Raw genomic sequence first — 72,089 nt, 5'->3', positions numbered from 1 at the left:
TGTTTTTGGTTTCACCTTGACCAGTGACTCCACCTCTTTTCGGTGTGGTGAAGACACTAGATTTCATGATGCTCACATGATCTATGTCGGTTAAAGTTGAAGTTCCTCAAAGTATGAAAGATAATGAAATAAATGACACCAAAGGTGTTTTGATAGGATAATCAAGAGGTGAACTAGACTTAAGTAATGACACTAGGTCATTCTTTGTCATTGCACAATAAATCCGATGAATGTCTTAAACTACTTCCTAGGTATAGATTGTTCGTACACTAGCCTATGAATTAAATGAAATGAAGTACATATGAATGAAGAAGTAAACTCTCTGTTTGCTAATAAAGGCTCCCTAGTTTAGTTCCTATATGTTCATCCCTCATTTTTGGAAGTCCTAATGTTAAGTCCATGATTCCAAGGTCTCATGGCATATGAACGAATTAAATGAAATATGATATGTGTTATATGCAATATTTTACGTGCTATATGAAATATGTTATGTGCGATGTGCATTATGATACGTTTTATGATGCATGTTACTCTCACGGCATGACTTTCCTAATCCGATTTTTGCAACTCCACTGACTTGACTTTCCATAACTCATGTTGATAGAGAGAGCTTTTCTAAACCATGCATGTCCTTGGTGTGTGATTGCATATACCAATACTTAGTACAAGTGTGTACTAATCCCATACAACTCGTAACATTGAATTGCAGGCACAGGTGGATGGTAGATTTATGAGATGACGCTAAAGCTATTCAAACATGGAGCATTCATCCGGTTTTGGTAGGACCTCATGCTTTCGAGGACACTTTCCCGTAATATTCTATCTTAGATGTATGCTTGATCTAGTGGAGTATATTCTACTAGAGTTTCTTTCTCAATTATTTTCAGAGATTGTATTGGTGCAATTCTTGCAACTTTATATTTATTGGTGCAATTCTTGCAACTTTATATTTTATGATACATCTATTTATTTCACTTGAGTATCTTGGTATTAGATGGTTGTAGTGAACAATGATGAACATATGTTGATAACTGTTATATGAGTATAACTTATCGTACAATGAAGTCTATGTGTACTTCAAGTAACTAAAAGTTTCAAATTATCCGCTATGATTAACCTAGATGATGAAACAATGTTGTTTATAGGCTTGTCTGCGACCTTTGAGAGGTCAACAACTCATGTATCGTCTGTGGACTAGATTCCGGTTGTGAAACAAATGCACAAAGGAAAACTTCATTGTAACACGAAAATTTCTCAACTTTTAATCATGGAATGCTCAAACATCCTTCCTAGTGAAGTCAAAATGGTAAATTACACCACGCACATCTCCACAATAGGAAGTCATTTCACAACATTTCAGTTTCTAGCTTAACATTAGCTTTCATAAACATGCATCATTTAAGGAAAGTCTTACAATTTACAACACACACAAGGACAATATCTCTAGACATGACTTCATTTTTGAAATTGAACCTAAAATAATGCTTTCTAAACTATAGAGGTCACATAGTTTTCAAGAGACTCAACATATTTAATTTTAAAAAGGCTCAATTTCTCATTACAAGGCTAAACCTTACATATTAAAAGTGATTTCAAACATGCTTCATACCTTAACCCATGAAGCTAAATGCACAACTAGTATATCAAGATGTACAATCAACATGCGAAAACCATGAACTTACTCAAAATTTTATTTTTCATCCACTTGTAAAATCCTCAAAACATGCTTAACATAATGTCAATTCAGACATACCAACGTATAGAGTTCATGGAATTCATACTTTAAACAAGAATCCTATCATGAACAAGCTTAGTAGGATTTATTTAGTTTATATTTCAAGTAAACATTGAAGTACAAGGTAGAAATATCTACAACCTTATCACTCCATCACCATCCCCCACTTAGGGTATGCATAATTAAGAAAAACTTCACCAATGTTCAAAAGGATCTTAATTATCAACCAATAAAGGAATTACAATAAGTCAACCAAGGCATTCTAAACCTTACCATTTTAGGCAAATTATCCCCCAAACATCAAGTTAGGTCATACTACTCAACCACATATGGTTTTCAACAATAGAATTGACACAAAGGTCATATAAAATTAGGGGAAAACATCAAGGAGACACAACCATAGGAACTCTTCCTTTCCATTCAATCTTACACTAAGGTGACTTATAGGTAAATCCAACACAAATAATTACCCTACAATGATATCACGCTACCCTTACTTCTAGAATCAAGCCAATACAAAAGGACTACAATCCATCCAAGGAAACTAGAAAGATACACACATATATAAAGGGCAACATTGAACACTTTTATACACATTTACTAAAAAAACATTTTATATTTACCATTTAACATATTCCTAAAGCATTTCAAGCTCAAATCGTATCATTTGGCTACTATTATGCAAAATCATATAGTAGCATATAATTCCAAAAAGAAACTCATTTTCACCATGATGACATCTAACATGCTTTGGCTATATTATGAATTCTAGTTCTCAACATAACATGCCACCTCAAATATTTCTCATACATAGACACAAAAGGAAAATATATCAACATGTTATTGCAAAATTAACGTTCACATATACTCATGAAGATATAAATACCAAGACAACAATCAAAAATCACCGTTTGTTCCTCGAGTAAAGAGATTCTATCTCATCCAAGCACTCACATCTAAAAGACCACCGGAAAAGAAAACATTAGAGAGAGATATTTTAGAGTTATGTTCTATGGAATGGCATGAGAATGATTAAGAAGTGAAACAATATCATCCTATAGCCTCACATACCATTTGATTTGTCACGACTCATCACCAATGATACCAGACTCTATTAGACCTGTAAATAAGAGACTTTTAGAACTTGAAACCACTTTTATAAACCTCATGCTCTGATACCATGTTTGTCACATCCAGGGAGCACCCCCTAAAGAAAAATGGCGCACTTGACCTCTCGGAGGTCTTATACAAGCCCATAGTTATCATTATTCACATTTCCATAGTAATTTAATGGAAAATTTAAAACTTTTGATCGCACATTTCCATAGTAATATATATATATATATATATATATATAATATCACAAGTACACATTTAGACCTTATGTCGCTTTGCGATCCTAGACACAACATCATTAGATTACAATAGGCACACGACCTTTAAACATAATACATCAGAAAACTCATACACTTTACAGAACAGAAATGACTTAGGAAACCTTGAACTTAGGGATTCCGTTCCTTGAGGTTGGGAATTCACATGTCAAGATCCTCAATCATAGATACATACTTTAAGCATCCATAACCTACACTTTGTGTAAAAAGTAGAGAAGAATTGATTAAGTACAAAAATACACTAAGTATGCAACCATGCAAAGACATTCATTTAAATGGGACATTATCTTGAAATCGTACTTCTTTCATTTTTTGAATAAATCTTCATAAAACATTTATTCAATAGCATTTATATCATTCACATACTTCATATAGAAATATCCAAAAGGAAAACATGACATAAAATCATATATAGAAATTATGCCATATTTAAAGTCACATTATAGTGAGCTCATTCACATTACATTAATCAATTTTCCATTCATAGTAAGCATATTATTCTTTGACATTGAACATCTTTTCTTTAACGTCTTAACCACCCAAGGAACCCTCTAGTAAATACTTGGTGCAATGAATAACCTTAAGGCCACAATTAAAACCATACCTACAATTTACATATGTAAACACATACCATCATAGAAGTGTAATACCTCAAAGACACATTTAAGACATTACTATAAGCATATTACAGTACGTAACATATCCTTTCACAAATACTACTTCACTTTACATCAATGCCTTATAAGACTGTCATCATATAGTGATTTAGACCAACCTAGTGAATATAAGGACAAGAACACATCACATAGATCTATTAAGACTAATATCATGCTTTCCATCACAAGTATATAATTACTAAAAAGTCATGCATAAGGAACAGATACGTAGAGACATGCATTAGAACACCTTTCTAGGATTTCCTTGAAGAGCCACTTGTGCAATGCATAGATGAAGTCATATACCCCCACCTACACTAAGCAACTACCTTTAGGTTATCCTAGTTAGAGTCCTTACTTTACTTCCATTGCCCATTCTACTTTAGGGAAACAATAGCCTTAACCAACACTAAGACCATGGGTGCGAACATGGAATTCGGTGTTGTAGAACATTACACTAAAACAAGTTGTACTTACCTAGCCCAGGTAGAACCTTGATATATTCTAGAATACTAGTTAGTTAACCTTCTATATCCTATGTGGCAAGCATAGTTTATGGAACTAAGAGATATACCTGACCGCTAGATTATCATTTGCATTGGAGCCTTAGTTTATGACCAAACATGGGTGAACCTTCCTCAAAGTGAATCCACCACCTAAGGTGGAACCATAGTTTAATATGCCTCAAAGGTAAGTGAAAGCTGATGGGAACCCAATGGTGAATATTCCTCCAAAAGAACCCAACACTCTATGAGAAACCGATGAATATTCTTCCTCCAAGGGCAGGCAACACCTCTCATTGTCAAGTTCGCTCGGTGCTAAGCTATGGTTCCTTTATTTAAAAGCCTTTATTACTTAACGTCATAAAACATAGGCTTAGGATAGTGATTGCTTATATTCTTATAGCATATAAAAGAACCTATATAGTTTTTAGGGTACATATGAGCACACCTTTAAAGGCCCCTCGATTGACTAGATTTTCGTACGTGTGTGTGTACTTGTATGCGAGCAAACCTTTCACATAACACTTTAATGTCACACATGTTCATATATCATCGCATTAGTCTATAGGTTTACTTATGTGAGAAATCCTTCAATATCACCACTCCAAGAAACTATGCACATTCATACTTCATCATATCATATACTAGATAATTGTAGTTCTTTTTTTGCCTGAAACTACAAGAAGAAGAAATTAAAGACAAGGAATATAAACTTGAGAATCGTGAGTAACATCGTACATACAGATCATATTCATAACATGTTCATACAATTCTATGCATGTACATAGAAGACCAACCTAGGAACTGTCCTATCAAGGCACACATGTGCAATGCATAGAGAAGCTCCCATACCCTTGCCAATAATAGTACACCTATGAAGTCATCCTAGTGAATGATACATCACACAACATTATAGAATGGTTAACATAGCATAAGACTAATTTATTTAAGATTTACAACATTCTTACAGTAAGTTGTAGTCTTCATGACCCTATTTTTACTTTAGTTCACACATAGAATAATAGAACTCATCATAGGCAGCAAGTAAACATAAACTTAACATAGCCATTTCCATTCTCGTGACATTAGAAACACAACCAAGATCATAGTTAGAATGGGAACTAGTCATAGGCTTCATATAGTGTGATTCATCACCATCACACATTCATAGTATAGTTTCCTCCAAGGTCATGATCACATCACATATAAATATTGGAAATAAAGTAAACACCACAACCAGAAGTGGACCGTACAACATGATTCCATACAATGATTCATCAACAATACTATAGAGAAGAAGAAAAGTAGAGAAGTAGAGAAATAGAGCAATTCTTACCAATCCTTTAGCATTTGGTCATCATTGACCATTACTACTCTTTCATAAAAAAATTCAGCTATAGGTCAGTAGCTAGATATACTTTACTCAACAAAGAAACCATGGATTAATCTCTATTAGACCATGCTACAACTAGTACAATATATCACCAACATACTAGAAAGTAGAAGGGCATTGATCTTTGAGGAAATTCAATTGCATTGTGCATCAATTATATTTCATAATTTGTCTCAGCCTAGGGAAGTATATATGGACATAATGATCAGGTCAAAAGTATATATTAATCAGGACTAGAATGAGATCATATTGAGTATACTACATGAAGGGAAGTTAACTCTTACCAATTCTTCCTTACTTTAAAAAGATCAATTAGTCATACTCACAATTATTCAAAATAAAAAAAGAAGGTAGTAGTTAAAGATACCAATCAACCTTGTACAAACTCATGAACCAATTACCATGGAGTCGAGATACATAAAACTACATTAGCAATATGTAGAAGATAGGAGAACAAGAATTAATACAATCTAATCTTCAATCGTTAACCCATATTGTATCCATTACCATATAATTCATAATATACACATGATAGGTTGTTGTTATCAATCAATATAACATAATCGAATTACTCATTCATGCCTTATAATGGCTATGTTACAGAGATCACATAGAGTAATAGGCTAGTCATGAAAAAATCATCGTACATTGATAATATTGGATAATTATTCAACAATTCATGATAAATATACATAATAAACAGTAGATATAAAAAATTCAACGTAATAGAATCACAAATCCACCATTAATAAGCCATTATCACAATATCTATACAAGGGCTAAATTGAGACTGGGAAGGGACAATGGTTTACACGTCGAAACCAATACATTATAAAAAATTCATCATGATTAAGCGTTTGAAATTTTAATAGAAACAACCCATGGAATTATTGAAATATGGAAAGTTTTATCATGAAATCTCTTGGAAAACGTTGGGATTAACTATCTAAATGGAAGAATAACTATAGTTAATGAATCACCATTCCTTTATCTAGAAGAAAACCTTTAAAACATGATTAATAATCCATGGAAATCAAAGCTCCAAGCTGTTCTTGAGCTTCACCTTCAATGGATGTTTTAAAGTGAATATTTTTGGAGGGGAAAGTCTAATTTGAGGTAATTGGATTGGGAATGGGTAGATACGTTTTTGATAACTTAAATACACCCAAAATTAACTAAAAAACTTATTTGGGTTAGGTTAGGAAGTTCTGTTAATTTCTTATTCACCCCTTTAATGAAACAGTCGCTATGCAGTAACTGAAGGTCGGCATTGATGGACCCAACGACGAGGCTATGGTCCATCGATGAACTGTCCAGTGCCTAGGGTCGTTTGGGTATGATGATGTCATGTTTCTAAGACTTCTCCAAGAAAATCCTCCATCCACGCCTTCTCATCGACGGGGTGGCAATCCACTGATGAGGCGTCATTTCGCTCGTCCATTGGCACTACCCAGGCAGTGTCTCGATAGCCTTTAGGTCCTGTTGTGGGCCTTTTACGGAGCCCTTGGGAATTCATACCCATACATTTCAAACGCAAATATGTACCGTAACATTATGTATACATTTCATGCAAGTTTCACCCAACATGAACACATAAAACACATCCAAACATTCAAGGCACACTCAACACACACATGAACTTCTCAAGGGCTAACTTTCAAATGTTAGAGATGTTATTAGACGTTTGACCTCCAAACTTCATGAAACACAATAAAATTCCTAAATATATCATTTTTAATCCTATAAGGACCTTATAACCTAATGACACACAATAATCACATAAAAACACATAAGGCCCCTTAGGTGACTAGTCGCCGAATGTCTTGGTTGTCCCTTAATATTTGACTTCTAAGTGACTTCAAAAAACCCAAGCATACTATTAATCACTATATTACATGTTAACAATCTTATACGAAAAAGAGAGGCTATAGAAACCCTAAATCATTTTGGGGGTCTTACACATACAAAGGGGTTCCATATCTAGTTCATAACTCAATCACATTCACCCTAACAAAGTGGTCCCCTAGGGCTACCTTACATTAGGGATGAAGATAGATATAATGAATTTCCTAAGGATGATATGATGTCGTTCTAGAAAACCAACCTTAAGTCCATCATTCATACATGAAGGATACAATTATGACTTTAAACTTCAAGATTCATAACCTTACCACTAGGTTAAAGGTTTTACATAGAGGACCTTCATAGAATCATTCAAGGTCTCATGTTATCCATAAATACAATACTAAGAGGCTTTAGATTCCTAAGTCAAGACATCTCATACTCATATTGGTGCATATATCATGTAAGGGACACAAGTCTACCAACACAATACACAACATACTTCAAATATAACATATCACTTTAGAAGCACATTGAAATAACAAACATCATCTTTAGTTCATCCTATACACTACTATAACATCATCAATATAAACATTATAGACACATATAATCAAGTAGGAACAATAATGCACCAACTATAAGACTACACACATAAGGACATAGTCATAGTCTAATATGATTGTCTAATATCAATAGAAGAAAACCTACTTTCACATTAATAACATGTAGATAAATATGATCAGACTTCACATAAATGCCTACTGAAATTATCATAATGTATCAATTAGTTTGCTTACAAGGCCATGATCAACATCATACATAAATTAACACCGAGGAGGCAACATTTATTGTATAATCTTATATGTGGCTTTTTATATGATGAAGTAATGGTTATGCACGGATATTGTACTCGATCTTGACGATTTAAATGTGAGATATTTCCTATTATAATATCTTTCTATATTATGTATGCAAACTAAATGTAGAATTGTAACACTCCTAAAGTTCAAGACCTACTCTATAGCCTTACATGAGTGTCAAAGGGTTGTAAAACTATTATAAGTTAAAAAATAATGTTTATAGGTCATTTGGGAAATTTTCAAGTTAGTGCCTAAAGGAACGTCCATGATGCTTGGACACTACTAAAAGACGTGCTAGTGTACCTTAGTCTATTTCAGGAGGTTTTATTTGTAGGTATTTGATGTCTAAAGATGAATTCTATCTGGGTTTCTTCCTAATATTAAATTTATCTTCTAAATTTTATTGTTTATGGTAAATTTTTATGATTATGATTAAATTAATATGTATTGTTGTTCAATATAATAGTTATAGATGAATTAACCTAGTTTGTGGAATATATCATGAATTGACTCAAATTCCCAAACCCAAGGTTATAAGTTAATACTGAATTGATTAGTATTGATGCAATCAACCGAGTTCTTGTGTTAATAATATTTAATGATGTTATTATACCTATTAATGGATGAATTTGATTATTTGAAGGTAATACCAACGATGAAGGATTTTTCAAGGAGAATTGTTAAGATTTTGTGATATTGAACCTTTACTTCAATTGTGATGTCTTTTATTTTTTCACGACGTCAATTCTTGAATCCGAATCGCGATTCGCATCATTGACCTTGCAAAGTTTGCAGACAAGCCTCTTCTTTCATTCATCACATTCATCTAGTTAAATTTGTGGAAAATTTTTAACTTTTTAAAAGTATGAAGTATACATAGACTTCGTAAAATTATTAACTAGTTACATCATATACTAAGCTCAATGTAAAGAACAACAATCTTACATAAAGAATCAATTCGAAATAGAAGATTAATATATCATAAAAGTTTTCCAAACACGGCCTTATTACAAAGCTTTGAAATAAATGTATGAAAGAAATGCTAGGGATAACATCCGGTAGCTATGTCTACTACTACACTAGAATAAATTGTAGAATACTCGATATTTAGAGGATCTTTTAAATGGCCTGGAGAACGCTGATGTCAAATCGCTGCAATGAGTCTTCAATCTACTTTCTGACCTGCGCCTATAAAAATAGTAAATTGTATAGGGTTAGTTTACCACTTTTATTATGTATGAATGTATGCACACATGCACATACGACTATGCATGGTCAAGGAATGCTATTCCTAACAACATGCCATTTCTTGAAACTCCAGTCACTAGACTTTCCTAATTCGTTTGTTGTGAATTTTGGTTTGAATATGATGTATTTAAATTAATTAAAAGCACACAAATCATTTTGTATATGATTACAATATATAATATTCATCAACATTTCTGAGAGATCTATTCTTGACAGTTAGTTTATTTTTAAGTCTTTTTCTTCTTCTTATTGTATAGTTCAATAATTCCATTGTTCCTATGTTTTACTTGCATGATCAATGATTCCATTGGTGATATGTTTTACTTACATGTGCAATGCTTCATTGTAATTCCATACACACAATGAATCAAGTAATCCAAGGACAAAGGAATGTTTTCACTATCCTTTCAATGTGTCTTTTATTACATTATATTTATTCATTAACACTTTATAAGACAGTCTTTATTGGATATGCAACTTATTTCATCATCTGCATGTTAGGGAAGTTATGAAGCTTGGATTTGTTATTATGTTTCGACTCCCCTTTATTGGCATCATATAAGAAGTCATTATAAGCAAATCTTATTTTGCTTTGCCCATTATATTCTGAAACTACATTGGTATTGATATTGGCAATTGACATTCTTAAGCTCTTACTTTCACAACTCACTTTGAACATATGTTCCATCATCTTCCTCTCTTGCATTATTATAGACATCGTTAGAAATAAGATCATGCGAGCTAATATGAAATCAAATGTCTTCCCCATACTTAAAAGAGGTGATTCACCGGTTAAAATGAATCTAGATCATGTGATCTACTCTTGAATTCCAGTGTCTTCCCCACACCAAAAAGGGGTGAATCCCGTCTAAGGCGAATCCATATAAAAAATTTACCCCACACCGAAAGGGGTGTCTCACAACTATACTGAACCAATAAAATCTTTTTGAGCATTAACCAACACAGATAAAGTGACATAAACATGAAATCCAATGTCTACCCCACAACGAAAAGAGGTGATCTCACTGGCCAAGGTGAGATCGAAACATACATAGCCCTCTTAGGTGGAAACCACAGGCTAGTTCCTATGTTGGCTAGACATAGTTATAAGACTAGGGACGTAAGGATACTACATATCCACCTCGTTGGTAGCCTCGTCTCATGAGTCTTACACATGCAACCACATGCTCATAACTACTCTATTAGTGCTTTGTTAACTTTCATTATCTTCTTATTTTTTAGAGTTAACTAAAACATTAGGGAAGATTTCTTCTAGATTGAGATTTACTTAACCTATTGATGACTTACAATCCTTTTCTTTACATTGATGAAATGTGAAATATTCTTACATAACATATTTGGTGTTAATGAGACTTGTCTCACACGTTCTAACACCTTCATTCATGAGTTTTTTTTAACATAATAGCTTAAGTGTAAGTGAGGCTTATCTCACTTCTTTTAACACCTAATTATTTTCACTTTTTATGAACTTAGACATCTTTAGTTATGTTATTACTCATTTTACTTGCTTACTTTCGTTTAATAGCTTCATATCATTGTTTATTGATGATGAGAACTTCACTCAGTGAATTACATATGTTAATAGTTCATTTGGTTAGGGCATGTTAGGAATTGTCCCAATGATTAGCATGCCTTTGGATATGGATTCATTGAATTACCGTAAATGTGCTTATGTTGTAATTTTAAAACATTGGCTAAATATGATTGAATGAAAATTAGTATTGGCCTAGAAATTTGAAATTGACTTCATAGGCAATTTGTCACAAGCAAAAGTTACACTAATTCATGCTTAGTTTTGTATACCTTAGCCATTATACAATCTTTTATTATTTAAAGATAACATTATAGGAAATTCCATTCATCACACTTAGACAATGTACTATTAGCAATTTTATTGGCATAAGGCAGACAATTCATTCAAGCACCATTTCATGGAATCATTAGCAAATACTATTACGTATTTTGGAAATAATGTTGTTGGCAAATTTATTGGCATAAGCCAAACTTTTACTACACTTGAACTTTTAATATTATATTAACTTAGAAGAACAATTCAAAGCTTGGTTATTCCAAGCTATAAAGTTCTTTTTACATTATAGATTCATGAAATAGCTTTGATTCTCTGTGAAATTTATAACTACTTATTAAATGCTTTTACGTACACAAGTTCGTGTGCATAGGGATGTTGGGACTTTTCCTATTTATTATCATATCCTATGTTATGAGATCATTGATGTAGAGATTGGTATCACTTCTTATTTTTTGAATTATGATTAGTATAACTTCACACATTTTGGGAGATAATATTTTTGACATAGTTTTGCTAGCCAATTTGTTGGCATAATTAAACTTTCACATATGGTGGTCATTTCAACATCATTTGTTGGAAGCCAACCTTTTTACATTCTTAAACAACTAATAACAACTTCATATTTCTAGAACAGAAAACTAAGCATTAAGTCATTCCTTACTCCTTGTATCTAATCCCTCAATCATTAGATTCCAATCTATAGAACAAATTAATCATTAACAAATAAAGAAATTGTAAAACCAATTAGTACCACATACGAACAACATGGTCAAGATTACATCTACATACTAAATGAATCGAAAACAAGGATAACTAGGGAGATGGACATTCCACAATATCACTGGGAAACAACCCTAGTTTCGAATTTCATTAGTTTGAAACGTTTTGAAAATACTCTTGGAGAAATAATTCCATTAGATAAATCCCATACCTTAAGTAGGTTAATCTACGAATTCCTCCTTGAACGAAAACTTGGAGAATCCTTGAAATCGCATAGACGTCTATGAACTTTCTGCCTCTTTCTTTCGTTCGTTTTAGCGTTGTGTTGTCTAAGTGTTTGATCATGAGTTTTAGGTTTAGTAAATGATGATTAATAATTCAACTAAGTCTTCATAAGTTAATAAAATTAATTAATTAACTAATTTCTAAAAAGCCCCTCCTAGATTTACTAGAACTAGGAAAACACAACACTTAGTTAAATCTAAAATTTTTCCTAAGAATTTAGTTTTGAACCCTTTAAATTAAATATTTAAGTTTCTAATTTAATGAATTATGTGACATAGGGTAATTAGTAAAATACCATCAAGTCGTTAGGTGCATAACTAACTCTTTGAACCATCCTAGGTTAGGTACTAAGTTATCTTTTTCTTGTCTTAACCGAAATCTTGAAATCACTTTGTGATTTTTGTTTTGTCCTTTTCAATAAATTAATTAAGGTGATAAATTATTTCATTAACCTAGTTTAATTAGTAAAGTATCCCTATGTTTTTAGGACCATAACAAAATCTTTGGAAAATCATAGGTTAGGTACTAGGTTTTCTTTTCAATGCCTTATCCAAAATCTGAAAATTTCTTTGTGATTTCGGTTTCACCCATTTAAAGTAATTAAGTAAGTAATTAACATAATTAATTAAGTATCGTAGGGTAATTACTAAAGTATACTTAATTTTTACGGACTATTACAAACCTTTGGATAATCCTAGGCTAGGTACTAGATTGTCTATTTAACTAGTTACTAGGTTGGCATCACCCAATTTAATTCTTATGATGTCGGTTGCTCTAATTTGTTTATTTTGGACTCCCACATGCTTTGCCCATGTTATTACACATGTGTTGGTTTTAATTTACCGTATTACTATTCCTGATTTTATATTTTGGAATAGTTACTTATTGTCCCAGGGACGCTCACCATGTCCTTTAGCACTCAATTTACATGATCATTTTAAATGATCATGTGCTATGGTACTAGGCTTGACAATTGAATGCTTTTCAGAGTAATGTGTATACTATAAAAGTATTGAATTTTAGCTAAGTGTCTTCATTGAAGGTACATCTCTTAAACAAGCACATTAAAAGTTAGGAAAATTTTCTAACACCCTTTAAGAGAATATTTTCTAATATGCCCAATATTTTTCTTATTTGGGAATAATATAGAAATCGGCAAATAACCCTTATCAAATTTTCGATAATATGCCCAATATTTCTTAATATTGGGCATTGTAAGGCCTATGCATCCCAATAGGCATTCTTGAAGACCTATTTTTACACTTCACTAGACATGTAATTTTCCAGAAAGTTACATATTTTGTGATAAAGTTCAATTGAAGAATTCCTTATGATTATAGGTGTTTGTATTAATATGAAACAAAAATGTCTTGATTATGTGAAGGTGTGATATTATATTAAGATTAAATGATATCAGGTTGGTTATGAATTGCCTATGTGCCTCATTATGACATGATGAAGATAATGTGTTGATCTCACACATAAGGTTTGTATTAAAGGACATTCTCATACAATTCCTATGGATATAATGATATAAATATACTAGGCCACACTAAGTTATGATGATTAGTAAAGTCATAAAAACATTTCAAAAAGGGACTTTAGCTTAGCACCTAGGGAACTAGAAGTGAGAAATGTCCCTTCCTAATGTATGAAAGGAGTTTCACTATGTTACTCATGAGATTGGATACCATAATGCAATGTGCATAAAGTGGTTCACAAGTATATATACTAGTTCTTGGACTATGTCCCCCCCCCCCCCCCCCCGTAGGAAATACTAACTAGTGGATCCACATAGATGCTATGTTGATGTTTTGGTAATCCCTGGGCCACTAGTCCTCCTTCTTTCGGTGTAGGGTTTTATTAAATCGGATTCCAAATTTCGCTCATGTGGTCTATGTCAGTTAAGGCAAGTGTTCCCAAAACTTAAATGAGTAATGAAGTCAACGGTAACTAGGATGACCTTAGGGGTTTGACTTAGTCTAGGTAGGGGTATGGGACTCTACCTAATCATTGAACTAGTTTAGTTTTAGGGAATTATTAGGAGATTGTTCGTTTGTTATATAAAGTAAATGTCATGCATATGTTGTCTTTACATGTTGATGATCCTATATTATTTAGTTTCATTTATGTGCATGTTATTGGTCTATATTGCTAAAGTATGACGTTGGATACTCTTATAGATATGTTATGTGAAGTTAGGTATTTCTTATTATTGTTGTTTAGGTTTGATGGGTTGAGTAAGGTTATGTGATTTTACTTGGTCATTTCACTTGTTGACTTGATAAAGGGTTGTGACTATAGGTCTTGTATATGTTCTAAAGTTATGAAATCTTATACATGCCTTGTTGTTCTAACATGATGTTAGAGCTCTCTTGGTTATGCTCAATTATGCTACGATACATGTTGACTTTATTTTACTTGATACTATTGGTCTTCTCTTTTAAATAGATTTTTCTTAAAGAATAGGTTATTATGTGTTCTTGATTGTGCATAAGAAATTTCAAAGTAAATAAATATAGTTTTTAATAAATATCCCCCTTAGGATGATTTCAAATGTTTTATGTGAATGTTTCCATACTTATTATAAGTGTTGTCGTAACCCATATTTCTATATTTCTACAACTATGTAAGTTCCAGCCGTTGAGCTTATAGAAGGGCAATTTGAAGGTAACTTAATTTCTCATTCTCAATTATCGGTAGGTCCTTAATGCTGAGGATGATGCCACTATCTAGCTATTGATATTTTTTAAGCCTAATGACATTTATTTATTTCATTTTCATTTGAAGACGAATATTGTATATGCATATTTGTGGCTTTTGTGAAGTGAGTATGGTCTATGCCCAACTTTTGTATTCGATTTAGATTATTTAAATGTGAGACTTATCCTAGACATCTTATTAGAATATCTTCGTATATTATGTAGGTGAAATAAAAGTAGAAGCCTATATAGTGCTTCCTATGCGAGGAGTTTCTGTAAGCTCCCTATGTATTATGTGTATGCAGCAGGTCAACGTAAACCTAAATGTAGAAGTAGATTCAAAGATTTAGATTTTCCGCAATTTAACCTATGAAATATAATGATAAGTGATAATAGTTCAGTCTTAGTTCTCATTAAGGCGATGTCATCTGTTACTTCTAAGGGTTGCTCCCCTAATATGACAAACTTGGTATCAAAGCATGAGGTTGAATATTTTTAGTATATATGTCAAAATAAGCCACGTTTATGTAGATTCTTATTCATAGTGGTGAAGTGCTCTGACCTTATGAATGAGAGACAATGTGATTCATAGGAAATCCTCTTGTTGTGTTCCTATGCCGTGCCTCAATAATTTTACTTTATCTGTTATTTTCACCTTAGCCTTTATTATGGTTATAGGTATTAATACTCAAAGGGCAGCTACATGAAGGGACGAGGAAGGAATTGCTAATGCGAGGGCTGATGACAACCAAGATGCTCCGCAACACAACCAAGTACCTCCACTTGACCAGTCGCTATTGGTTATCCAATTTCGGTTATTCCTCCATAGATGTCCAACGTAAATGTCAATATGGACGTCAATATAAACTTCAACGTCAATGTCAATGAGATGGTCAATATGAACATCAACGTAAACATCAAAGTCAATGTGAACACCAATATAAATGTAAACCTCTATATCAACATTAATGTGAACGTCCATGTAAATGTAACTGTTAGCTTAAGCGTGAAGGAAAACATTAGTGTGAATGTCAACGTTATTGTAAACATCAACGTTTATGTGAACGTAAACTTTTACGTCAATATCAACATCAACGTAAATGTCAACGTGAACGCCAACGTCAACTTAAATGTAAACATCAAAGTGAATGTGAACATCAACGTCCACATAAGTGTCAATATAAATGTAAATATCCATATCATCATTAGCATAAACATTAACATCAACGTCAATGATAACATCAACATCAACATCAACATAAATGTGAATGTGAACGTTAACAAAAATGTGAATTCAACATCAACGTGAACGTCAACGTCAACATCAAATTTAGTGTAAACGTCAATGTGAACAACATCATAATCTTCAGTGTGAACATAAATGTAAACATCAACATGAATGTGAATGTCAATGTCAATGTCTATGTAAATGTCAAATTTATTGTAAACATTTAATGTGAACGTCAACGTCATTCGTGAACTTCAATGTTAACATAAGCGTCGGCATGAACGTCAACATAAACATCAGTGTGAACATCAACGTCAATGTCAACATCAAGGTGAATGTCAATGCAAATGTCAACACCAACATAAACGTCAACGTCAATGTAGACGAGAATGTAAAAATCAATGTCAACCTAAACATCATTCTGAACGTCAACGTGAATGTTAACATAAACGTAAATGTCAACGTCAACTTAAACATAAGAATCCATATAAACGTGAACGTAAAGGTAACTATCAATATAAACATGAAAATGAACGTAAACGTGAACGTCACATTAAAAGTAACATGAATGTGAACTTCAACGTGAACCCAAATGTGAATATAAATGTACACGTAAACTTGAATGTCAATTTGGATATCAACGTCAACGTCAACATCAACGTAAGAATCAATGTGAACGTGAACATGAATGTGAATATAAACATATACTTGAATAATAATATGAATATGAACGTCAACGTGAACAACAACGCAAGCGACAACATGAGCATCAACATCAACGTGAACATGGATGTCACTAAAAATGTTAACACAAACATTAACTTCAACATCAACGTGAACGTTAATGTAATTATGAACGTGAACATCAACATAAACGTGAACATCAATGTGTACCTCAACCTTAATGTTAACTTGAATGTCAATGTGAACGTCAATATCAACGTCAACTTGAACATCGATGTAACATCAATGTCAACATGTGTCAACGTCAATGTCAATGTGAACGTTAACATTAACATGAGTGTCAACATCATCGTAAATTTAAATGTAAACACCAATGTGAATGTGAATGATAACGTAAAAGTGAACATTAATGTGTATGTCAACGTTAATGTCAACCTGAACGTGATCGTCAATGTCCACATAAATGTTGATCGTTAATGTGAACGTCTATGTAAATGTCAACGTAAACTTGAATGTCAACATGAACTTCAATGAAAGTATTAACGTGAACGTCTATGTTAATATTAAAGTGAACAAGAATTTCAAGTTGAGTGTGAACGTGAACATCAACATAAACGTATACTTGAATGTCACCATGAACGTTAACATCAACTTGAATGTTAACTTCTACATAAATATCAAAGTTAACATCAACATCAACATCAACATGAATGTTAATGTCTACATAATTGTCAAAGTAAACATAAGAATCAACATCAACATAAACGTAAATGTCAACGTAAACATCAATGTGAACATAAAAACTAATATATATTTTAACATCAACATCCACGAGAATGTAAGCATAAGTGTAAACAAGTAAGCGTCAACATAAACATTAGTGTGAACATCAAGACTAGCGTGAACGTAAACATCAACATCAACGTGAATTTCAATATCAACATGAACGTGAACGTCAACATGAACACCAACAAGAATGTGAACATCAATGTGTATGTGAAGTCAAACGTAAACATTAATGTAAACGTCAATGTCAATGTAAACTTCATATTGAATGTCAACATAAACACTGGTGTGCATGTCAACATCAAATTCAACGTTAATATCAATGTAAACATAAAACTTAACGTCAACATAAACATAAGCATAAACATGAATATTAAAGTGAATGCAAAGATCAACGTAAACATGACCATTAATGTGAACGGCAACGTCAACGTCAATGTTAATGTCAATGTGAATGCCAAAAACACTGTCAACAAAAACATCAATGTGATTGCCAATGTGAAGTGAAAGTCAACTTGAATGTAAATACCAATGTCGACATTTAGGTTAACATCAACATCAACATAAACGTTAATGTCAATATTAACATCAATACCAGTGTCCACTTCAATGTCAATGTTAATATGAACGTCAATGTCAACGTCAATGTAAAAGTTAACGTGAATTTCAACGTAAATATCAAAGTGAACATCAATATGAACTTAAACGTCAATGTGAAAGTGCACATGAACTTCAATCTGAACGTCAATTTGAATGTGAGCATCAACATGAATGTCAACGTCAATGTAAATGTGAATATCGGTGTCAACGTCATCCAAAATGTCAATGTCAATATTAAAGTGAACTTCAACATCAACGTCAACGTAAAACCAAACATGAATGTCAAGGTAAGCATTAACATGAACGTTAACGTGAACCTAAATGTGAACGTCAACGTCAATCTCAATGTGAATGTCAACGTGATTGTGAAGGTGTATGTTAACTTAAATGTGATGTTCAATATGAATGTCAAAATAAACATAAAATTCATTGATAACATGAACGTGAATGTAAACTACACATCAATGTCAGTGTTAATATCAATGTTAACGTTAATGTCAACATCAATGTAAACGTCATCTTAAACATTAATGTCAACGTAAAATCATCGTGAACGTTAACATAACCATCAACATGAACGTCAACGTATGGTAAAAAGTTATCATACACATTAACATCAATGTGCATGGGAACGTCAACATGGATTTGAACATCAACATCGACGTTCATGTGAAAGTCAACATCAATGTAAATGTAAAGGTGAATCCCAATGTAAATGTCAAGGTGAATCCCAATGTGAACGTCAACATTAACATAAACTTCAATATAAATGTCAATATAAATGTCACGTAAATGTAACCATTATCATAAACATGAAAGTAAACATGAATTTGAACGTGAACATCAATATAAACGCGAACGTGAATGTGAACGTTAACATTAACATAAATGTCAATGTCAACGTCAACGTGAATGTCAACGTAAACATGAACGTCGATTTTAACATCAATGAGAAGGTCAACGTAAACATAAAGATGACCACCAATGTGAATGTCAACGTGAAGTGACTGTCAACATGAATGTGAATACAAAAATTGATATTCAGGTGAACATCAACGTCAACATAAATATAAACATTATTGTCAATGTCAATATCAATGTCAATGTCGATGTGAACATCAATGTGAACATTAAGATGAACGTTTATGAAAATATCAATGTGTATGTTACCATAAACGTCAACATGAACGTCAATATGAACTTAGACATCAATGGGAGAGTGTACGTGAATATTAATATGAACTTCAATGTTAACGTCAACATGAATGTTAGCGTCAATGTGAACTTCAACATGAACATCATGTCAATGTGAATGTGAACGTTGCTCTCAATGTTCACGCAAAAGTCAATATCAATATCAAAGTGATCTTCATCATCAATATAAACTTCAACAGGAATGTCAATGTGAATTGAAACATGAACTTGTATGTGTACGTCAACGTAAATATAAAAATCAACATGATTATCAATGTTAACGTTAACTTTAACATGAGTTGAATGTGAATTTCATCATAAATGTAAATGTTAACGCTAATGTCAACGTAAGTGTAAACTAAAAATCAATGCCAACATCAATATAAACCTCCACATCAATGTCAATATCAACTTTAACGTCAATGTAAACGTAAACATCATCCTATCATGAATGTAAACATCAGCATGAACGTCAACATCAAATTAACGTGAAAGTCGACATCATCATCAAAATAAAGGTCAACGTGCATGTTAACGTCAACATGAATGTAAACATCAGCATAGACATTCACGTGAACGTCAATGTAAATGCAAACATCAAGGTGAACAATAACTCTAACGTCAAAATCAACATATACTTCAATATAAACATAAACATGAATGTCAACGTAAATGTTAGTGTGAACTCATCGTGAATGTAAACCTGAGCGTGAAAGTGAACGTGAACGTCAATATGAATGTCAATGCCAATGTGAAATTTAACATCAATATGAATGTCAATGTAAATGTAAATGTCAAGGTTAATATCAACGTAAATGTGAACGTCAACACAAAAGTTAATGTCAATGTCAACATCAATGTGAACGTCAACATGAATATGAACATGAACGTGAATGTTAATGTGAAGAGGAATCTTAAGGTAAATATAAATGTCAACTTCAGTGTCAATATGAACGTAAACATGAGCATCAATGTCAACTTAAACGTTAGCTTGAACGTCCATGTAAACATCTGCATGAATTTCAATAACACACCATAAATTCCATGACTTAGACTAGAGATTAACCTTATTAATAATTCATAAAAGGATGTTTCACGACCTATATTAATGTAATAGGTTCATTTGGAAAAGGTTAGACCCAAAACTAGCTAATTTGAACTAGTTGACGTCCCTATTTTTAGTGAAGGTTTCGAGGTGTAAATTGAAGTCCATGACTTGTAAAGAAACCTTGCATAGGTAGTATGTATTACAAAGCGTTCAAATGTCCTATAAAGACACCCTAAGACCAACCTGAAGGGTTCTTTAGGATGACTCTAACATGGGTAGACAGACTACCAAAACAGCCTGCGTGAGCAACATTCAAGAAGGTGGTGCGCGACGCACAACCTTCACAAGGCACTCTGCCTCAAGAATCGAGAGGAAGCCTCTTGATGAGAATCTGCAACTCACCTCACTACCTCATTCCAAAAAAATAAGAAAAATATAGGAAATTGGCCATGCGACGTTTGCAAACACTTCCAAGAATCGTAAAAGTCGCATTTTGTAATTTAACTTAATAAAAGAACCATTTAAGTGGAGGGTCTTTTGGGTATTTTATAGTACTACTATATAAGGATATTAGGTCAGTTTTAGACCACTTTTTCCACGTCTTAATCAGATTCAAACGCAATTATCCATCTCTCTCAAGAAATATTCTCTTTTCCAAACTCCATTGAAGTAAAAGAAAAGCTTAGTGAAGAAGCCGAAGACTTTGATGTTTCCAATAATTTTTTATTTTTTATTCCTCTATAAGTCAGGGGGTTTGCACTCTTTGGATTCATTTCCCCAATAGGTCCTTTTAATGATAATTTTGAAGAAATTCAAATTCTACAGTTTTACTCTACACAACAGGTTTTCTTCCTAAATAATGATTTATGATTTTCGATGAAAAATAATGGTTTTCTATTGTTCATTTCACACGAATTTTATGAATTTTATGAATAATGTTTGAATATAGTGTGATACATGATCTCTCCCTAAATATTAGTCTTCGTTGGGTTGTATCTACTAATTAATTATATGGAAACATTGGTATTGGAACTAAAACTTGAATGAACTATTTAATGACCCGTTCCCCTATCATGCATTATGAATTGATTTTTTATATGAATTGAAGAGTTGGTATTGACTATGATATTGAGTATTTCACTACGTTATGGTTATGAAAGTTATAAGTTGAATGTATGTTCTTCAATAAGGTACTTTGAAACAAGTGGTAAGTCCTCTAAAGTTGTGATTTCTCTACGATGTTTATATTAGCCTATGAATCATGATTGCTAAAAAAGAATGCATGATATTTCTGTGAATATATGTTGCGCTATGAACATGCTAAATATGAGATCATGACAAGAATACGGAAATGCAAGTTTATGATATCCTCATGTATTCTTTACACAAGGTGATTATGTTATGTTAATCTCACATATGAAGGGTTATTACAAAAAGGAAATTCTCAGATAATCCAAAATATCTCATGATCATGTTTCTACAAGCAGTTAATCTCCTATAACATCTGATAAGTTTATGATAAAAGACAACTTAAAGGTTATTCAAGAGGTGTACCTTCCCTAGATGGAAGGTAGGCTCACAATGACACTTAGAGATAGAATCTGCAATGTAATGTTGAACTATGGGTCTCTAATGCATATCCTTATTCTTGAACAATGTTGCAACCATAGGATACTAGCAGGTGGATCCACCTAGAAAGCTATGTCATGTTTGGTTCTACTTTTGCCGGTAGACCTCTTCTTTCAGTTTGGGATTTTATGACACCAGATTCCATGTTTAGCTCACCTGGTCTAATGTTGGTTAAGGCGAATGTTACCTCATGTAAAATGAAAGAAAAGTAAATTTAAATTGGATAGGGTTACTTAAGTAGTCTACTTATTATACGTAGGGGTAAGAGACTCTATCTAAACATTGCACAAGTTGACTTTAAGGGAAGTCCTAGGAGATGGTCTTATGTAATATCATAACATGAAAGGTATGATACTTATGATATATGTTGTTACACTTATATAGAGTTGTTTACCTTAATAAACAAGTTAATGGTCTATATTGCTTTATGAGGTGATGACTACTTATGTTATAGATTATATCAACAAAAATTTAACTTACGGTCTCCTATCTTACCTACTTGGTTGTGTGGGGTTATGAAGCTTCACATGGTAATTACCCTTGTAGGTTGGTGATAAGATCATTGGTAAGTGGTTTGTATGTTATGTTTATATGATCTATGGAATATGGATTTTTAACATGATTCTATGATAATATGTCTTTTCTTGTATGTTGATGAAATCCTTAACTTGGACAAGTTCTATGGTATGTGCATTGAAGACATTCATATGACTTAGTATGCTTTCCAAAGAAATGATAAATTATCCTTTTTCATGCATGACCATCAATGTTATATGCAAATTCCCATACATACTACATGTGGCGTACTAACCCCATTAGTTTATATTATTACAACTATAGTGTCCCGCCACTTAAGATGAAGACGGTCGATTTGAAGATGCTTGGAACTCATTCTTCCAAGTCTATGTCGGTCCTCATGTTCGGGGATGCTATCCTTTCATATTCGAGCTTTTGAAACTTAAGTAATTATTAAAAATATATTGTTTCAATTTATATTCTTTGGATTCTTTTGTATTAAGGCCTATATGGAATAATGACTATTTATTGGCTAAGTCAAAATTAATACTCTATAGATGGTTTTATAAACGTGAAACAAGCTTTTAGAATATCGTATGCTGTTATGAATGTTAACTATGATATTTAAGTATACTTCACATAGTATTTAGAGTGTTTTATTTCCTACAAATTTTAATTGATTACATGTTATGACGAATGCTAAGAGGCTTGTTTGAGTCCTGCGAGAGGATGACAACGCCGGTTACATCTGCGGTGTACTCTCCGGATGTGACAAACTTAGTATCATGGAATGAGGTTTAATATGTTTAGGATCAATGTCTCACTAAAACACATAACCTAATTTCTTGTTCATGATTGTGAAGTGCGCCACAATTATGGATGAGAGGCTATATGATGATCAGCAAAATTATCTTTTCTTGGTAATCCTATTTGTGCCTCTAGAGTTTTTACAATATGTTCCATTTAGAATCTAATCCCTTTCTTGTGGTTATAGGATATGAACACAAGAAGGACAAACGCGACAAGAGTAGGAGAAAAGATTGCGAATACAGGAGTTATTCACCGAGGCAATCAAGTTCGTCGTCAAATACAAGCTGTTGTGAATGATAATGTTCCTGTCAATCCTATGGTAATAATGGATGCTGATGTGATGGAAGAGCTTCTCCTAATGTACCAATCCATCAGTACTCAAGCTCAAGCCATTACAACACAAGATACCAAGAGGTTGTTCCTCGAGTGAATTAACATTCTAGTGCAATGGCTAGCCGTTTGAGAGATTTTACGAGGATGAATACTCCTATGTTTTTTGGATCAAAAGTTAATGAAGAATCGCAAGACTTTCTTGATTAGGTATATAATATCTTGTTTACCATGTGGGTGAATGCTATCGAAAAGGTTGATCCTTCTCCAATCAACTCAAGGATGTGGCTCAAACATGGTACAATCTGTGGAAGTATAATCCGTCTTTAGGAGATCGTCCCGTGACTTGAGAGATATTTAAAAAGGCATTTCATGAAATATTCTTCCCAAGGGAGAAAAGGGAAGCTACGGTAGATGAGTTTATCAACCTTCGTCCAAGAGGTATGAGTGTTAAGGAATACTCCTTAAATTTATTATGTTATCAAAATATGCTTCCTCTTTGCTTTCTAATAATAGAGATGAGATGAGTCGTTCTTTAACAGACGCGTCCGAAGAGCATTAATAAGAATGTTATGCAGCCATGCTTCATGACAATATAGATATATCTAGATTGATGGTTCAAGATCAACAAGTTGAAGATAGTCATCTAAGGAAGAACAATAAAGAAGCTAAGAAGGCAAGGTCTTTTGTAAATAGTTCTTCTAAGAGTAGGCTTGATGTTCAAGACAAACCTAAGTTCAAGAAAAGATTTCCAATCAGGTTCCTTCTAATATCTTCAAGAATCTTAATGATAGAGGTTCTAATCCTAACCATAGAAGGGGAGAAATGTTGACCCACCAAGAGAAAGACTAACTTGTGGTAAGTGTGGTGAGAAACTTGTGGGTGAATGTATTTTTGGGACTAATAGTTCCTATGGTTGTGGCAAAGGAGACCATATTGTTAAAGATTGTCCTAATGTGAGAAGTCAAGGTAAGGGGGATACCTGTAAATTCTAGAAAAATAAATGTCTATGGAAGAGCCCAATAGGTGTTCAAGAATGCGTAATGAGTATATATGGGCCTTCAAATGCCAAATATTGAGAAATATTGCACATAGTATAGAAAATTAGCTAAGGGGTGTTAGACAATTTCTATATAATGCCCAAATAAGCACAATATTGGGCATAATAGAAAATATTTGCTTAAAGGGTGTAAGCCAATTTTTCTAAATGTTAATGAGCTTATTTAAGTGATGTACCTAAAATAAACACATCAAGCTAAAAAAAATTATTTTCCGTTTCTCACATAAAAGGTATGAGGCATCCAAGTGTAAAACTTAGATACCATAGCACATGATCAATTAAAATGATTATGTAGATTAAGAAGTGCTTAAGGACATTGTAAGGGTCCTTGAGACAATAGGTAAACATTACAAAATGAGACATAAACAATAGTAAGTTAATAAAAATGCAACAAAACTATGAGCAAGAACATGTGCATTACATGTGAAGAAGCTGGCAAAGGAGGGGACCACCCTAACCGAATTTTGTTAAGGTAGTTAGGGGGGGAAATGTGCACAAGGGACTACTCGATGTGAGGCCTAACCTCCCTACAAATAATAGAATCTATTATACTTCAATAAATAAAAATATCAACCTAGGACTAACCGAATTAGACCCATTAGTTCACCCGAAAACCTAGGACCAAAAACCGGGTTGACACTAACCTAGTACTATTTAAAGAGACAATCTAGTACCTTACCTAGGATGGTCCAAAATGATAATTATGGTCCTAACAATTTAGGGGTAATTGAGTAATTCCCTTTGGTTACCTTATTAAATAATTTATAAAATTAATTAATTAATTTAAAATGGCTAAAACCGAAAATAAAAAGAAAATTCATAGATTTTGGTTAAGACAAGAAAGGGAAAACCTAGTAACTAACCTAGGATGGTCAATAAAGTTAGTTAAGATCCTAACGACTTAAGGGTACTCTAGTAATAACCCTACGATACTTTAATAATTATTTTATAAACTTAATTATTTAATTTAATGGGGCAAAACCAAAATCACAAAGCAATATCCAGATTTTCGTTAAAACAAGAAAAAGACAACCTAGTACCTAACCTAGAATGGTCAAAAGGATTAGTTATGGTAATAACGACTTAAGGGTGATTTAGTAATTATTATAAGTCACATAATTAATTAAATTATTCATTTAATTAATTAAGTTAAAGGCGTCAAACCAAAATTCTTACACTAACCTAGTATAATTGAAGAAACATCCTATTACTTAACCTAAATTTTTCCTAATGGGTTTATTATAGTTCCAATGACTTAGGCGCAATTTAGTACTCATAATAGGTCCCTAACTTAATTAAACAAAGTAATTAATTATTTAATATAAAGTTAAAATGTTGACCAAAACCATAGTCAACACCAATTTCTTGATTTGACTAAGAGTTATGTTCTCCTATCTTTAGTCAACTTAGGCGTAGCGTTTTAGTAATTACTTAATTAATTTATTTAATAAAATTAATAAAACCTAAGTTGAATGAGTCAAGAGCAGTTATTAAACCTAAAAATCACTTTCAAACTCATAGACAAAAAGGACGCAAAAATAGTAAGCAACGAATGTAAGAAAAGGAAGAAAATTTATCGATTACTCTAGGGCAATTTCAAGGTTTCTTCAAAGTTTTGTTCAAGGTGGTATTTATAGATTAAGTTCTACATAAGGTATGAGTTTCTCTCCTGGAATTTTTTCTCCAAGAGAACTTTCGTTTGAATGTTTTAAAGATCTTGAAAACTAGGGTTGTTACCCGTTATTCTTTTCAAACTCCTTTCCCTAGTATCCTTGTTACGATTTCAATGTTTAATAGGTTAGAAATCATTTTATTGATATGTGGAGATGGATGATCTTAATGTGTATGGTTTTTAATTAAATTATGATTGAATGAACCTATTTATTGGACTGGTTTGATGATAAGTGTTATAATGTGAATTAACAGAATGATACTATGTTAATGAAATATCTGAAAATGATATGTATAAAGATGTTACGGTCTGTTGTGCATATTAGCTGTTAATATGACTTATAAAGTTGTTATATTGATAAAATTCTAATACTATTTTGTCCAAGATGTTTAAAATATTATGCCTAAAGTTATGTTATAAGGTTGGCTAAAAAGATCTTCATGAAAGTATAATTTGAGTGATTGTTTGTCTTATGCCAATAAAATGACTAACAATACATTGTCCTAAATGGATGCATCCAAATGTCTATAATATTATGTTAAATATTTATAATATTAGCGAATGAATAATATACATATCCAACCAAGAATTAAAGAATTTAAAATTGGCCTATGCAAGCAAAGAAGATTATGTAATTTACACCCAATTGTTTATGCCAACACTAATCGTATGCCAATAAAATGTCTAACGATACATTGTCTAAAAGTGGTGCATGTAAATGGGTATAATATTATGTTACTTAATTAAAAGATTAGATTATGGTTCATACATATTAAATTTAAAAATGAACCTACGTATAATTCGCACATGCCAACAAAAATGGTTATGTAGTTTAATATTCATAGGTTGAGGCCAATACTAATCATATGCCAATCATGTGTAATTAGTGTATCAAATGATAATATAATCACTTCTAAGCGAATTCAATTAACCCATAATAAAGGGCATGCCACTCATTGGACAACTACCTACATTCTCTAAAAGAATGACATATGAACTCACGAAACTCATTGAATGAAGTGCTCATCGTCCATGAAAGATGATATGAATCCACTTCACAAAAGTAAGTAAATAACGTGTTTTATAACATAAATAAAGGGGTATAAAGTAAGTAAGTAACTAGAAAGGGTTTTAAAGTAAGTAAGACATGTCTCACTTACACATAAGCTACTATATTAAAAGAATACTCATGTATGAAGGTGTTAGAAGGTGTGAGCCAACCTTATTAACACTAAAGGATGATATGTAAGGATAATTCACATTTACTCAATGTAAAGTAAGGATGACCAGTTATCAATAGAGTAAGTAAAATCGCAATCTAGAAGCAGGCCTCCATAATGGTAGTGTCAACACTAGAAAATAAAAAAGAAATCAACATTCATGTAAAGGGATAACTAATTATAAAAAGAAAATGTGCTAATGTTAGTGAATGTGGTGACAACATGATAAGAGGAAAATGAGAAAGATGAGAGCAATCTATGAGCGTGTAAAGTTACAAAAACATACTCACCTATGAGCGTGTAAAGTTACAAAAACATACTCACCTATGAGCGTGTAAAGTAAAGAAGAGACCAGTCTCTATGAACACTATAACGAAAGTATTCATATTAATGTATATTTAATACTAATGATGAGATGAGAAATTATATATTTAGCTATGATGTCTTCATACCTGAATCCAACTTCCATGACGTATGAGTTTAATGTAATGGAACTTTATACTGAGCACTGATAAATTACCTATGAGCGGTGATGCCTTCTTTTAGAAAGGGAATAGGTTCACGTAACTCTCATGAGATAAGACTCTCCGTCATGCAGGGTATGGGTCACCTTATATCTCCTAGTCTTCGAACCTACACTGCCAATATGGAGATCTAGCGAGGTTTAATTCCCATGTATGCTAGCATGTTTTGGGTCATTTTTACAGGTGATTACACCTTGTTTGGTGTGGGGGAGACACTGGATTACATGAAGATTCATGATCTATTTTTGTTAAGGTTAAAGTTCCCAAAGAAATAATGAGGAAAGACTCAAAGTACAAAAGATAATGAAACGGACGATACCAAAGGTGTTTAAGCAAGACAATCGGGAAGTGAAATCAGATAGAAGTAATAACATTAGGTCATTGTTGGTCATTGCACTTCATGATCTTGATGAGAGTCTTACACTTCATCATAGGTAAAGATGATGTTAACATCAGCCTATGAATGAATGAAATGAATAAGGTGAAGTACGAATAAGCGAATGAAGCAGACCTTTTGTTTTCTAAATAAGGCCCTCGGGTTGAGGTCCCATATGTTGGGCCCTCACTTGAGATGTTTTATGATACATCAATGATTCCAAAGTGTAATGTATATGAAAAGTATAATATATAAAACATGAAAGTAATAAAATTAATGGCATGATCAATAGAGAATTGCTTATGAAAGTTAAAGAATATATAGTGTAAAGAATGACTCAATATACGGTAGGGCTATCATTCCTTAGTCCTTGGATCAATTACATCGATTCATTGTGGGTATGACACTTCAATGAGTCATTGAACTTTTAAGTAAAACAAAGGACAAAAGTAATTATTGAACTACCCAACAATAAGAAGAAAAAGAGTGAAATATAATATAATATGTGTATAAAGAGGAGCTCTCGGCCTAAGAGGATCAAAAATCTCAAATCTTCACCCGAGTTGTTCAAAAATTATGTGGATGATACTAATGTATTTTAATCATATAGAAAATGATTTGTGTTCTTTTAATGCATTAAAATACATCATATTTATATAAAAATTCTCAACTACTGATTTTGGAATATCTAATGACTATGCTTTCCAGAAATAGCATGTTGTTTACGAAGAGCTTTATTTGATCATGAATAGCCTTATGTGTTTGGGTGAATATAACCATACTTAGTACAAATGGTGTAATAAACCCTAGTATTTACTATTTTATAGATGCAGGTTAAGGGACAAATTGGCGACTATTGCAATGGTTTGGACATCAACATTTCTCCAGACCATTTGGTAGGTCCTCTTGATTATGAGGATGCTACTGTTTTATTCTAGCCTTAGTCATAGAAAAAGCAAGTGGATGTTGTCCCTCCCATTTCTCTCCTACTCTTATTTTGAATCTTTTGTAATAAGGTCGTGTTTGATAAATGTATTTATGATATATTTTTATTCTTTTTCGAATTGACTCTAATGATAGATGGTTGTTACATTTATGCTGTACTTAGTATATGATGAATTATTGAAATAAATATATGATATGTGTGTATAACTAATACATTAAAAACTTGTAATTTTTTTGCTAAAATTTACCATATGAATGTGATGAATGCAAGATGAGGCTTGTCTGCAAACTCTTAGAGGTCAACGACGCTGGTGGCGGTCTGGGTTGCAGAATCTGGGTCGGTACAGTACCCAAGCTAAACCAAGCGGTCCTAGCCCTTAGGCTCCAAAAAGGAACAATTTCAATGCACTCAAGGCTATGGGTGAACAAGAGAACACTCCCTATATGGTGACGGGTATGTTGCATGTTTTCGTTCTTAATGTTTACGCATTGCTTGATCCATGTGCTAATCTTTCTTTTGTTTAATTTTTTGTAGCTCGTAAGTTTGATGTACTTCACGATGTTTTGATTTAATCCTTTTCGGTTTGTACCCCAATGGGTGACTCTGTTGTTCCTAAAAAAGACTATAGGAAAGGTCCTTTAATTATGCTTAATAGAGTTACTCTTCTTGTTTTTGTAGTTCTAGATATGTATAACTTTAATATCATTTTGGGTATGGATTTGCTTCATTATTGCTTTTCTTTCAAAGGTTGTATAACAAGGGTAGTAAAATTAAAATTTCAAATGAAATCATTCTAGAGTTGAAGGGGGTAAATTTTATGCCAAGGGTTAAATTATTTCTTTCTAGATGACTTATAAGATTATAGGTAAGGGTTGTACATACAATGTTATGAGGGTTAAGGAACTAGAATGTGAAACTCCTTCTATTAAATCTGTCCCAATAGTGAGGGAATTCCATGAGGTTTTTTTCATGTCCTTCCTGGATTTCCTCCCAAAAGGGAAATGAACTTTGGCGTTGACTTGTTACCGGATACAAATCCCATTTCAATTAATCCATATAGGATGTCTTAGGCTAAATGGAAAGAGTTGAAGATCAAACTGAAATATTTGTTAGACAAGGGGTTTATTTAGCCTAGTATTTCTCCATGGGGTGCTCAGTCTTCTTTGTTAAGAAGAAGGATGGGTCCCTTAGAATGTGCATTGATTGTCGCCAACTTAATAACGACACCATAAAGAATAAGTACCCTCTCTGTCGGATTAATGCTCTATTTGACCAACTCCAAGGTGTTAGATACTTTTACAAGATTGAATTATGTTCGGGATATCACCAACATAGGTTGAGAAGCAAAAATGTTCCCAACACAACTTTTCAAACTAGATATGGTCAATATAAGTTCTTATGAGTAAACAAATAGCCCGGCGGCGTTTATGTATCTAATAAATAGAGTTTTCTGAGATTACCTCAACTCATTTATGATTGTGTTCATTGATTATATTTTGATATACTCCAAGAATGAAAATGAGCATGAGAGTCACAGATGTTTGTCTTTGCAAGTCCTTAAAGAATACTAACTCTATGCCACATTTGTCAAGTGTGAATTTTTGTTAAGGTTAATTGCTTTCCTTGACCAGATTATCTATGGTGATAGTGTACAGGTTGATCCGAAGAAGACAGATGCGGTCAAAATTTTGCTTATACCTTTTACTCCTGCAGACATAAGAAGTTTCTTGGGTCTAGCCGGGTACTATAGAAGGTTTGTTTATGGATTTTTTTCTAGTGCTTTTCCTTGTCAGCCTTGACTTAAAAGAAACTGATGTTTGAGTGATCAGAAGCTTGTGAAAAGGGTTTTCATGAGTTGAAAGATAAGCTTACCTCCGTTCCAGTGTTGACCTTACTAGGGGAAATGAAGACTTTTTAGTGTATTGTGATGCTTCCCGAGTGGGCTTGAGATGTGTCCTCATGCAGCATTGTAAGGTGATAGCTTATGCTTATAGGCAACTCAATGTTCTTTAAAAAAATTATCCAACTCATGATCTTTCATTAGCGGTTGTAGTTTTTGCCTTTAAAGTATGGAGACTTTACTTGTGTATTGTGCATTTTAAGGTGTTCAATGACCACAAAAGTGTTCAATATGTGTTTACACAAATAATTTGAACCTCCGATAGAGAAAATGGTTTGAATTGTTCATGGATTATGACATGAGTGTCCTTTTACCAACAAGGCAAGGTCAACGCGGTTCCGGATGCTTTAAGTCGTTTGACTATAGGTAGTGTGTCTCATGTGAAAGAAGAGAAGAACTAACTTGTGAAAGATGGTTATAGGTTGGCTCGTATAGCTTCGGTTAGAAGATTCTCAAAATTGTGGATTTATGGTGCATCATAACTCTTACTCATCATTAGTAGTTGATATGAAATCTAAGCAGTCCTCGATTGGTGGAGTTAAAGTAATCGTACATCGTTGAGTCCTTCTCCCAAGGGGGGATGGTATTCTTAGGTACCAAGGGAGACTATGTGTACTCGATGTTAAGAATTTAAGAAATCAAATTTTGGAAGAAGATTCTCACTATTCTACACATCCAGGTGCCACCAAAATCTATCATGACATTAGAGAGATATATTAATGGTATGGTTTAAAAAGAGACATAGCAGAGTTTGTTGCTAGGTGTAAAAACTGCCAACAAGTTAAAGCCGAGAATCTAAACCGGGTTATTTAACAAAAATCATGGATGTCCCTACTTGGAAGTGGGAATCCACCAATATGGATTTTATTTTTGTGTAGCCTCTAACCGGAGGTAAAATGATTCAATATGGGTTATGTTGAATGTTTGACCAAATCTGCTTATTTTATTCTTGATAACTCTACTTACACGGCTGAACATTATGCAAGGATCTACATTATTGAGATTGTTATTCTTCATAAGATTTCTTAGTCCATCATTTCGGATAGAGGTGCCAATTCACTTCTCATTTTTGAAAGGCTTTTCAAAAGGGTTAGGTACTCAAGAGAAACTTAGCATCGCATTTCATCCTATGATGGATGATAAAGCGGAACATACCATTTAGACCCTTGACGATATGTTAAGAGGCTGTGTTATTAACTTCAAAGGAAGTTGGAATGATCATCTACCTTTGATTAAGTTCTCTTACCACAATGGCTATCATTCGAGCATCTCCTTGTCAACTTATCACACTCTTTATGGTAGAAGGTGTAGATCTTCAGTTGGATAGTTTGAGATTGGTAAGTCCTCAGTTCTTTGTTCAGCGATTATCGATGAGGCCATAGACAAAGTTAGGCCAATAAGAGATACATTTAAGACATCTTACAGTCTGAGAAAGTCTTATGCCAACAATAGAAAAAGAGATCTTGAGTTTTAAATAGGTGATCATGTCTACTTGAAGATTTCACCTATGAGGTGATATATTTAATAGAATGGGAGAGTTAAGTCCCCATTATATTGGTCCTTATGAGGTATAACAACGAATTTGAATTGTTTCCTATGAGTTGAAACTACTTTGAGAACTACTTTGGTTCATCCGTTTTTCATGTTTCTATGGTGAAGATGTTCATTGGTGACAACGTGTCTATTCTGTCTATTGAAGGTTTAGGGGTGAATTAGTATTTCACCTATGAAGAGGTTCCAATTGAGATTCTAGATTGCCAAGTCAAGAAGTTGAGAAACAAATAGGTTTCCTCTGTAAAATCTCTATGGAGGAACCATCATGTTAAGGCTGCAACATTGGATGTTGAAGCCGACATGAAGTCCTCTACACTCATCAACCCTCATCTATTTACTCCTCAAGGTTACATATTCATCTTTATAAAGAAATTAATGAATAATCATGAAATTGACTTGCAACTAAATTGGTGCATGTTTTGGTAAAAGTTGTACCAACTTGCTATTTAGTTGTTTTGTTGTCTTTAGAAGAATGATGGCATGTAACTCTTTGATGTATTTTGAGCTCATCTGGATGTGAGAAAAAAATTCGTTATTATGTGTATGAAATGTTAAGCTGTTATATGTGCATCATGAATTGAGTTCTATGTGTAACGTTAGGTATGTGATGAAATTAGTTGTGAAGTACTCCTTTTATCTGTGAATCATTATTAATTTTATTATATTTTTTGTTGGGATGCTAGTATTGAGTCTTTTCCTTCCCTCAAAAATATGTTAGTGTCATTCGGGGAAGATATTTTTATCATGTTTATACAAGGAGTTAATCTCCTATGACCTATGATAAATTTATGATAAAAGACAACTTAAAGGTTATTCAAGAAAAAGACATAACCTAAGTACCGAGCAACTAGATATGAGAGGTTTCCCTTCCCTACTTTGAAGGTAGTTTCATAATTACTCTCATGAAATAGAGGCTTCCATATAATTCGGAAATATGGGTCTGTAATATATCTCCTAGTTTTATAACTATGTTTCCACTATAGGATACTCACTAGTGGATCCACCTAGAAAGTTATATCATGTTTGGTTATACTTTGACCAATAGACCAACTACTTTCGGTGTGGGGATTATGACAGTTATTCCATGTTTAGTTCACATGGTCTATTGTCGGTTATGTCAAATGTTCCCTCATGTAAAAACAAAGACAAGTAAATGGACATTTACTAGGGTGAATTGAGTAGTTTACTTAGCATAGGTAGGGATATGTGACTCAACTTAGACATTGCACAACTTTACTCTCAGGGAAGTCCTATGATATTGTTCTTATGTAATATGATCACATGAAAAGTATTATGCTTAAATATATGGTGTTACGCTTATATGAAGTTTGTCACGTAAGAGAACATGTTATTGGTCCATATTGTTTTATGAGGTGATGAAAACTTATGTTACATGTTTTATGAAGCAATGTTTTACTTATGGTCTCCTATCTTACCTACTTGGTTGTGTGGGGTTACGGGCTTCACATGACCATTGAACTTTGTTGGTTTGGATGGGATCATTGGTATTTTTTTTTGTATATTATGTTTATATGATCTATGGAATATGAAATGTTAGCATGTCTCTTTGATAATATGTGTTTTGTTGTATGTTGATGAAATCCTTAACTTGGACATGTTCTATGTTATGTGCCTTAAAAATATTCGTATGACTTATCAAGCTTTCGAAAGAAATGATGAATGATCCTTTTTCATGCATTTACTTAAATGTTATGTGAATATAGCCATACTTAGTACATCTGGCATACTAACCCCATTACTTTATATTACTACAATTGTAGGGTCAAGCCACTGAAGTTTAAGACGGTCGATTTGAAGAAGTATGGAACTTATTCCTCCATATCTTGATAGGACCTCATGTTCAGGGATTCTATATTTTCTATTCCAGCTTATTAAGACTTCAGTAATTATTAATAATATTCTATTTCCATTTATGTTCTGTGGATTCTTTATTATTAAAGACTACATGGCATATAGACTATTTATTGGATAAGTCCAAATTTGTACTCTTTTGACGGTTTTATACACGTGAGACAATCTTTTAGAATAGCACATGCTATTATGAATATGAAGTATGAAGTCTAAGTATACTACAATTACTATTAAAAGTTTTTTCTGGCAAATTTTATTTGCGAACATGTTATGACGAATGCTAAGAGGCTTTTTTGAAACCTCTGAGAGGATGCCGATGCTGGTTGCATCTGTGGTGTACTCTCCAGGTGTGAAAATTTCAATGTCAATGATAATGTGATATCAACATCAACATAAACGTGAACGTGAACGTCAATCCAAACGTCAATGTGCATGTGAACCTTAACATAAATATCAATGTGAAAGTAAACATGAATATCAATGTAAATGTCAACATCAACGTCAACGTAAATGTCAATGCAATCGTCCACCATACCATGAATGTGATCCTAAATGTGCACGTGAATATCAACGTTCACGTCAACGTGAATGTGAATGTCAACGTCATTGTCAATATAAATGCCAACGTGATTGTTAATGTGAAGGTGAAATTCGACCTGAATGACAATATAAACATAAACTTGAAAGTTAACGTGAATGGCAATGTTAACGTAAATGTCAATGTTAACGTAAATGTTATATGAAAGTCAACATAAATATCAGCGTGAACGTCAAGGTTAACATAAACAACGTTAATGTGAACGTCAACATGCACGTCTACGTCAACGTCAATGTAAATATCAACGTGAACATCAATGTAATTGTGAACGTCAGTGAGAATGTGAACATCAACGTCAAAGTCAACATGAATGTTTACTTTAATTTGAATATCAACAAATACCTAAACGTCAATTCAAACATAAACGTAAATGTTGATGTGAGTATCAATGTAACGTACACATCGACATCAATATTAATGTAAACATCAATGTAAAATTCAACGTGAACATCAACATTAATGTAATGTAAACATCAAAGTTAACATAAATGTGAACATCAATGTGTATGCCAACATAAATGTAAACGTGAATGTCAATATGAATGTCAATGTCAACATGAACTTAAATGTAAACGTTAATGTGAACGTTAAAATAAATATCAGGGTGAATGTAAACATGAATTTCAACATAAACATAAATGTCAAAGTGAACGTCAACATCAATGTAAATTTCAACGTAAATATAAACATGAACGTGAACATTAACGTCAAAGAGAATGTCAACGTCAAATTGAACATCAATGTCAACATAAAATTCAACATCAACATTGTCACGACCCAACCCGATAGGCCGTGATTAGTGCCCGTTTTGGACACCCACATACAAACCTGCTAAGTATGACCAACTGAAACTAAGACAATATGGAATTTAATCAAATCAAGCCAACCCCAACGTCATATATATATATATATATAAGAGGACCTGTCTCATAAGGAGTCATAACCATTCAACCATAACAGCATACGCGAGCCGACAAGGCCACCACTATTCAAAGCATAATGATGTACGCAGCCGACAAGGCCGCCCCTGTACAAGCGGACATCCCAAACAAACCATGTCCAGACCATTATCCAAAACATATATATACAACCCACATAATGTCCACAGACCTCTAAGAGTACATTAGTGAAACTCGACGGGACAGGGCCCCGCCATACCCATAGACGAGCAAAAGACTACACAAAAGTTATGTACCAAAACGACTGGGCTCCGGAACAGTGGAGCTCTCCCAATCAGCAGAGTAGATATCCTAGGCGGGAGGATCACCGAACTGCGCGTCTACACCTGCGGGCATGAAACGCAGCCCCCCCGAGGAAAGGGGGGTCAGTACGGACAATGTACTGAGTATGTAAAGCATAAGGTAAAGATGACAGGATACCAATGTGGCAAGTCGAAACAAAATATCGCTACACATATACTTTTTAAGTGAAAATCATGCATATATTTAACATTTAAGGTGCCCAGCTTCCCTAGTAAGGGGCTCGGCAAAATAATCATCACGTCATCTCCGTCATCATCATCATCATAACCATCCTCATCACCAATCATATATATAATATACATACCCGGCCCTCTAGTGAGGAACTCGATGACATATGCAAGAAACTCCGCACGAACATTACCCGGCCCGGGACTCGGTGAAATGATAAATGACTCTATGCACGAGCAGAATATTATGAGCAACCATATGCAATTAAAATCATTTCTTATAACTCAATAGAACAATCAACGTGAACCAGGAAGGAGTATTACCAAAGATTAATGTTTTATCAAGATTATGAGTCTTTAATACGATATAAAAACGTAAAATTTCAATGACTCTAAGAAGCATTACCATAGATATTAGAGATCATCATAGCCTTAGACATAATCGATATATAGAGGAATAATTGTGGAAGCAAGAATATACATCACCTAGACGCTTTAGAGGTAAGTATCAAATCTGTCCGTTATTCGCTTATTTTTAAAAGTCATGCCAAGCAAAGAAAGAAGGGACAGCGTTACATACCGTATAATTGAGCCGCACGTCCAATATTTACTGCTCAAGCTATTAATCTATAACAAGCAACAATCGTGCCGCAATTAGATAAACATCGTGCTTTACTTTCTCGTAAGCTAGCTAATAATCTAACGAAAATTCGGCAGCACCTCCCCTATTTTCCTTACTTCATCCCAATCCGACAACAATCCAAATTATCCACAGCAATACCAATAACACATATAACCCAAAGAATCATATAAACAGCCCAAGCACCAACATGACACCACTAATAATCCGATTATGGTTTCCATTCATACTTAGCACATTCAATAACTAAAACAAACTTCCTAAGCTACTGGTCACGCCTCCTTCTTAAAATTAAAGGATAATTAACAAGGGTATTCTAAAGAATTAACACACCAAACAAGGAGATTACTAACCAAATTATTTGCAGCTGCTGGCCAAGAGTTGCAGGGTTGGTTTCTCCATTTCCATAGTTGCCTAAGACAAGTGGTGAAGAAGAAGATGATATGCAGCAATGCATTTCACCACTTTATATAGCATGGAGTGGATTTCTCCACCTCATTTAATAGTATGAAGTGGAGGCAGCCCCCCTCTACACCTGTCCACTAAGGCCAGCCCACAATCTGATCCCTTTTTAATTTTTGCCTTGAGTGGTGGGGCCCATTGGATTAAATCAATCCAAATTAGCCACTAATTAATCCCTCACTTAAAGTTAATGGCACTTACATTAACCAACTCATACTTAATATCACATTTGGAAATAACATCCTTGCCTAATATTTCTTTACGTCTTCTAGATCACGATGCGCACTACGTATAAAAAAAATACGAGGCATAACATCCTTCCCCCCTTAGGAACATTCGTCCTCGAATGTTAAGTTAGCGTCTTGCAAAAATAAATTCCAGCGAGGTCTCTCTAAAAGTTATACCTATCAACCTGCATTCCGTAACTTACAGATGCCTCACAGCTACATAATCTCATTATCTATCAATATAGTCAAGCTAGGAATTGAATTACCTGCAGGTACGGGGAACAAGTAAGGATACTTATTTTTCATTTCGTCTTCCGCTTCCCAAGTCATCTCCTCCCTATTGTTATTTTGCCACAACACTTTGACGGAAGCCACATCCTTAGTACGTAACCTTCTAACCTGACGATCAAGTATAGCCACGGGTTTCTCCTCATATGACAACTCCTCTATTACCTGAATATCATCTACAGGGAATACTCTAGAAGGATCACCAATACATTTACGTAGCATCGATACATGGAAGACTGGATGTACCGCCTCCAAATCAGATGGTAGATCCAACTCATAGGCAACCTTGCCTATCCTACGAACAATCTGATAAGGCCCAATGTATCTCGGACTGAGCTTCCCCTTCCTGCCGAATCTCATCACACCCCTCATGGGTGATACCTTCAGGAATACCCAGTCACCAATCTGAAACTCCAAATCTCGACGCCGATTATCTGCATATGACTTCTGTCGACTCTGGGCTGCTAATAATCTTTCTTGAATAAGCTTCACCTTGTCAACAGCTTGCTGAATCACATCTGGGCCTATTAACTTAGTCTCGCCAACATCAAACCAACCAATAGGTGATCTGCACTTCCTCCCATATAAGGCCTCGTACGGTGCCATCTGGATACTAGAATGGTAGCTATTATTATAGGCAAACTCAATGAGCAGCAAGTGGTCATCCCAGCTGCCTTTGAAGTCAATAATACAGGCCCGCAACATATCTTCTAGTGTCTGAATAGTACGCTCAGCCTGCCCATCAGTCTGAGGGTGAAATGCTGTGCTAAGGTTCACCTGTGTCCCCAATCCCTTCTGAAACGATCTCCAAAAGTTGGCTGTAAATTGAGCTCCTCTGTCTGATATAATGGACGTGGGAACCCCATGAAGTCTCACTATCTCCCTGACATATAACCTCGCATAATCTTCAGCCGAATAAGTAGTCCTGACTGGAAGAAAATGGGCCGATTTCGTCAGCCTATCTACAATAACCCATATAGAGTCATACTTCCGTTGAGTGCGAGGTAAGCCTGTAATGAAGTCCATATTAATCATCTCCCATTTCCAAGTCGGGATCTCTATCTCCTGTAATAATCCACCAGGCTTTTGATGTTCGATCTTGACTTGTTGACAATTTGGGCACTGAGCAACAAACTCTGCTATGTCCTTTTTCATGCCATCCCACCAATATAAGCATCTGAGGTCATGATACATTTTTGTTGACCCTGGGTGAATAGAATAACGGGCAGAGTGTGCCTCTCCCATAACTTGCCGTCGTAGCCCCGCAGTATCGGGTACACACAATCTGCCTTCATATCGTAACACTTCATCAGGTGTAACCTTAAATGGGGTCCTTTCCTTTTGAAGAGCTGCATCTCTATACTGTGCCAGAATAGGGTCCTTGTATTGGTGTCTCTTTACCTCATCTATGATTGAGGACTCAGCAACCTCTCGAATAGAAACTCCACTATCTTCCGAATTAGCTAGACGGACTCCAAGGCTGGATAGCCGCTGAATCTCCCGAACCATATCCCTCCTTTCTGGTTGTACATCTGTCAAGCTACCCATGGACTTACGGCTAAGAGCATCTGCTACAACATTCGCTTTCCCTGGATGATATAAAATATCAACATCATAATCCTTTAGCAACTCTAACCACCGCCTCTGTCATAAGTTCATCTCCTTCTGTTTAAAGATATATTGGAGACTCTTATGATCTGTATAGATGTCCACATGGACACCATATAAATAATGTCTCCATATCTTCAAGGCATGAACCACGACCGCTAACTCCAGATCGTGAGTAGGATAGTTCTTTTCATGCTTCCTAAGTTGTCGGGAGGCATAGGCTATAACTTTGTCATGCTGCATCAATACACATCCTAGCCCAACACCCGAAGCATCACAATAAATAACATAGCCGTCTGGTCCCTCTGGAAGAGTTAGGACTGGAGCTGTAGTCAATTTGTCTTTCAATAGCTGGAAGCTTCGCTCACAAGCATCTGTCCACTGGAACTTGGCTGCCTTTTGAGTTAGCCTTGTCAAAGGCACTGAAATTGAGGCAAACTTTTCTACGAATCTCCTGTAATATTCTGCTAACCCCAAAAAGCTGCGTACCTCAGTAGGTGTCGTAGGTCTGGGCCAAGTCTTTATTGCCTCAATCTTCTGCGTATCTACCCGAATACCATCAGCTCCAATAATATGCCCCAAGAATGCCACTGAAGTCAACCAGAACTCGCACTTAGAAAATTTAGCATACAACTTCTGGTGCTGAAGCACCCTAAGTACCGTCCTTAAATGATCTGCATGCTCCTCTTCTGAACGTGAATAGACCAGAATATCGTCTATAAATACAATAACAAACATATCAAGGAATGGTTTAAATACTCGATTCATTAAATCCATGAATACCGCTGGAGCATTAGTCAGCCCAAAAGACAGCACTCTAAACTCATAATGCCCATATCGGGTCCGGAATGCTGTCTTTGGAATATCTGCCTCCCTTACCCTGCAACTGGTCAAATAGATCGTCAATCCTTGGGAGGGGATACCTGTTCTTTATTGTTACTTTGTTCAACTGCCTATAATCAATGCACATCCGCAGCGACCCATCCTTCTTCCTCACAAACAGTACTGGTGCTCCCCAAGGTGACGTACTAGGCCTGATGAAGCCCTTTTCTAGCAAATCCCTCAATTGCTCTTTCAATTCTTTCAACTCAGCAGGTGCCATTCTATAAGGAGGTATAGATATAGGCTGGGTATCTGCCAGTACATCTATAGTAAACTCTATCTCCCGTTCTGGAGGAAGGCCTGGAAGTTCCTTGGGGAATACATCAGGAAATTCATTAACTACCGGGACTGATTGAAGAGTCGGTGCCTCTGCCTTTATGTCATACACCCGAATCAGATGGTAAATATAGCCTTTTCTAACCATCTTCCCGGCCTTGAGGTATGAAATGAACTTACCTTTCGGCGATACTGTACTTCCCTTCCACTCTATAATCGGTTCCCCTGGAAATTGAAATCGAACTATCTTTTCTCTGCAATCAACATTAGCATAACAAGCAGCCAACCAATCCATGCCCATGATAATATCAAACTCAATCATATTTAACTCTATTAGATCTGCTACGGTATGACGACTATATATAGCTACTAAACAATTCCTATATACTCGCGTAGCTATGACAAAATCTCCTACAGGTGTAGCTACCTCAAATGGTTCTATCAACTCAGACTCTATTCCGATCCTACTAGCAACAAAGGGAGATATATATGATAAGGTGGAACCTGGGTCTATCAATGCATACACACTTCGGGAGAATAGTGATAATATACCTGTGATCACATTAGGTGACGCCTCTTGATCTTGCCTATTAGTCAAAGCATATATACGGTTTGAGGGACCGCTAGATCTAGAAGCTCCACCACATCCTCTACCACGGCCTGCTGGTGCCTGAATACCCTGCCCCATAGGGCGCATAGCCACAGAAGAAGATGAACCAGCAACGGACCCTGTAGGCTGTGCCATACCACATGCACTACCTCTAAGGTGACACTCCCTCATAGTATGGCCCTGACGGCCGCAAGAAAAACACGCACCTGTAGCCCAACGACATTCCCCAGGATGGGACTTACCACAACGAGAACACCGAGGCAAAGGTGGCCTCGACTGGCTCAAACCCCTGCCCATCTGTGACCCTGACGCCCTAGAGCTCTGACTAGGTTCCGAATATCCCATACGATCGAACCCCCTACCCATGAAATGTGGGGGTGCACTCTATGCTGGCTGGGAAGAAAATCTAACATGCTGCTGAGACTGCCCGCTTTGAAACTCGTCAGGATAACCTGCTGATCTAGCCCTCTTATGTTGGCCTCTATTATAATCTCTATCTGGCTGACGTCCCCGGTGCCGATCCTCTACCCCCTGTGCATATGCCTGCACCCGAGCAATGTCCATACCTGGCTGAAGAGTCACTGCCATACAACCGTCAATCAGATAACGATCCAATCCCATCACATAACGATGTACCCTGTCTGCCATATCAGCCACAATAGTAGGCGCATGCCTAGCCAATGAATCAAACTCGAGGCTATACTCTCGAACGCTCCTGCCATTTTGCTTCAAACGCAAGAATTTATCGACTCTAGCTCGCTTCATCTCTGGAGGCAGGAAGTGGCCCTGGAAAGCCTCCACAAATTCATCCCATACCGCTGAAGGGGCACCCTCACCCCTAGATAACTCCCAAGACTCATACCAATTAATAGCTACATCCCGCAAACGATACGTAGCCAACTCAACAGACTCGGTCTCCGAAGCCTTGATTATCCTCAATGTACGCTGCATCTGACGAATAAACTCTTGCGGATCATCCTGTGGCCTTGACCCAAAGAACTCTGGAGGATTACAACTTAAGAAGTCACGAGCCCTTAAGCTATAAGATCTGTCCGCATGATCAACTCCTAGTCCATGCCTGCGAGTCTGATCTGCCACTAATCTAGTCAGCAATTGAACCGCATCTCTCATGGCCCTATCCTCCGCCCCTGACTGAGGAGCTGGAGGTTCAGATGTTGGGGCCTCGGGGGCTGGTGGTGTCCCCCGAACTGGAGCTGCTGCTGCTCTAAGCTCTTCTGGCGGTGGGGGTGTAGCAGAGCTCTCCGACTGGAGCATAATACCAGGCATAGACTGGGCACGGGCCCTAGTAACTCTTCGGGTCTGACTAGTACCTTCTGCTACCGATTTTCCCTTCTGGGCGGCTGTCGCTTTCTTTGGAGGCATAGCTGAAAACACATGGATTCGTTAGAGAGGGATTATCCTGTTAATATAGCTCTATCGCACGATCTAGAATAAGAAGAAAGAATGACATCCTAAATGTCCTGTAGCTTCCTGTTTATAGATGTGGTGCACAACACACCGATAAACAAGACTCTACTAGACACGGTCTGTAGGCACTTCCGAGGAAGAACCTCTCTGATACCACTCTTTGTCACGACCCAACCCGATAGGCCGTGATTAGTGCCCGTTTTGGACACCCACATACAAACCTGCTAAGTATGACCAACTGAAACTAAGACAATATGGAATTTAATCAAATCAAGCCAACCCCAACGTCATATATATATATATAAGAGGACCTGTCTCATAAGGAGTCATAACCATTCAACCATAACAGCATACGCGAGCCGACAAGGCCGCCACTATTCAAAGCATAATGATGTACGCAGCCGACAAGGCCGCCCCTGTACAAGCGGACATCCCAAACAAACCATGTCCAGACCATTATCCAAAACATATATATACAACCCACATAATGTCCACAGACCTCTAAGAGTACATTAGTGAAACTCGACGGGATAGGGCCCCGCCATACCCATAGACGAGCAAAAGACTACACAAAAGTTATGTACCAAAACGACTGGGCTCCGGAACAGTGGAGCTCTCCCAATCAGCAGAGTAGATATCCTAGGCGGGAGAATCACCGAACTGCGCGTCTACACCTGCGGGCATGAAACGCAGCCCCCCGAGGAAAGGGGGGTCAGTACGGACAATGTACTGAGTATGTAAAGCATAAGGTAAAGATGACAGGATACCAATGTGGCAAGTCGAAACAAAATATCGCTACACATATACTTTTTAAGTGAAAATCATGCATATATTTAACATTTAAGGTGCCCAGCTTCCCTAGTAAGGGGCTCGGCAAAATAATCATCACGTCATCTCCGTCATCATCATCATCATAACCATCCTCATCACCAATCATATATATAATATACATACCCGCCCTCTAGTGAGGAACTCGGTGACATATGCAAGAAACTCCGCACGAACATTACCCGGCCCGGGACTCGGTGAAATGATAAATGACTCTATGCACGAGCAGAATATTATGAGCAACCATATGCAATTAAAATCATTTCTTATAACTCAATAGAACAATCAACGTGAACCAGGAAGGAGTATTACCAAAGATTAATGTTTTATCAAGATTATGAACCTTTAATACGATATGAAAACGTAAAATTTCAATGACTCTAAGAAGCATTACCATAGATATTAGAGATCATCATAGCCTTAGACATAACCGATATATAGAGGAATAATTGTGGAAGCAAGAATATACATCACCTAGACGCTTTAGAGGTAAGTATCAAATCTGTCCGTTATTCGCTTATTTTTAAAAGTCATGCCAAGCAAAGAAAGAAGGGACAGCGTTACATACCGTATAATTGAGCCGCACGTCCAATATTTACTGCTCAAGCTATTAATCTATAACAAGCAACAATCGTGCCGCAATTAGATAAACATCGTGCTTTACTTTCTTGTAAGCTAGCTAATAATCTAACGAAAATTCTGCAGCACCTCCCCTATTTTCCTTACTTCGTCCCAATCCGACAACAATCCAAATTATCCACAGCAATACCAATAACACATATAACCCAAAGAATCATATAAACAGCCCAAGCACCAACATGACACCACTAATAATCCGATTATGGTTTCCATTCATACTTAGCACATTCAATAACTAAAACAAACTTCCTAAGCTACTGGTCACGCCCCCTTCTTAAAATTAATGGATAATTAACAAGGGTATTCTAAAGAATTAACACACCAAACAAGGAGATTACTAACCAAATTATTTGCAGCTGCTGGCCAAGAGTTGCAGGGTTGGTTTCTCCATTTCCATGGTTGCCTAAGACAAGTGGTGAAGAAGAAGATGATATGCAGCAATGCATTTCACCACTTTATATAGCATGGAGTGGATTTCTCCACCTCATTTAATAGTATGAAGTGGAGGCAGCCCCCCTCTACACCTGTCCACTAAGGCCAGCCCACAATCTGATCCCTTTTTAATTTTTGCCTTGAGTGGTGGGGCCCATTGGATTAAATCAATCCAAATTAGCCACTAATTAATCCCTCACTTAAAGTTAATGGCACTTACATTAACCAACTCATACTTAATATCACATTTGGAAATAACATCCTTCCTAATATTTCTTTACGTCTTCTAGATCACGATGCGCACTACGTATAAAAAAAATACGAGGCATAACAAACATAAACGTAAACGTAATCTTGAAGGTCAATATAAACAGTAGTGTCAAAAAGTCAATGTCAGCATCAACATAAATATAAATGTATATGTTAATATCAACGTGAAAGTAAATGTTAATGTCGACCTAAACGTAAGCCTGAACATAAACGATAATATTAGCATGAATGTCTACGTTAATGACAATGTAAATACAAACGTCAAAGTAAACATCAATGTCAATGTGAATATCGATGTGCACGTGACCGTCAACTTTAGCTTAAACGTGAACTAAACATCAAAGCGAACGTGAACATCAAGATAAATATGAATGTAAATGTGAACATGAATGACAATGTCATATTGAATGTAAATATCAAAATAAACGTGAACCTCAATGTGAAGATGAACGTCAACATCAACATACACGTAAACTTAAATGTTAAAGGAAACGTTAATGTAAACATCAACATCACCTTGAATGACAATGTAAACAACAATGTGAACGTCAAAGTCAATATTAATGTGTACATGAACGTCAATGTGATCATCAAAATAAGCATCAATGTGAATTTCAAGATCAATGTGAATGTCAATGTTAACGTCAACATGAATGTGAACGTCAACTTGAAGGCCTATGTAAACATGAAGGTCAAATTAAACCTCAATGTCAATGTGAATGTCAGTGTGAACGTCAATGTTCACTTGTACATCAACATCAACAAGAACGTGAACATCAAAGAGAATGTCGATGTGAATGTGAACATCAATGTTAATAGATACATGAACGTCAATTGAACATCCACGTGAACATCAATTGGAACGTCGATGTGAACGTCAACGGCAATGTCGATGTCAACATCAACTTAAACGTCTGCTTTAATGATAATGTAAACATCAATGTGAACGTCAACTTAAATGTCAACATCATTGTTAATATCAATATGAACGTAAATATCAATGTGAACATCAACATAAAAATGATCGTAAACATAAAAATCAATGTAAAGATGAACGTCAATATAAACATCGTTAATGTAAATGTGACCATCAATATTAATGTGAACGTCAACATACACATAAACGTCAACATCAATATCCGCGTATTGGTCAACATAAATGAAAACCTTAGAATCAACATCAACGTAAACATCAACATCAATATCAACGTCAACGGGAACGTTAACGCCAATGTAAAGTTCAATGTGAATTTTAATGTGAACGTCAACGGAAATGTCAGCGCGAATGTCAACGTGAATGTTAACAGCAACGTGAATGTCAACATGAACGTCAATGTAAATATTAACATGAACGTGAACCTCAAATTGAACACCAACGTTAAGATAATGTAAATGTCAGTATTAACGTTAATATACACAAGAGCGTGAACGTAAAAAATAACACCAACATCAACGTGAAGGTCAATGTAACCATTAATATCAATATGTAAATCAACATACATGTCAACCTAAACATCAGCTTAAACATTAACATAGACATCATCGTGAATGTCTACATGAACATCAGCATAAATATAAAAGTCAACATCAATGTGCACGTCAACATAAATATCAACGTCAACGTGAACGTCAACGCCAATGTAAACTTTAATGTAAATGTCAGAATAAATGTACACGTGCACGTTAACATGAACGTGAATGGCAACATGAACGTAAACGTGAATGTCAAGATGAACATGAACCTCAAATTGAAAATTAACGTCAAGATAAATGTACATGTCAAGATGAACGTCAATATAAACATTAGCGTGAACATCAAAAGTAACATCAACATCAACGTTAATATCAACATAACCATTAATGTCAATGTGTACATCAACGCTAATGCCAACCTAAACATTAGCTTGAACTTCAACATAAACATTAGCGTTAATGTCTACCTGAACGTCAGCATAAATATCAATGTCAACATCAATGTTGAACATCAACGTGCACGTCAACATCAACGTCAACATGTACTTCAACATCAAAGTCAATGTAAACATCAATGTGAACATCAACGTTAATGTAAATGTGAACATAATTGTCAATGTCAACATAAAAGTGAAGGTCAACATCAACATGAATGTGACTGTTAACATGAATGTGAACGTGAACATAAACATAAACTTGAACATCAAATTGAACTTCAACATAAACATCAACTTCACCTTGATTATCAATGTGAACGTCACTATGGATATCAATAGGAACGTCAACAAAAAAAACAACAATGTCCACATAATTGTCAATTGGAACGTGAACGCCAACGTGAACATTAATGTTAATGTCAATGTGAAAGTGACATTTAAATTGAATGTGAATGTCAATGTAAATATAAACTTGAAGGTAATTCGCATTGTCAACATCAATTTGAACGTCAACATAAATGTCAGTGTGAACGTCAACTTGAACATCAACATCCACATTAACATTAACATCAATGTGAATGTAATAGTCAATGTGAATATCAGTTTGAATGTTAACGTGAAAGTCAATTCGAATGTCAATGTGAATTATAACATCAATGTCGATGTCAACATAAACTTCATCATCATCTTGAACGTAAACGTAAACATCAACATGAAAGTCAATTTCAAAATCAATATCATCGTGAACATCAACGTCAACATAAAAATGAACGTAAAAATAAAAATCAACATGAACATCAATGTCAATATGAACGTGAATGTCTATGTAAAAGTGAATCTGAATGTCAACATCATTATTAACGTCAATATCAGCTTAAACGTCAACTTGAACATCAAAGTGAACGTCAATGTTAACATCAATATTATATTGAATGTCAACGACAATGTAAACATCAATGTCAATGTAAAAGTCAACATCCATATAAAAATGAACGTAAATGTGAAAATCAATGTAAACGTTATCGTCAACATAAACATGACCATCAAAGTCATACTAAACATAAACATAAATGTGAACATAAACTACAATGTGAACATTAACGTACACATAAATTTCAATGTCCTTGTCCATGTAAAGGTCAACGTTAATGTAAACATCAACATCAACGTCAACATTAATGTAACGACCAAAATCTAAGCCCTAGACGAGACCGACGTCGTTGACTACTCAGAGGTCGCAAACAAGACTACATATGTTATCGTTAATTCATCTAGGTACATTTAAGAAGAAAATCTGAACTTTTTTTGTTCCTTAACATGCATGAATATCATTCTACTTAAATTTATGTACGTTCACAATCAACCATCTACTATTAAGATCATCAATTGAAAGAAATAGTTCAATGTTGTGTTAAATGTATACTTACCAAAATGGAACCAATACAATGTCTACAATGTCGAGCTCACCTCTTGATTATCCTATCCTAACACCTTCGATATCGTTCATTTCATTATGTGTATCATTTGATGCTGGCCTCATTTATTCTTTTGGACCTTTAACTTTAACCGACATAGATCATGTGAGCATCATGAAATGCAGTGTCTGCCCCACACCGAAAAGAGGTGGAATCACCGGTGAAAGTGGCCCAAAATATGCTAGCGTATATAGGGGGATTGAACCCTTCTAGGTCCCTATATTGGCAGTATAGGTTTAAACACTAGGAAATATAGGGAGACCCATACCCGGCATGCCTGACATACTCATCTAATAAGAATTACGTGAACCTTTGCCCTTTTTGAAAGAAGGCTTCACCGCTCATAACTAGTTTATCGGTTCTCAGTATAAAGTTCCCTTACATTCAACTCATAGGTCATGGAAGCTGACTTCTAGTATAAGGACATGATAGCTCAATAGATGATTTCTCATCTCATAATTTGTATTAAGTGTATATTAATATGAATACTTTCATTAGAGTTATCATAAAAACTGGTTTCTTCATTAACTTTACACTCTCATGAGTGAATACGTTTTGGTAATATTTACTTAGCCTCTTTTGAGTTTGTTTTAATCTTTTACATTAGCCTCGTATCATGTTGTTACCACATTCATTAACTTTAGCACATTTGGTATTAATATTTACTCACCCCTTGTTATATGAATGTTCATTTCATCATATGCCAATGCACTTAGCCATGTAGTGTTCTTTACAGTCGTACTTAACCCTTCTAGGGTACATCATTTCATTGCATACATCTTAGGTTCACTTACTTTTAAACGTATTCTATACTTCTGGGTCTATATATACAAGCCATGAGGCTTCATTCATAGTTCATTTAAGTGCTTCATGTCTTCCTAAGAATATGTGGTAGAAGACTTATTAATCATGTACATATTCCAAGATCTTGATTTTGATCTATGTAGGCAACATTATTTTTGAACATTTATTCACTTATGACTTATTTATCAATACGGAATTTGGGCAAGGGAACCTGATTTTAAATCCCTTGGACAACACTTACATTTTCATTTATTTTGGCTTGATCCACATGGCTTTGGGACCTAAGATCGAGTCACAATGACTTCATTTTATTTTTCCTTAATTTCTGTATTCATTTATCGTTCATTGGAACTGAGAGGATATGGGATCAAACCCCAACAACCTCACTTCCTTTTTTTTGTTTAATTCCTTTCATTCTTGGATGAGAGGGTGTGGTTCGAACCTCCACAACCCCACTTTTATTTTGTCCTTACATACTCTTTTATTCTGCACAGAGGTCGTGGGTTCGATTCTCACACGCCTCAACCTTTTATTATTCTTTTAATTTTGTAGATCTTACTAAGAGGTAGTGGGTTCAAACCCCACTCCTCTCATTTATTCATTTCTATTTTTAACATAGTGAAAATCGGCCAAGGGCACTCGTGTTTGAATCTTGTGTGCCTCATTCATTTTAAATTTTAATTAAATATAATAAGCCTTAGTGGAATTAACCAACTTTTCAATGAAGGGTACCCAGGTTGGATTCACCCTTAACCTCATTTCTTTATTTTCATTTTTGGAATCCTTTCACGGGTGATGTCTAGGGTTCAATCACTAGTGACCTCACCTTTTTTTCATTCATTTAAAATCTCATGTTGTTATCCTTGTTTTGTTTGAACTAAGCTAACACAATGCTGGAAATTTTGATCACATTTTTGCAGCCTATTTTCTCACCTCTTGCACGTTAAATGTTTATACATTTGGAGTAGTTTTTAGTGAATTCTTTAGGTGAATTTCAAAATCACATTGGATAAAGAGTTTGCACTAAAATCAGAATTTTTACATCACATATGAACAACACAATTTCAACAAGTTTGTGCACGTGAAATACAATCATAAAACAAGTCATTTTCATGCTTCACTCCGCATTCAAAGTCACAGCTATACATTGCACACACATAAACACATATTTACGAAAAAAACACAGGTTATCATTAGTATGATTCAACACACAAATTAATGAATATATTCATCACGAAAACACATTAAATTCCTAACATCTACCAGCAAACATACCTAAACTACCAATCAATGGGATCTAGTGACAGGGACATGCAACGGGGCACAATCCTAGTTATCGGATTAGATTCACGTGAGTCCTAAGGGTCTCTTGGAAAAGGAACCAAGAGTAATAAAAATGCATACCTTTTATGTAGTTCAAACCTTGACTTTCTGCCCAAAACCTTCTTCAAAAATCACGTCCAAATCCCCTCAAATTCAACACAAATTTGACGGAATAATACTCCCTCTTGCGTAAAGTTTTTTATTTGTTGTTTGTTTGTATTTTCGTTGTGAGTTCTTTAAGTGTGATTTTTTTGTTATGCTTCTGTTCTTGTACGCGGATTTGGCAGAACATGAGAAAACGAATGGTTTGATCATGAGTGTTGAGGAGATAGACGTTACATGTGAGAGTTTTCCTAGGATTAGATGTTTTAGATTTGGAATTAGTAAAATTAGGACTCTTTCCAATCTTTAATAAAAAATTGATTTTCTATTTTTATTAAATCAGCTATTAAATATTTATTAATTAAGTTAATTTACCAATTTAGATGAAAACAATTAAAATAATTGCTTCTACCTAGTTTCGAACCCGGGTAAATCTTCATCTTTGGGAAGCCTACATTGTTGGACACAGCCTTTCCTAGCTCAACTAACTTTCCATGTTAGTTGGCTTTCCTGTCTCAATGGGTCAGAGGTCTGGTTCTATGCGAATCAGTCCGTTTGAACTTGGTCTAATCGTAGGCATTCCAGACACATTAACCATTACTTAGCATATCAATTTTTTTAGGGTTGTTACAATTAACATATGCATCAACATGAACATTGTAACCTTTTGGAAAATCATATGTCTAATGAAGAGCCCAGTATGCTCTTAGGTAACCTATTAGTACATAGGCACCCAAATTCTCAATATTGAGTAATGTTGGGCATAGTATAGAAAAATTGACAAAGGGATATTAGCAAATTTTCCATATACGAATCAGAAATATACTTTTTGTATTTTCACACCCTAATCAAAGATTGATATTGAATAAATGTACTTGCAATGAAGACCCTAAGCTAAAAGAAAAATTCGTCAGAATAGTTTTAGATAATGTACTAGGAATTTAAGTGTCAAGCCTAGTACTATAGCACATGATCATTTAAAATGATCATGTAAATTAAGTAGTGCCCAAGGATATAGTGAATGCCCTTGGAACAATAAGTAAACATTCTCAAATGAATCATAAACAATAGTTATTTAGGGAAGTAAAACAAACCCATGTGCAAGCCCATAAGCAGGACATGTGAAAAGGCTGCCAAATGATGGTACAACCCTAACCAAATTCGGTTAGGGTGGTTAGGGGGGAAAACGTGCATTAGGGACCACTCGATGTGGGGACTACCCTCCCTACCAATTTTATATTATAACCTACATTCCTAAATAACTATATAACCTAGGACTAACCGAATTTTACCCATTAATGCACCCGACAACCTAGGACCAAAACCGGGCTGACACTAACATAGTACTAGTTAAATAGACAACCTAGTACATAACCTAGTATTGTCCAAAAGGTTCGATATGGTCATAAGAACTTAAGGGTACTTTAGTAATTCTCCTAGGTTACTCCATTAATGAATTTAGCAAATTTATTAATTAATAGAAAGGGCTAAAACCAAAAATAAAAATTAAATTTTAAAATTTTGGTTAAGATAAGAAAGTGATAACCTAGTACAAAACCTAGGATGGCCCAAAGAGTTAGTTAAGATCTTGAAGACTTAACGATACTTTGGTAATAACTCTATTCTACTTAATTAATTAATTTAGAAACTTACTTAATTAGTTTAAAGTGTCAAAACCAAAATCACAAAATAATTTCCAGATTTTTGTTAAAACAAGAAAAAAAGACAACCTTGTACCTAACCTAGGATGGTTCAAAGTATTGTTATGGTCCTAACACCTTAAGGGTTCTGTACTAATTATCTTAGTTCACTTAATTAATTAAAGTATATATTTAATAATTAGTTTAAATCGTCAAAATGAAATCTTTACACTAAACCTAGTATAATTCAAGAAACATCCTAGTACTTAACCTAGGATGTTTCTAAAGGGTTTATTTTAGTTACAATGACTTAGGGGTACTTATGTACTTATTCTAGGTCGCTAAATTATGTAAATTAAGGATTTAATTAATTAATATAATGTATAAATGTTGACTGATACCATAGTAAACACCAATTTCCAGATTTGACTAAGTGTTATGTTCTCCCATGTTTAGTCATCTTACAAGTGGTGTTTTTGTAATTGGTTAATTAATTTATTAGATTAAAATATTAAAAACCTAAGTTTTATAATTAAAGATCAGTTCCTAAACCTAAAAATCACGATCAAAATGTTGAGACTCACGACACTAAGGCAGTAGCGACAAACTGCAAGAATAACGTAGAACATTTAAGAGTTCTTAGGAGAATTCAAGGTTTTCTTAAATGTTTCGTTCAAGGTGATCTTCGTAGATTAAATTCTACATTAGTTATGGTTTTCTCTCCTGAACTTCTTTCTCGAAGATAAGCTTCTTTCCAATGATTTAAAGATCATAAAAACTAGGGTTTTTTATTTGTGTTCTCGTCGAACTACTTTGTGCGTAGTATCCTTTTTGATTCCATGTTGAATATGTTAGAGATCGTGTTGTTTGTATGTGGTGTTCGATGATCATAATGTATATGGTTTTTGATTAAAAATGATTGCATGAACCTATTAATAAGACTCGTTTGATGCTAAGTATTATTGTATGAATTAAAAGAATGATACTATGTTAAAGATATGTTCAAAAATGTTATGTATGAAGATGTTACGGTCTGTTGTGCATACCTGCTCTTAATATGACGTTATGAAGATGTTAAAGTCATCAAATATTAATATGATGCTGTCCATTACGACTTAAAAACGTTACTCTAAAGTCATGAACTAAGATGGGCTTTACAAGGCCACTATGAAATCATATCTTGACCGAATTGGCATCTGGTTCCAATAAAATTGGCTAACTATATTTGTCAAAAGGAATATATGCTAATAAATAGAAAATTATGTAAATGATTAAAATATTTGCTAAGGGTTCATACATATGAAAAATTAAATATGAACATATGTAAAATTGGCTTAGGCCAATAAAAATGAATTTGCTAGTCATCCCAAATCTTGAGCAAATACTAATCATATGCTAAATCTTGTGTAATTGGAGTATCAACTAATAATATAAGCACTTCTAAAGTAATATCAATGAATCAATAACCAAGGGCATTCCTTTGTTTGGGACTACTCCCAACATACCCTACAATAATGACATATGAACCCATGAAACTCATTGAATGAAGTGCTCATACTCCATAAACGATAATATGAATCTAGTACACTAAAGTAAGTAAGTAATGTGAGTTATAATATAATTAAAGGGGTCTAAAGTAAGTAAGTGACCAGAATGGGGTTTTATAGGAAGTTTGACGAGACTCACTTAAATCTAAGCTACTTTGTTAAAAGAATACTCACGCATGAAGGTGTTAGAAGGTGTGAGCCAGTCTCATTAATAACAAATGATTATATGTGAGTAAAAATTCACATTTCATCAATGTAAAGTAAGGATGACCATTCATTAATAGAGTAAGTAAATCTTAACCTAGAAGCAAGCCTCTATAATTCTTGAGTCAACACTAGAAGCTAAAGAAGAAATAAATATTCACGTAAAGGACTGAGTAATTATGAACAGAAAAGGTTCTAATGTTAATGAATGTGTAAAAACATGATAAGAGTCTAATGTGAAATATGAGGATAATCTCAAATGAGCCTAAGTAAATGTTACCAAAACGTACTAACCTATGAGAGTACAAAGTTAAAGAATAGACCAGTCTATATGAACACTATAACAAATGTATTTAGATTAATGCATACTTAATACTAATGATGAGATGAGAAATCATCTACTGAGCTATGATGTCCTTATACTAGAATCCAAATTCCATGACGTATGAGTTTAATGTAATGGAACTTTATACTGATCACCAGTAGTCTAGCTATGAGTGGTGATGCCTTCATTTCGGGAAGGGAGGAGGTTCACGTAACTCTAAAATAAGACTTTCCGGCATGCAGGTTATGGGTCTCCTTTTATCACCTAGGCTTCAAACATGTACTTCCAATACGGGTATCTAGCAAGGTTAAATTCCAATATACGCTAGCTGTTTTTTGGGTCACATTGGCCGTTGATTCCACCTCTTTTCGGTGTGGGAGAGACACTCGATTTCATGATGCTCACGTGATCTAAGTCGTTTAAGGTTAAAGTTGCCAAAGAAATAATTAGGCCAACCTCAAAGTATGAAATATAATAAAATGAACAATGCCGAAGGTGTTTGTGCAAGACAATCAGTATGTGAAATAATATTCAAGTAATGACATTAGGTCATTCCTGGTCATTGCACTTCATGATCCCTATGAGAGTCTTAAACTTCATGCAAGGTATATCTGGTGTTTACTTCTGCCTACAAATTAATGAAATGATTAATGTGAAGTATGAATGAATGAAGTAGACTCTGTGTTTGCTAAAGAAGGTCCACGAGTTGAGGTCCTAATTTTGGTCCCTCACTTGAGAGGTCTTATGCTACATCAACGATTCCAAGTGTAGTGTATATGAAATGTATAATATATAAAACATAAATGTAATGAAATCAATGGCATGATCATTAGAGAATTTCTTATGAAAGCTAATGAATATATAGTGTAAAGAATGACTCACTATAAGGCAGGAAAATCATTTCGTAGTTCTTTCATTACATGCTTGATTCATTGTGGGTATGGGACAACAATGAATCATTGCACTTGTAAGTAAAACATAGGATCAAAAGAATTATTGAACTACACAAGAAGAAGAAGAAAAAGACAGAAAAATAAACTATGATTTGTGCCAATATTGGAGTATGGATATATGCCTCAAGGTATATAAACAAGGTTAATAACCAATTAATGGGCATAGCCAATAAAGATTGCCTTATAAATACATTCACACAAAATTGAAGAATGAAATATTAATCATGTAAATAAGGTAGCCAATAATGGAGCATGGATTATGAATCAACTCAATAATGGGCATATCTAATAAATATTTGCATATATATATATATATATATATATATATATATATATATATATATATATATATATATATAATCATATTCAAAGGAAATAAGAATGAAGAATTTAAAGTAGAGTAGCCAAATAATCACCTTCATCTGGTGAATTGCTTACTCGATTCATTGAACTACATAACTAGAAGAAGAAACAAACTAAAAAATAATCTGTGTCGAAAATAGGGCTCGCGGGTTTGGACTATCAAATTTCCAAATCTTCGTTCAAGTTGTTCTAAAATTATGTGGCTGATAGTAATGTTTTGTACACATATCGAAAATGAGTTGTGTGCTTTGAATTCATTAAAATATATAATATTCATACCATAATTCCCAAAAACTATTTACGAAGTCTAGTCACTAGGCTCTCAAGAAATAGCATGTTGTTTAGGAGGATCATTCTTTGATCATGAATACCATATTGTGTATGTGTGCATACACCCATACTCAGTGCAAGTCGTGTACTAACCCCTAATATTTAATATTTTATAGATGCAGGTTAAGGGACAGATTCACAAACCATGCAACGGTTTGGACATCAGTATTTCACCATACCATTTCGTAGGTCCACTTTATTTCGAGGATGCTACCGTTTTAGTGTAGCCTTAATTTAGACAAAGCTAGTGTATATAGTCCCTAGAATTTTGTCATACTGTTATTTCGAAGCTTTTGTAATAAGTCTATGTTTGGCAAATGTATTTATGATATATTGTAATTCTATTTTGAATTGACTCTTACAATAGATTGTTGTTACATTTGTGATGAGCTTAGTATATGATTAATTTTTGAAATAACTACATGAAGTCTATGTATACTTCATACATTTAAAAGTTTTAAATTTTCTGCTAAAATTAACCATATGAATGTGATGAATGCAAGATGAGTCTTTTTTGCGACCTCTTAGAGGTCAACGATGCCGATTGCTATTCTTATTAAAGATCTAGGTCATTACAAACTTGCTATTAGAGCATGATTTAAAAGTACCTAGGAACTAAATCTCAATACAATAACATTAATCAGTTTTTAGATTATGGTTGTGAAGCGCACAATCATGACTTAGACACTACACGATGAGAAGAAATTCTCCCTTCTTCAACTCTTTATCGTTCTATCTAGAGCTTTGACAATTTATGTTATTATAAGTATCTAACTTCCTTCTTGTATGAACGCGTAGAAGAATACACACAATAATTAGGATGGCCAAGTGTTCTAAGGCGCCAGGCTGAAGATCTGCCCTTCCCAAGAATGCGTCATAATAGAAACACCCAACATGGATGAAAGACATGTAGGGAGTGTGGTTGTTCGCATGAATGTGAATGCATGGTAACGTTTGAAAGTCTTCTATGAGCATTAATAAGGAGGATTAGGATATGTTGGCTGCATACAACCTCAAGAATATGGCTTAGACTTTGATTTGCTTCTAAAGTGTTATGCTTTATTAGTCAACAGAAATACGGTAATAAGTCTTCATTTTCCAAATTAGTTAGGTTAAAATGAGAAGGGTGTGGTTCAAATCCAACAGTCAAGGAAAATGCTCAGCCTTTGCCAAAAGTTGTAGTCGAACCCCTAAGAGAAACCGGTTCTATGCATTAAAAGGAAATGAGGAACAATAGAAGTCCACGGATGTGGATAATGGTAACTTGCTTCTCTTATCCTTTCCTATTTATGAATTATTAGATCCAGGATCTAGATTGTATATTGTAACTCTTTTTGTGGGTAATCAATTTGACTTACTTCCTAAGATCTTAAATGAATAGTTTCTAATTAGTACTCCCATAGGAGAATGTGCTAAGGCGAAAGGGGTATGTAGAGAAGTAGATGGCACAGTGTCAAGTTCCTTTGAAATTAATTTTGTCGTCATTAGGTTTAAATCTTAATGCCAATAAGATGTTATCGAAGAGGTTAGAGATACTCTTCCTAAGTTTGGTTTATGTTAAGAAACTCTAAGTTTAAGTCCTTTAGTTGATTTGATTTTGTATGTCCCTAATCGTATGTCTTATAATAGCACTATGTGAGTTATCATAAAATGTTTGCATTTTATGTTGCTGTTTTGTGTATCATATGCATGTTTTCTGTGATGAATGATTTGCAATGTGCGTTAAGTTAAGTGTGATTGAGATGAAATTCTTCAATCATAAATATGAAGCTTCAGATGAGCTCGAATGAAATGAATCATCCAAATAAGTGTGAATCAGATATTAACAAAAGATAAACATTTAACCATGATATAGTAACTTTCGAAAGTCACCCTCTTGTTTAAGTGATGTGTAAGTGTTATTCGGGGGTGAATGTTCCTATGTAGGGGATAATGTAATATTTTAGAAAATCATATGTTTAATGAAGAGCCCAGTATGCCCTTAGCATAACCTAATAGGGGTACATAGGAACCCCAATGCCAAATATTCAGAAATATTGGGCATAGTATGGAAAAATTAGCTAAGGTTTATTTAAAATGTTTCCATATATGAATGAAAAATATCTTTTTTGGGTTGTCACAGCCCAATCCAAGATTTATGTTCAATGAATGTACATGCAATGAAGACCCTAAGCTAAAAGGAAAAACTGTTCAAAACAGTTTCACACAAAGTACATGGCATCCAAGTGTCATGCCTAGTGCCATAACACATGATCATTTAATATGAAGATGTGAAGAAGGTCTCAAAGGAGGGGACACCCCTAACCGAATTAAATTATGGTAGTTAATTGGGGTAAAACGTGCACGAGGGACCACTCAATGAGGGTCCCAACCTCCCTATAAATTCTAGACTCTAACATAATTACTTAAGAAACTAAATAACCTAGGACTAACTGAATTGGACACATTAGTGCATTTGACAATCTAGGACTAAAATCGGGTTGACATTAACCTAGTACTAGTTAAAGAAACAACCTAGTTCATAACCTAGGATGGTCAAAAACGTTAGTTATGGTCATAAGAACTTAGGGGTACTTTAGTAATTCCCATAGGTTACCTATATAATTAATTTAGAAAATTAATCAATTAATTTAAAAGGTCTAAAGCTGAAAGTTAAATGGAAATTTTCATATTTAGATTAAGACAAGAAAGGGAAAACCTAGTACCTAACCTACGATGGCCTAACGAGTTATTTAAGATCCCGACGACTTAAGGATACTTTAGTAATAAAACTAGGCTACTTATTGTAACGACCTGTTTAGTCGTTTTGAGCAGCAGACTTTGATTTTGGAAAAACTGGCAAGACAACGGACCCCACGACGGACCGTCGTAGGCACGACGGACCGTCGAGGGTATCTCGTTTCAAAACACTTAGAAAATCTGAAAATTTGGGTACTGAAATCGACTCTCTGAACTTCGTAACAAAATGGCAGGATGGACCGTCAAAGGTGTGACGGACCGTCACAGAGCCTTCAGTGGATATCCACTCTCTGGACCTTGCGACGACCTGCAGGACGGACCGTCGTAGGCACGATGGGCCATCGCAGGTTGCGCAATCCCAGTCTGGGTCGGATTTCTTTACACGTTTTAAGGGACGTTTTGGACTATTCCTACTTTAATTATAAAGTTAGTGGGTTAATGTTAATAAGTCTAATTACTTGGGGGTTAAAAGAGGTAACCTTAAGTTAATTAGTGGGTTATTATTTCCATCTTTTATTCTTAATTATATGCTAATTAGGGTAAAGGAAAGAGGGTTTGAATAAAGAAAATAGAAAGAACAAGAGAGAGAGAGAGGATCGATCGAACGAGGAAGAGAGAAAACACAAGCTTCGGGGAATTTGCTTGCTTGATCACTAATCTTCGGTGGAGGTAGGTTATGGTTTTCATGCTATTCGTAGTAAACTCTTAATAGCGAATGATATGTGTTAGTAGTATTGTAAACCCTTCTATATGCTTAATTGTATGCTTGCATGAATGATGTGATTATGTAATTATGAATAAATAAGCATGATGAAGCTATTGAATCCCAAATCTTGAAAAGAAACCCTAATCTACTTTGTTAATGATGATGCCTTTGGTATAAAAGAAGGCTTGATGAACGAAAGGGGTGAGATTAGGGGATCGGGTGCCACGTTCCGGTACCAGGATAGAGATAGAGGATCGGGTGCCACGTTCCGATACCAGGATAGAATGAGGATCGGAGTGTCACATTCCGACACCAGGATAGTATATGGATCGAGTGCCACGTTCCGGTACCAGGATAGAGATAGAGGATCGGGTGCCACGTTCCGGTACCAAGATAGAATGAGGATCGGAGTGTCACATTTCGACACAAGGATAGTATATGGATCGGGTGCCACATTCCGGTACCAGGATAGAATGAGGATCGGAGTGTCACGTTCCAACACCAGGATAGTATATGGATCGGAGTGTCACGTACCGACACGAGGGGAATAAATATAATGAATCTTGTAAGATGCTAATATACTCAATTTAATGAAACTAATTCCCAAATGAGTATGGTATTGAGGCTTGAGTCCTCATGTGTGAACTTGACGGTAATTGTTAATGATATAGTACTTGTTGTTGCTACATGTTGAGTATCATAGTTGATTTTATGATATTGCTTAATATATATTGTTTTCTATTTCGAGTTGGCCGATGATATCTACTCAGTATCCGTGTTTTGTACTAACCCCTACTTTTATGTTTTCTTCTTTGTTATTTGTGGAGTGCAGCAAACGTGCCGTCGTCTTCGACTCAACAGTAATTCAAGCCAGTCTTTACTACACCGAAAATTTAGGGTGAGCTAATGCTTCTAGCTTGGAATGGATCTTCTTCTTCAAGTCTTGATGCCTTGAACTTCCGGCATGGACTAGCTTCTTATGTATTTTTAGCTTCTTAGACATTTTTAATTAGTAATTTGATCATAGATGTTCTTGTGATGATGACTTCCAGAGTTTGGGGAATAATAGTTATTGAATTGGTTTTTATTTAATGAGCTTAAGTCTTCCGCATTATTTTCTGTTGATATACGTTGAAATGATAAGGTTTAGATTGGTTGGTTCGCTCACATAGGAGGGTAAATGTGGGTGCCAGTCACGGCTCGGTTTTGGGTCGTGACACTTATTTAATTAATTTATCAACTTAAATAATTGATTTGAAGGGTCAAAACCTAAATCACAAAACATATTCCAAATTGCAGTTAAAACAAGAACAAAAGACAACCTAGTACCTAACCTACGATAGTTCAAAGGATTCGTTATGGTAAGAACGACTTAAGGGTACTTTAGAAATTACATTAGTTCACATATATAATTAAATTATTCATTTAATTAATTAGTTAGATTCATTAAAAAAATCCATACACTAACCTAGTATAATTCAAGAAACAACCTAGTTCATAACTTAGGATGGTCCTAAATGGTTTATTATAGTTCCAATGATTTAGGGGTAATTAAGTACTTACCCTAGGTACCTAAACTAATTAAATTAAGGATTAAATTAATTAATATAAAGTCAAAATGTTGACCGAAACCATAGTCAACACCAATTTTCAGATTTGACCAAGTGATATGTTCTCCTATGTTAAGTCAACATAGGAGCGGTGTTTTGGTAATTGATTAATTAATTTATATTAACTTGTTAAAACTAAGTTTTATAATACAATATCAGTTGCTAAACCTAAAAATCACGATCAAAATATTTATATACACGACGCTAAGGCAGTAGGCGACAAACCGCCAGAAAAATGTAGAACACTGAATAGTTCTTAGGCAAATTCAAAGTTTTCTTCAAGGTTTATTTCAAGGTGATCTGTGTTGACTAAAATATACATAAGGTATGTGTTTTTATCCTGGACTTCTTTCTCCAAGAGACCTTTTGTTCGAACGATTAAAAGATATTTAAAACTAGGGTTGTTATCGTGTTCTCGTTGAACTCTTTTGTCCCTAGAATCCTTTTTAATTCCATGTATAATATTTTAGAGATTATATTGTTTGTATGTGGTGTTGGATGATATTAATGTGCATGGTTTCTGATGAAATAATGATTGAATGAACCTATTAATTAGACTCGTTTGATTCTAACAATTATTATGTGAATTAAAAGAAGGATACTATGTTAAAGATATGTCCGAAAATGCTATGTATAAAAATTTTACGGTCCTTGTGCATACTTGTTGTTAATATGACATTATAAAGATGATAAAGTCATCATATGTTAATATGATGCTGCCCATTACGACTTAAATATTTGACTGTAAAGTCATGAACTAAGATTGGCTTAATAAGGCCTCTATGAAATCATATCTTAAATGAATTGGCAATATGCTTCAAATAAAATTGGTTAACTCTATTTGTCAAAATGAATATATGCTAAAGACTAGAAACTTTAGTAAATGATTAAAATATTTGACAATGGTTCATACAGATGGCAAATTAAATATGAACATATGTAAAATTGGCATATGCCACTAAGAATGAATTTTCTAGACTAACATACCAAATCATGCGACAATACTAATGATACGCTAAATCTTGTATAATTAGAGTATAAAATTATAACATAAGCACTTCTAAAGTAAGAACAATTAATCCATAACCAAGGGAATTCCACTCAGTGGGAAATCTCCCAACATGATCTAAAAGAGTTACATATGAACTCATGAAACTCATTAAAAAAATGCTCATTGTCTATAAACGATGATATGAATCTACTACACTAATGTATGTAAGTAAGGTGAGTTATAACATAAATAAAGGGGCCTAAATTATGCAAGTGACCAGAATGGGCTGTTAAAGGAATCGAGACAAATCTCACTTACACCTATGCTACTTTGTTAAAAGAATACTCACATATAAAGGTGTCAGAAGGTGCGAGTTAATCTGATTAACAACAAAGGATGATATGTAAGTAAAATTTACATTTCATCAATGAATGTAAGGATGAACGGTCATCAATAGAGTTAGTAAATCTCAACCTAGAAGCAAGCCTCCATAATGCTTGAGTCTACACTAGAAGAAAAAGAAGAAATGGACATTCACGTAAAGGGGTGACTAATTATGAAAAGCAAATGGGCTGATTTTAATTAATGTGGTGACAACATGATAAAAGGATAATGTGAAAGATTAGAGCAATCTCAAATGAGCCTAAGTAAATGTTGCAAAAACGTACTCAACTATGAGAGTGTAAAGATAAAGAAGAGACCAGTCTCTATGAACACTGTAACGACACTATTGATATTAATGCATACTTAATATCAATGATGATATGAGAAATCATCTATTGAGATATCATGTCCATATACAACAAGCCATCTTACATTACGTATGAGCTGAATGTAATGTAATTTTATACTGATCACCGATACGCTAGCTATGAGTGGTCATGCCTTCTTTCGGAAAAGGCAGAGGTTCACGTAACTCTCATAAGATGAGACTGTCCGGCATGTAGGGAATAGGTGTCCTTATATCTTCTAGTCTTTGAAACTATGCTGCCAATATAGAGATCAGGCGGGGTTCAATTCCATGTATGCTAGCATGTTTTGGGTCACTTTGGCCGGTTATTCCACCTATTTTCGGTGTGGGGGAGACACTGGATTTTCTGATGCTTACATAATCTATGTCTTTCAAGATTAATTTTCCCAAAGAAAGAATGAGGCCAGCCTTAAAGTATGAAATATAATGAAATGAATGATACGGAAGGAGTTTGTGCAAGACAATCAATAGGTGAAATAAGATTGAAGTAATGACATTAGGTCAATCTTTCTCATTTCACTTCATGATCCTGATAAGAGCCTTAAACTTCATTCTTGGTATAGCTGGTGTTTACATTATTCTACGAATGAGTGAAATGAATAATGTGAACTATGAATAAATGAATGAAGCAGACTATGTGTTTGCTAAACAAGGCCCTCAGATTGAGGTCCCATATGTTGGTCCCTCGCTTGAGATGTCTTATGCTACATAAACTATTCAAAAGTTCTTGTATATGAAATGTATAATATATAAAACATGAAACTTATGAAATCAATGGCATGATCAATAAAGAATTACTTATGAAAGGTAATGAATATATAGTGTAAAGAATGATTCAACATAAGGTAGGAAAATCATTCCTTAGTCCTTGGATTAGTTACTTGATACATTGTGGATATGGAACTACAATGAATCATTGCACTTGTGATCAAAAGATAGGATCAAAAGAATTATTGAAGTACACAACAACAAGAAGAAAAAGACTAAAAAATAAACAAAGGCTTGTGCAAATATTGGAGTATGAATAGATGCATTATAGTATATAAACAGGGTTAATAACAAATTAATGGGCATAGCCAATAAAGATTGGCTTATAAATACATTCACACCCAATTTAAGAATGAAATATTATATTGTAAGTACGGCAACTAATAATAGAGCATGGATTAGACATCAACTAAAGAATGGGCATAAACAATAAATATTGTAATATATATACACACACACACACACACACACACACACATATATATATATATACATATAAATCATACCCAAAGGAAATAAGAATGAAAAATCTAAAGTAGAGTAGCCAAATCAATCTCCTTCAACATGTGAATTTCTTACTTGATTCATTGTAGGTATGGGACTACAATGAACCAGTGCACTTAAAAGTGAAACATAAGATTAAAGGAGATCATTGAACTACATAACAAGAATAAGAAATAGACAGAAAAATAATCTATGTTTTAAAAATAGGGCTCTCGGGTTTGGACTATAAAATTTCCAAATCTTCGCTCTTGTTGTTTTAAAATTATGTGGATTATACTAATGTTTTCTAATCATATAGAATATGAGTTTTGTGCTTGTAATACATTAAAATACATCATATTAGTACAAAAATTCACATCTAATGATTAAGGAAAGTCTAGTCACTAGGCTTTCTAGAAATAACATGTTGTTTACGAAGAGCATTCTTTGATCATGCATAGCCTTATGTGTATGTGTGCACACACGCATACTTAGTACAAGTGATGTAATAAAACCCTACTATTTACTATTTTGTAGAAGAAGGTTAAGAGACACATTGACGACTCATGCAACAGTTTAGACATCAACGTTTCTCCATACGATTTGGTAGGTCCTCTTGATTTCGAGGATGCTAAAGTTTTAGTCCAGCTTTGTTTTAGACAAAACAATTGGATGTTGTTCCTACCATTTTTTTATACTTTTATTGCGAAGATTTTCTAATAAGGCCGTGTTTGGCAAACGTATTCATTATATATTCTTATTCTTTTTCGAATTGAATCTTTTCATAGATGGTTTTAACATTTATGTTGAGCTTAGTAAATGATGAATTTATGAAATAACTATATGAGGTCTATGTATACATCATACGTTTAAATTTTTTGAATTTTCCGCTAAAATTAACCATATGAATGTGATAAATGCAATATGACGCTTGTCTGCGACCTCAAAGAGATCAATGACGCCGATTTCGAATACGATTCAAGAATCTGGGTCGTGACAAATATTAACATCAACATCAACGTCAATAAAAACGTGAATTCAACGTCAACATTAACGTCAAGGCCAATGTGAACTTCAACATAAACGTAAATGTGGACATCAATGTAAATGTTAACGTGAATGTCAATGTTAACGTCAACATGAACGTGAATGTCAATGTGAATATCAACATGAATGTCAATGTGAACGTGAACATCAAATTGAATATCAACGTCAACGTAAAGATAAATGTCAGCATTAACGTCAATGTAAACATAAGCATAAACGTCAAAGTCTATATCAACATCAACGAGAATCTCAATGTAAATATTTATATTAACGTGAAGGTCAACATTAATGTCAACCTAGGAGTAAACTTGAATGTCAATGTAAATATCAGCATCAACGTCAACATAAATGTCAACGTCAAAGTCAATGTGAACATCAACATGCACATCCATATCAACATCAATGTGCACGTCCATGTCAAATTTGATCTAAACATTAACCCAAATATCAACGTGAATGTGAATGTCAACCTAAATGTGAACGTCAATGTGCACGTAAATATCAATGTCAACATGAACGTAAATATCAACGTCAACATTAACCTTACCATTAATGTGAACGTGAACATGAACATAAACATAAACTTGAACGTCAAAGTATACGTCAACATCACCATCAATGTCACCTTTAACGTTAATATGAACATCATTGTTAACGTTAATATGAACGTCAATGTCAATTTTAATGTGAACGTGAACTTCAACATAAGCATCAACATAAACTTTAACATGAATGTCAATGTGAACATCAACATGAATGTCAATTTGAGCATGAACTTTTATGTCAACGTCAATGTTAACATTAATATCCAAGTGACTTCAACTTGAACGTAATTGGCAATGAGAACATCAACGTAAACGTCAGTGTGAATGTCAACTTAAACAGAAACATGAACATTAATATTAATATCAATATGAATGTCAACATGAACTTGAATTTCAATACAAACGTCTGTAGGAATGTCAATGTGAATTACTATGTTGATGTCGACGTCAATGTCAATGTAAACATCAACCTAAATGTAAACGTAAACATCAATGTGAATGTTAATGTCAATGTCAATATAATTGTGAGTCACCAACGTCAACTAAACATCAACGTGAACGTTAACATAAACATGAAAGTAAATGTAAACCTCAACATAAACGTCAGTGTAAACATCAACATCAAAGTCAACGTCAACATAAAAGTAAACATGAACATCCATGACAATGTCAACGTCAATATCAACTTAAACGTCAATGTAAATATCAACGTGAACTTCAATGTTAATGTCAAGATCATCGTGAAAGTCAATGTCAATGTAAACATCAACGTCAACTACAACGTAAAAATAAACATAAACATAAAAATAATGTGAACATCAACATCAACATAAAAATGAACGTCAATGTGAATGTGAACGTCAATGTAAACATCTACATCAACGTCAATGTGAATGTCAAGGTCAACGTCCAAGTAAAGGCCAACGTAAATGTAAACATCAATATTAACATCAATGTCAATATTAACATAAGCATCAATATGAACATCAATGTAAACATCAATGTGAATGTAAACATGAATTCAACGTCAATGTGAACGTCAATGCAAATATGAACTTAAATGTAAAAGTCAATGTAAACATCAACGTAAATGTCAGCGTGAAGGCCAACGTGAACTCAATATGAACATGAATGTCAACGTCAACTTTAACCTTAAATAAAACATCAACGTCAATGTAAATATAAATGTAAGCATCAACGTGAACGTCAAAGTCAAAGTCTACATCAATGTGAATATAAACATAAACATTAATATCAACAAGAATGTCAATGTCAATGTACACCTAAGTGTCATCTTGAACATCAAAATAGATATCAGCATGAACGTCTACGTGAACATCAACATAAATATCAATGTAAACATAAATGTGAACATGAACGTGCACGTCAATGTTAATGTCAACATGAATATCAACGTCAACATCAACGTCAACATAAATATCAAAGTAAACGTGAATGTAAATGTGAAGGTCAACATCAATGTGACCGTTAACGAGAACTTGAACGTGATCATAAACGTAAACTTGAATATTAAAGTGAACATCAACATCAACATCAACGTCACCTTAAACGTCAATGTAAATATCACTGTGAACGTCAACATAACGTCAATGTCAATGTTAACATGAACGTGAACGTCAACATAAATATCAACGTAAATGTCAACATGAACGTCAATGTGAATGTCAACATAAACGTCAACGTGAACGTTAATGTCTAGGTGAAGTCAATGTTAACGTCAATGTGAAAGTTAACATCAACTTGAATATGAATTTCAATACGAATGTCAACTTGAATTTAATTGGCAATGTCAATATCAATGTGAACCTTGATGTAAACGTAAGCGTGAAGGTCAACTTAAACGTCAATATGAACATGAGTTTCCAACTTTTTTGTTAAATGCATCGCTTAGTATTATAATAGTAACATTAACATGAATGTAAACGTCAATGTGAACGTCAACTTGAATATTAACGTGAACATCAATTTGATCGCTTATGTGAACCTCAACGTCTATGTCAATGTCAATGTCAACATAAACATATCTTGACATGAACGTAAACATACAAATAAATATCAATGTCAATATCAACATCATCGTGAACATCAATGTCAACGTAAACATTACATCAACGTCAACATAAATATAAACGTAAACATAGAAATCAACATGAATGTAAACGTCAACATCAATGTCAACATTATCGTCAACATAAAAGTGAACGTCAACATCAACGTCAACGTTAATGTACACATAAATGTAAATATCAACGTCTACCTAAATGTCAACCTAAATGTAAATGTCAACATCAACATCTATATAAATGTCAACATCAACATAAGCATCAACATAAACATCAATGTAAATGTCAATGTCAATGCGAACGTCAACGTAAATGTGTACATGAACGTCACTATTAACATGAACGTCAATATTAACTTGAACGTCAGCATGAACATAAACGTAAATGTCTATGATAATGTCAACATAAATATCATCGTCAACACGAATGTGTACATCAACGTGCATGTCAACCTCAACGTCAATGTAAATGTCATAGTGAACATCAACGTTAACATGTTTGTGAAAGTTAACATGAACATCAACACGAACGTAAATGTCAACGTCAATTTTAATATAAACGTCAACGTAAATGTCAGCCTCAACATCAACTTGACCGTTAACGAGAACATAAATGTGAATGTGAACATAAACTTGAATGTCAAAGTGAACGTCAGCGTGAACGTCCACGTGAACGTCAACCTAAATGTAAATGTCAATGTTAATGTGAATGTCAACATGCACATCAACGTCAATGTAAATGTATACATCAACATGAACATTAATGTGAACGTAAATGTTAATGTGAATGTGAACGTCAACATAAACGTTAATGTCAATGTGAAAAATAACATCCACATAAACATCAACATCAACGTGACCGTGACAAAAACATGAATGTGATCATGAACTTAAACTTGAACGTCAAAGTGAACGTTAATATCAACATCAACGTCACCTTAAACGTCAATATAAACATTAGTGTAAATGTCAACATGAACGTGAACGTCAATATTAATGTGAACATAAACGTCAACATGAATATCAACATGAACGTTAATGTGAACGTCAATATGAACGTCTACGTGAACGTTAATGTTAACGTCAACGACAACATTAAAGTCAATGTGAAAGTCAAAATAAATATCAATATGAATAGGAATGTTAATATAAACGTGAATTTCAATGTGAATTTCAAAGTGACGTCAACTTTAATTTCAATGTGAATGTTATTAGGAACGTCAATGTGAACGTCAATGTCACTAATGATGTCAACATCAATGTAAACGTCAGCTTGAACATAAATGTTAACATCAACATGAACGTCAACGTCAACATCAACATCATCTTGACGTTAACGTCAAAGTAAACATCAACGTTAACATAAATGTGAACGTTAATGCAAACGTCACATTAAATGTAAACATAAACATGAATGTGAACTTCAATGTGAACGTGAATATCAACATCAGCATAAATGTAAATTTTAACGTCAAAGTAAAAGTCAATGTCAATATCAACGTCACCTGGAACATCCACATGAACGTCAAAGTCAATGTTAACGTGAACATGAATGTCAACGTGACCATCAACATAAACATCATACGTGAATGTCAAGATCAATGTGAACGTCAATGTTAACATCAACGTTAATATGCACATCAACGTGTAGGCTAATATAAATTTGAACGTCAACTTGAACCTTAATGTTAATGTGAATGTTAATGTGAACGTCAACATCAACTTGAATGTCAACATTAACATGAACGTAAATATCAAAGAGAATGTCAATATGAATGTGAACGTCAACTTCAAGGTCAACGTGAACGTCAATGGCAATGTCAACGTCAACATTAACTTAAACGTTATCTTGAATGACAATGTATACATCAATGCGAAAGTCAATGTGAATGTAAATATCATTGTAGAAATCAACGTGAACATAAATATAACCGTTAACGTCAATGTCAACATCAATGTAAAAATAATAGTAAATGTAAGAATCAATGTGAACATGAACATCAATATTAATATGAATGTAAACATAAAGGTTAACGTAACGATCTACATTAATGTGAACGTCAATGTATACATAAATATCAACGTCAACATCCACTTAAAGGTCAACATAAATGAAAACATCAACATTAAGATCAACGTGAACAACAACATAAGTGTCATCATGAAAATCAATGTCAACGTGAAAATCAATGCCAATGCAAACTTCAATAAAAATGTCAATATGAAAGTCAATGTAAATATCAGCGTGAATGTCAACGTGGACGTTAACATGAACATGAATGCCAATGTGAATGTGAAAGTGAATGTCAACATGAACGTGAACCTCAAATTGAACATCAACATAAAGATAAACGTAAATGTCAGCATGAACGTCAATGTAAACATCAACGTGAACATCAAAATTAACGTCAACATCTACATGAATATCAACGTAAATATTAATATGAAAGTGAACGTCAACGTAAATATCAACGTGAATGTCTACATGAACCTTAGCGTTAATATAAATATAACTATCAACATAAATATAAATGTCAACATCAACATCAACATCAACGTAAACATTAACATATGCGTCAACATGAAAATCAATGTCAATATCAACTTCAACGTAAATGTGCATTCAATGTCAATGTGAATGTCAACTCTAATGTGAATTTCAAAGTACACGTCATTGTGAAAATAGACAAATATGTTAGCATGAATATCACAACGTGAATGTCAACATGAACATGAATGTCAACTTGAACGTTAATGTGAAGGTCAGTGTGAACGTGAACATCAAATTGAATATCAACGTTAATGTAAACGTAAATGTAATCATGAAGGTCAATGTAATCATCAGCATAAACGTCAAAGCCTATGTCAAAATCAACATGAATCTCAATCTAAACATTAATATCAAGGTGAATGACAAAGTGAATGTCAACCTAAGAGTCAGCTTTAACGTCACTGTAAAAATCAGCATGAACGTCAACATTAATATCAACGTCAAAGTCAATGTGAACGTCAAAGTGCATGTCATTATCCACATCAAAGTGCACATCAACGTCAAAGCTAATGCAAACATCAACGCAAATATCAAAGTTAATGTGAATATCAACGTAAATGTGAACATCAATATGCACGTAAATATCAATGTTAACGTAAATGTAAACATAAACGTCAACATTAATGTGACCGTTAATGAGAATCCGAACATGAACGTAAACGTAAACTTTAACATCAATATGAACATGACCATTAACATCAACGTGAATATCAAAGTCAATGAGAACGTCAACTTGAATGTACACGTGAATGTAAATTGGAACGTTGTTGTAAATGATTATGTCAATGTCGACGTCAACATCAACTTAAATGTCATTATAAACCTAAATATAAACATCAATGTGAAAGTCACTATCAATATCAATATCACCATGAACGTTAACATCAACGTAAATATGAACGTTAATTTATTTGAAAAATAAATGTAAACATAAAAACCAACATGATCAGCAATGTTTATATGAACGTGGATGTCAACGTTAAAGTTAGCGTGAATGTAAACATAAATATTAACGTCAATGTAAATTTAAATGTCAGCTTGAATATCAACGTGAATGTCAGTGTCAATGTTAACATGATTGTGAACGTCATTATCTCAATG

At 34.3% G+C, this 72,089-nt stretch overlaps 5 protein-coding genes across 5 annotated transcripts; all 5 read right to left on the bottom strand.

Annotated features, from left to right (window-relative positions):
* Nucleotides 1–16,641: 16,641 nt before the first annotated feature.
* On the bottom strand, nucleotides 16,642–20,194 carry LOC138349268 (uncharacterized). The gene is made up of 7 exons (XM_069299587.1): nucleotides 20,153–20,194; nucleotides 20,053–20,106; nucleotides 19,331–19,477; nucleotides 18,594–18,787; nucleotides 18,093–18,336; nucleotides 17,019–17,300; nucleotides 16,642–16,809 (listed from the first exon to the last, which is right to left on the bottom strand). Exons 1-7 carry the CDS (start codon nucleotides 20,192–20,194, stop codon nucleotides 16,642–16,644), a joined length of 1,131 nt encoding a protein of 376 aa, XP_069155688.1.
* Nucleotides 20,195–41,457: 21,263 nt separating this feature from the next.
* LOC138349117 (uncharacterized) lies at nucleotides 41,458–44,243 on the bottom strand. The gene is made up of 2 exons (XM_069299114.1): nucleotides 44,154–44,243; nucleotides 41,458–43,526 (listed from the first exon to the last, which is right to left on the bottom strand). The coding sequence occupies exon 2, from the start codon at nucleotides 43,522–43,524 to the stop codon at nucleotides 42,526–42,528; it is 999 nt and encodes a 332-aa protein (XP_069155215.1). The 5' UTR covers nucleotides 43,525–43,526; nucleotides 44,154–44,243; the 3' UTR covers nucleotides 41,458–42,525.
* A 2,449-nt stretch (nucleotides 44,244–46,692) lies between these two features.
* On the bottom strand, nucleotides 46,693–67,016 carry LOC138349267 (uncharacterized). Its single transcript, XM_069299586.1, has 10 exons — nucleotides 66,945–67,016; nucleotides 66,755–66,824; nucleotides 66,352–66,584; nucleotides 66,118–66,237; nucleotides 65,818–66,057; nucleotides 48,535–48,702; nucleotides 47,728–48,486; nucleotides 47,295–47,630; nucleotides 47,187–47,246; nucleotides 46,693–47,097 (listed from the first exon to the last, which is right to left on the bottom strand). Exons 1-10 carry the CDS (start codon nucleotides 67,014–67,016, stop codon nucleotides 46,693–46,695), a joined length of 2,463 nt encoding a protein of 820 aa, XP_069155687.1.
* Nucleotides 67,017–67,637: 621 nt separating this feature from the next.
* Nucleotides 67,638–68,407, bottom strand: LOC138349266 (uncharacterized). The gene is made up of 2 exons (XM_069299585.1): nucleotides 68,230–68,407; nucleotides 67,638–67,918 (listed from the first exon to the last, which is right to left on the bottom strand). The coding sequence occupies exons 1-2, from the start codon at nucleotides 68,405–68,407 to the stop codon at nucleotides 67,638–67,640; spliced, it is 459 nt and encodes a 152-aa protein (XP_069155686.1).
* Nucleotides 68,408–68,644: 237 nt separating this feature from the next.
* Nucleotides 68,645–70,060, bottom strand: LOC138349265 (uncharacterized). Its single transcript, XM_069299584.1, has 2 exons — nucleotides 69,872–70,060; nucleotides 68,645–69,118 (listed from the first exon to the last, which is right to left on the bottom strand). Exons 1-2 carry the CDS (start codon nucleotides 70,058–70,060, stop codon nucleotides 68,645–68,647), a joined length of 663 nt encoding a protein of 220 aa, XP_069155685.1.
* Between the last annotated feature and the right edge of the window lie 2,029 nt (nucleotides 70,061–72,089).

Source organism: Solanum lycopersicum, chromosome 6 (assembly GCF_036512215.1).
Source record: "Solanum lycopersicum chromosome 6, SLM_r2.1".
Classification (NCBI taxonomy): domain Eukaryota; kingdom Viridiplantae; phylum Streptophyta; class Magnoliopsida; order Solanales; family Solanaceae; genus Solanum; species Solanum lycopersicum.
Note: the sequence above shows the minus strand (reverse complement) of the source record. Positions and strands in the feature narration are given on the sequence as shown.

What these genes read in the sequence shown, in the direction of transcription:
- LOC138349268 (XM_069299587.1), bottom strand. Translation starts at nt 20,194, where the DNA reads ATGCACGTTGACCTTTATTTTGATGATGATGTCGACTTTCAC. An exon ending in ATATTGACATTGATGTGGAG is followed by an intron (nt 19,478 to 20,052) that starts GTTTATATTGAT and finishes TCATGTTGACAG; the next exon opens with TCACTTCACGTTGACATTCA. An exon ending in ATATCCAAATTGACATTCAA is followed by an intron (nt 16,810 to 17,018) that starts GTTTACGTGTAC and finishes AATGATGTTTAG; the next exon opens with GTTGACATTGATTTTTACAT.
- LOC138349267 (XM_069299586.1), bottom strand. Translation starts at nt 67,016, where the DNA reads ATGGATGTTCATGTTTACTTTTATGTTGACGTTGACTTTGATGTTGAT. An exon ending in ATATTTACATTGACATTCAA is followed by an intron (nt 66,058 to 66,117) that starts GTTTACTCCTAG and finishes ATTTACATTGAG; the next exon opens with ATTCTCGTTGATGTTGATAT. An exon ending in ACATTGACCTTCACGTTGAT is followed by an intron (nt 47,098 to 47,186) that starts GTTGGTGTTATT and finishes GTTCAATTTGAG; the next exon opens with GTTCACGTTCATGTTAATAT.
- LOC138349265 (XM_069299584.1), bottom strand. Translation starts at nt 70,060, where the DNA reads ATGTTAACATTGACGTTCACATTGATCTTGACATTCACGTATGATGTT. An exon ending in ATGCTGATGTTGATATTCAC is followed by an intron (nt 69,119 to 69,871) that starts GTTCACATTGAA and finishes ATTTACATTTAG; the next exon opens with GTTGACGTTCACGTGGACGT.
- LOC138349266 (XM_069299585.1), bottom strand. Translation starts at nt 68,407, where the DNA reads ATGTCAAGATATGTTTATGTTGACATTGACATTGACATAGACGTTGAG. An exon ending in CAAAAAAGTTGGAAACTCAT is followed by an intron (nt 67,919 to 68,229) that starts GTTCATATTGAC and finishes TTGACGTTTAAG; the next exon opens with GTGACGTTGATGTTGATGTT.
- LOC138349117 (XM_069299114.1), bottom strand. Translation starts at nt 43,524, where the DNA reads ATGCCTCCAAAGAAAGCGACAGCCGCCCAGAAGGGAAAATCGGTAGCA.